The following is a 70,331-nucleotide window of genomic DNA, read 5'->3' as shown; positions in this document are numbered from 1 at the left end:
TTGCCGTGTGCAAAGCCCGAGGCACACGACAAACAGGACCTTTGCTGTGTGCCGGGGCAAAGGCACACGGCAAAAAAGCCCGCCGCACCGTCCCGCCGCCCGGTCCGGCCTGCCCGCGCCGCCGCCTGAGGCCTCTTTGCCGTGGGCCGGATCGGGGCACACGGCAAAGGTGCCCTTGTCCGGCCTGCCCGCGCCGCACCCTTCCGCCGCCGTGCCGCGCCGGCGGCGGCTCCGGCCTGCCCGCGCCGCCGCCTGAGGCCTCTTTGCCGTGGGCCGGATCGGAGTACATGGCAAAGGTTCCACCCTTTGCCGTGGGCCAGATTGGGTGGCACACGGCAAAAGGGGAAACACCCCACTTAGCCATTTTGGCCTCCCGTTCCGACACGCCCCGCTTGCTTCTGCTCACCCACCAGCAGCTACTACCCGCTGCACCGTCCCCGCCACCCCGCTTCCCGGCCGCCACCCCGCTCTCCCGTTGCGCCGTCCCCGCCACCCTGGCCTTCCGCCGCCGGCGCCGCCCCTTGCCACCGCCGCGTCCTCCCCGCCACCCCGCTCCAATCCGGTCGCCACGTCCGCCACGCCCCGGCTCGGCCCGTGCGGCGGGGCCCCTCCACCCCGCCTCCTCTCCGTCCCCAGCCGGCCCGGCCCTGGTCGACACATCCGCCCCGCCGGCGGGCTCGCCACGCCGACGGCGCCGGCCACCCCGCCTCGGCCCGCGCGTCGGGGACCCTCCACCCCGCCTCCGCGCCGCTCACGGCCGGCCCCGGCGTCCCGACGCGCAACGCCCACGCCGCCAGGGTCACCACGGCGACGGCGCCGGCCACGCCCGCCCCGGGCCGCGCGCCATGGATCCTCCACCCTGCCTCCGTGCCGCTGCCGGCCTGCCCCGGCGTCCCGGCGCGCCACGCCCATGCCGCCGGGCTCGCCACGGCGCCGGCCACGCCCGCCCCGTGAACTAGGTAAGTTTAACTTGCTCTCTCGCCACTGACGCCCACGCTCTCCACTGCCGCCCACGCTGGCCATGCCTCAATGCTGGCGCGCTCGTCATGCTCGCCGCTGCCGCCCGGGCTCGCCACGCCTGCCCTCGAGCGCTAGGTTATTGACACATGTTTTTTTTTGCAGGAGAGGCTATTGCACCATCCTCAAGTCATTTAGCCGCACGACGTCGCCACAATCCATCTGCACCGACATGCGCGTCCCCACCTCGTCCGCCGTGGAGCCATAGGTGAGCACGTGCAAAAGGCCCTCGCTCCTTCTATTGTTCGTAGTAGATTATATGACCTCGTTGCCAATGATGATATAATTTTTTACCTAGAATTGTTCTAGGTAACATATAATGATCTTTGAGCTTGTGGTTGTATTCATTGTGTCGTGTAGTTATGCTTCTCATGATTGTCATCAAACCATGTGACACATCCATGCCCAGAGCAACTCTCATTTGTGCTGATATGATGGTTGGGCTGGGTGTGTCACATAGTTCTATGTCTATCATGAACCCCTGATTCTTGAGATGATTTCTTATGCTGCAAGTTCAAGATCAAATGAAACAAAACATATCTGAGGCAAAACACTAGTTCAATGCTTTTAGCGGCAGTCAAACGGAGGCGTGAATGCAAGATGCCAAAATGGGATGACGAAAAAACTTTTTGTCCAAACACTAATTGGTCGCTCTCGGTTCCAGCAACGAGTCTTCTCTCAGAGAAGTTGACCAAAAGTAACACATCGCTGACTATAATTGGACAAATGTTGTTTTTTTTTGCAGTAATCGAGCACCGCCACCTAGTTCCCGTCGCCAGCCTCCGCCACCGGGCCACTTGTGCCACCCACCTCAGTTTGCAGGATGTATAGCAAGGTGAGGCATACAAGACTTCTCTTTTCGTACTGCATGTTCGTATATCACATAACCTAGTTAGGCATCTCCCGTTCGAAATAGATACAGATGAAAATATGCAGAACTTTGCATATTTTTGACCGTATCTATTTCGAATTGTCCACATTTTTTGGACAGCCCGAGGATGCGTAGATGGGGTTAGTTTCCATGGTCTATGCCCATTCGAGACAGAGTATCGGCATCATTTCTCCGTTGTTCTCCGGATACACAATCTCCCTTATAGGACGTGTATTTGGATAACAGCGGGGAGATGCTGCTGAAATTCTGTCCCAGATCGAAGTAGAGCATGGAAATTGACTCCAGCTACGCATCTTCGGGAGGGATTAGGACATATCTTAACCTAGTAGAAAGTTTAGACATCGTGTAGAATATAATATTGTCTTTTATATTATATTACTCATTGATATGATAGAGTATGGATAACTGTGCATGGATGTACTCCGGTTGGAAACAAGGGGGAGACTTGACCTTAGAATGGATTCAGAAGACCGAGGCTTTCTTGAATCGAGCATTTTCAAAGGTTAAAGGAGCCTCATGCACTTGGTGTCCCTGCACCAAATGTGGAAACACGCGTCGACAAACACGGGAAGACATGACACAACATCTTTGCAATTACAAATTTACGAGAGACTATACCCGGTGGACCTACTATGGTGAAGCCAATCGTATAAGAGATGAGGTCGTTAGGCAACACATTGAAAATCATCATGCTGATGCCGAGGTAGGAGATATATTAGATGACTTTCATGAAGCACAATTCGAGGGAGAACGTAGGGAGGAGGAGCCAGAGCCAACCGCGAAGGCGTACTATGACATGTTGGCTGCAGCACAGGAACCCCTTCATGGGCATACCAAGGTTTCACAACTGGATGCTATTGCGCGCCTTATTGCACGCCTGATGGCCGTGAAGTCCCAGTTTACCCTGAGTCGAGATGCTTTTGATGTTATGTTGACAGTTATTGTCACTCTACTTCTGGAAGGTCAGATTCTTCCAAGGAGCATGTATGAGGCACAGAAACTCCTTCGTGCATTGAAGATGCCATATGAGCAGATACATGCATGTCCCAAGGGATGCATTTTGTTTAGGAAAGAATATGCGGAAGCAAAGTACTGTCCAAAGTGTTAATCATCTAGGTTCGTAGAGGTAGAGACTAGTGATGGTCAGAAGAGGCAGCTCGCGGTCCCCGTGAAAGTCCTACGATACCTTCCGCCCATACCGAGGATCCAACGGCCATTCATGATCGAGGAGTCCGTGAAACAGATGACATGGCACAAAATGGGAACTCGATAAATCCTGATAAGCTTGTTGTAACACTTTAGGTATTAATCACTTGTAATTAAAAATTTATTTTGGTCATTAGTTCTAACTCATGCGACAAATCGCTAAACAAAAACTTTTCCTGGCAGCATGGGCCAGACCGGTCTGACCGGTCGGAGCAACCGGTCTGACCGGTTGAACTGATTTCAACCATTTTGGGCCCCACAGCATTTACATCACTCTCTCTCTCTCTTCCTCACATGTGCACTCGACCTCACCAGCTCTCTCACTCACTCTCCCCGAGCTCTCCCCTTCTCAAGCCCAAGGTTCTTCAATCCTTCCTCTTCCTTTGATTCCAAGGCCGGGGAAAGGATCAAATCCGCGTGGTGGCTCATCTTCCCCTCGATTCCCTCCCAGGGGTGCCTGGTATTCGAGTTCTTCGTGCAAGGAGGAGCTCACTCAAGGTATGAAGGCTCGTGTGATTCGATCTCCTTTTCTAGATGATCTTAGGTGATTCCCTCTGGTCAAACACCTCCAATGGCACCCTGGAACTAGTTCCTAGAAGGATATTGGAATTAGTGGGCGATTTTCGCCGCGCCAAGAATCCTGGTTTTGGTCTGGGTAGGACCGGTCTGACCGGTCGGAGGGACCGGTCTGACCGGTGTCGTGGTTAAGTTAAATGGGACCGGTCTGACCGGTATGGGGTACCGGTCTGACCGGTAGGGCAGGGCTGATAGGGTTAAATCAGGGTTTGTTAGTGAAAATAGATAGAAATTGATTTGGTTATTGGTTACTTGTAATTTTTATAAATCATGCATGCATTCTCTCATGTCATATGCATATGCATACGTGTAGCAGCCGCGGCGGAGGAAATTGTGTACGAGGTGGTTGCGGAGCCACAGGGGCAAGCCCTGCAGCAGGAGGATCGTGAGAAGCCGGCCCAAGGCCCAATTCACCATAGCACTGAGCAACAGACGCAAGGCAAGCTCCGGTGCACATCCTATTATTTTAAATTATGACACCTATATACGTAACTATTACTTGTGCATTAGATTTAGGAATGATTTGGAACCCTAGTTGCATGATCCCTATGATTCCCTGAGTTATACTAGTATGTATAGGACGATAGAAGTGCTATGCTTAATGGTTTTCCGGTAGAAGACGAGTGATTTCTTGTCACTCGCGAGATATAGGATATTTAGAAGTCGGGTAATTTCCAGTTACTCGCGAGATATAAGTTATATGTGTTTATATTACGGTCCCTGAGTTATAGAAAGTGATATGGAAATGTGAGACCAGATGGGAGTGATGACAATGTATAGGTATGGCAGCAGGACAGGGTTCCTGGGTGTCTTAGCCCCGTCTGAGTCGGTTAAGGACCGGTCGCTGTCGGCAGTGCTGATCGGGGATTGAACTGTACTAACCGCAAGCCGGGAGTAGGAGGTAGTCGAAACCGGTAAGCCTAGTACTGCCTCACTTCGAAAGTACAGGACTCCATCTCACCTCCTAGGGTAGTCAAGTAGTCGCGGAGAAATGGGATGCATGTATTTACTTTTGGTGGTCTCACGTTGAGCTCGGCTGACCATATGATTGTGGGGCGGTCCTGTAGTTCGAGGCGGGGAAGGGAATGGTTGGTGCGTGTGGTCCGACGGGGCTTATGCGTGCCGTGTTGGTTAGGTCCACTTTGCAAGGTTAAATCGAATCGATTCACCGTGTCTCGCAGTTATGAGGGCCTTGATCTCTTTGCTGCATCATAGTCTCATGATAGAATGAGGAGGATATGTATAAATATGACAATGAACACATGGAATTATTATTTGATTGCACCAACATGTTTGCTATAGTTGGTTCATGCAAACATTAGATTAGAGTTAATTTGTACAGAATCTGGAGCTAAAATACTGAAAGTAAGGAATTACTTTAGTCGCTTTTCTGCAAAATAACCACCAGCCAAAAGCCTTGCATGTCTAGGTATGTGGGCTAAGTTATACCCACTGGTCGGGTAAGTCTTGCTGAGTATTAGTTGCTCAGGGTTGTTGCCACCATTAATTTGTTTCAGGGCACCCCGATGTCGATTTCTGCCCCTGCTGCGTCAAATTTATCCGCCGAGATCCAGAGGGGTGGGAAGTTGTGGAGAGAGACCAATAGACTATAAACTCGGCAGGTTGCACACTTGAGGGCAGAGTGTGCCGCCCTCAGTTTTATTCAGACCGGTCTGACCGGTGTATACGTGGGGAACCCATGCACACCGGTCTGACCGGTGGGACGCAACGGTCTGACCGGTGGTGTTAGACAGAACCTCTAGGGGTAATGTAGTATAGTCCTTTCCTAGTGTAAATTCTAGATTTATTTGTTGGAAGACTTGTATATCAAGTATGTTTTTAAACCCGGTTTATAAAATTATTGTATTTGAATTTGGTTTGTAAGTAGTTGTGTATTATTTTTGTTGCGTTGTTCTATTTTCAAGTATTATGTCGTGCTTGTACCATCTGCGCCCACTTTCGCGTGGGACTACCAGTGTTGTTTCGATCGGGCCGTGGGTTGAGAAAGGATCGCCAAATTAAGCCACTAAGCTAATGCGCCCGATGTGTTCAAATGACGGCCATTACGCTTAATTTGGAGTCTTAATTTGGTGGTTCTGTCAGACTTGTACATCCATCCAATGCTGAATCATGGACCCACTTTGACGGGATTCATTGAGTCAAAGCAGATGAAGCTCGTAATGTGCGTGTTGCCCTAGCAACAGATGGCTTCAATCTATATGGAATGTCGGCTGCACCTTACACTTGTTGGCCTGTGTTCGTTATTCCCCTCAATCTCCCTCCCGGCGTGATTTTCCAAAGACAACATATTCTTGTCGTTGATAATTCCTTGACATCCGGGAAATAATATGAGTGTGTACATGGAGCCCCTGATTGATGATTTGCTCCGTGCTTGGGAGGAAGGGGTTTTGACATATGATCGACCTACAAAGACAAACTTTAGAATGTAAGTTTGGTACCATTATTCCCTGCATAACTTGCCGGCGTATGGGATATTCTGCGGCTGGTGTGTTCACGGAAAGTTCCCTTGCCCAGTATGCAAGGCAGCTCTGATGTTCATATGGTTGCGAAAGAGTGGGAAATATTCTTCGTTCGACAAACATCAACAATTTCTCCCTCTTGACCATCCATTCAGACGCGATAAGAAGAACTTCACGAAAGGTGTCGAAATTCTAGACCCTCCCCCTCATATTATGACAGGTGCTGGTATTCGTGCTCAGTTAGATAGTCTTGTGGCCAATGCAGAAGGTGGTTTTGAGGGATATGGTGAGCAACATGCCTGGGCGCAGAAGTCGGACTTGTAGAGGCTTCCCTACATGAAAGATCTCCTCCTTCCACATAACATTGATATGATGCACTCTGAAAAGAATGTCGCCGAGGCACTGTTCGGAACTATCATGGACATTGCAAAAAAGACAAAGGACAACGTTAAGGCCAGAGTGGATCAAGCAATATTATGCGATAGACCGAAGCTAGACATGAGGCCTCCTGGGTCAGGCAAGGCATGGAAAAAGCCTAAGGCCGATTTTGTCCTGACGAGGCCCCAGAGGAGGGAAGTGCTAGAATGGTTTCAAACCTTAATGTTCCCTGATGGGTATGCAGCGAATCCGAGGAGGGGAGTCAACTTGTCTACTATGCGAATCAACGGGCTCAAGAGTCATGACTACCACATATGGATAGAGAGGCTTCTTCCGGTGATGGTTCGTGGATACCTCCCTGATCAAGTCTGGCAAGTGCTGGCAGAGTTGAGCTTTTTCTTCCGCTAGCTTTGTGCTAAGGAGTTATCTCTGACCGTTATTGAAGAAATGGAAAGAATGACGCCTGTGTTGCTCTGTAAGTTGGAGAAGATATTTCCACTTGGCTTCTTCAACCCGATGCAGCATATGATTTTGCACCTACCGTACGAGGCACGAATGTGGGGGCCAGTGCAAGGTCGTTGGTGCTATTCAATTGAGAGATGTCAAAAAGTCCTTCGAACTAAATGTAAAAATAAATGCAAAACTGAAGCTTCCATCGCAGAGGCATACATTCTAGAGGTGTCAAACTTCACATCGAAATATTATACTAAGAATCTTCCTAGCGTGCATAATCCACCCTCACGTTACAATGATGGGGAAGCTGACTCGAACCTCAGCCTTTTCAAAGGGCAACTCGGAAGTGCAAGTGTTGCGAGCATCAAGATCTTGAATTTTGAAGAGTGGCGCAGTATCATGCTATATGTGTTGACCAACCTATCCGAAGTGCAGCCGTACATACAGTAAGTTCTCTGCATTCGTTTAGTTCTCGAGTACTCCCTTGTCAGCATCCAACCCGTTCGTTTCTCTTTCAAACAGGGAATTTCATGTGCAATTCTGGTGTCGATCAAGGACACCTACCCTCCAGGAAGCTGAGACCCTTCTTAGACAGGGTGCGGGAAATGGAAGGCCTAATTTTATTTCTTGGTTCAAACAAAAGGTAATGTCTATGTCGTGGCTCTTTCGTAGTATGAAATTACAAGTTGCCCGTACGTGTAAATAATTTGGCATGCTTGAACTTGCAGGCCCAAACTAATGCCTCAGTGAGTGCAGAGTTGCATCAGGGTGCCAATGGTTGTGTCTATAGGGTCAAGTTATTTGGAGCTTATGACGTGAATGGATATCGCTTTCACACAACAAGACACGAGCAGAGTCGGCCGAACAAAAGGACCACAAATTTCGGAGTGTTTACGCCAGGAGACGATGGGCTCGAGTACTATGGAAAAATCGAAGAAATATACAAACTCACGTTTCATGGGTCGAAACCTCTGAAACCTGTCATATTCAAATGCCATTGGTTTGATCCTCATGCTGTGAGACGGACTCCGAATCTTGGGCTAGTTGAAGTTCAACAAGCGTCCGTGTACCCAGGCGGCGATGTCTATATTGTGGCTCAACAAGCCACGCAAGTTTATTATCTCTCATACCCGTGCCAAACCGACAATCGTCTCAAGGGTTGGGATGTTGTGTATAAGGTATCGCCACATGGTAAATTACCTGTCCCGAACAATAAAGATTACAACATAGACCCAAACACATATGCCGGTGAGTTCTTTCAAGAAGATGGGCTAGAAGGGACTTTTCAGATAGACTTAACCGAAGCGATGGGAATAGAATTGGACAATGATAGAATTGATAACGACAATGCAGGGGATGAGGTTCAAAATATCAAGGACTTAGAATTACTAGAGCGATTACGCTTAGGCAATGGCAGTGATGATGATAGCGTTCCTCCTATGGAGATCGACTGTGATTATATCGGCACACATGATAGCGATGATGAGACATATGATCCGGCTAATCCGGATCATGATGACTATTTCTAATACATGTAAGAACTGTACTAATTAATTTTTTGTACTGTTTTTGTTAATTTTAGTCATTGTACTAACTTTATATACTAATTGTACTACTTTTTAATAACATCTACTGATTGATTTACTCATTTTATTTTCAGGAGATTGATAGAAGATGGCGGGGCACGGCGGAGGTCTGATGAGGTCACTCGCAGACTTGATGGGCGGTAGATCTACCGGGAATGGTGAGTCCTCCCAGAGGACTCGACGGACAGGCAGGAGAAGTCGGAGGAGTGGAGCGGATTCGTCAACGCGCGATGCCGCTGAGGGCTCCGGCACGGCTGCAGGGAGGAGGGCTGGGAGGAGGAGCAAGAGAGGGGCTCCTCCTGAGGAGGAGGAGGAGGAGCAGCAGCATGAGGAGGAGGAGAAGGAGCAGGAGGCGGGTGCTGAGGAGCAGGAGTAGGAGCAGCAGGAGGAGGAGGAGGAGGAGGAGGAGGAGGGGGCAGCCGAGGAGGAGGAGGACGTGGGTGTACCTGCCGTCTAGCAGCGAGGCCCCTTGAGGCTTCCGGATCATCCGATACCTCTAGAGCACTGACCGGTCCTCCGATCTGACGGGAAAAGGTAAGTAAGTTTAGAAGATTTCAATACGTTTTCTTTTGATATATTCAAAATCACAATTGACACTAATATTATCTTTCAATAACTTGCACAGGAACTTTGTGATAGTTGTTCTAGGTGTTGCTCACAACCGCATGGCCAATGGCATCCTGGGACTGCTCTGCAAGTGGCACTATTCAGGCGCCATGGATATTGCTGGGGTACGTTAGCCGGCGTCTTCGTGGGAGCACTACATCGCCGCACCGGATGCACCAGATACGGAAGGCAGGGCATTCGACAACAAGGCGCATTGGGTGTTGAGCGAACTATGGGTAAGTCTTCATGGCACTACATTTACGAATACATCATATTCATTGCACATTTTTGAAATAATGACTTTGTTCATGTTTTTGTGTAGGATTTCTACATATGCGAGGAGGGAATGATTCCCAGGGCGATTCAGGTGGCTACCAAAGCATGTTACAAGCTGGTGGCAGATATGCTTTACGAGGCGCGCATCCAGGCCGTCATCGACTACAAGGCTAAGATCGAAAAAGTGAGGATCTACAAAGGACCTGCGAGAGACATCAGACTCACCCGAGAACAGTACTTGCGGGTAAATACTCAATCTTACTTAAATCAACTATGCTCCATTTGTTCTTCTTACATGTCATAACTTGATGATGTGCATGTGCCTCCGTGGTGGATTGCCAATGATTATTCGTGCTGGAAAATGATAGTGGACCGGTGGTGCTCGCAAGAATGGCTGGAGATGCACGAGGCTGCCCGGCAGCGGCATTTGATGATGCCATGTGCATCGCACCATCAGGACAACCGTAACCTCAAGGCGTACGCGGCTAGATATGTATGTGAATTAATTTCTTTATTCTAACGCTCAATTCTGCAGTATTTCTAATCATCTTCCTTTTTTGCAGTTGGCGGCATATGGTGGTGTGCCTTGCTCCCAAGTCCAGGCATACTGTTTGGCCCACAAAGGGAATGCGACGTCCGATGTCACCTTCAACCCGCAGATTCCGCCCGAAGCGTACAGCAACGCAAGCGTCCACAGCCGCCTCAGTGGGTATACCTCGATGGCACAAGAAGTTCATGGGCCGGAGTTTGATCCGATCAATGAGCCCATTGATGGAGAAGTCATCATGAGGGCGGGAGGAGGCAAGAAGCATGGACGGTACTGGTTTGGCGACAGTTTAGTCGACACGGCGACTACTCCCACTCTCTCGTAGATTCGAGTTAGGAGTACCAGCTCAAGCCCGGCCATACGCCCACGGCCAGACACTGCACAGACTCAGATTGAGGCTGTCAAGATTATTTCTGTTTCATCAGTCGTTCCTCTATTTTTACATACGTTTGCTTTGAATTCTCACCCTGCGATCAAATCTTGTAGGCCCAGATGGAAGCAGCCTTTCAAGCACGGCAGGAGGTGGCAGAGGAGAGGTGGCGGGCCGAGCGGGACGAGATGCAGCAAAAATTGGATCAAGCTCTAACATTTATGCAAAGCTTGGGCTCGGCGATGGGTATTTCGCCTCCACAATTCCCTCCGGCCCCACTTGCTCCTCGGGCAGAAACTGCTCCTACCGTAAGTGGCTTTGACTCCTATCGAGTTTCATTCGTCTAAGTGACTTAGCATTAATTTAGAATGACTTAGAAATAATGCCTTATGATACATCTACAATGACTTATAACTTAGGCTAATGCTTGTAGTTTCATTCTTATGTAACTCAATTCTTATGCCTAAGTTTGAATGCCGGTAACTCAATTCTTATGTAACACATGCAATATATATATTCGCTTATGTGCAGAATCAGTCGGCGACATTCAATGATGGGCCAGTAAATCCTGACTTCTCGCCTCCAGTGCAGCAGCCTCAGCAATTTGTGTGGCCACCGCCTCAATGGGTGGCTTGGATTCAGCAGCAGCAGCACCCACCACCACCACCGCAGCAAGGTTGGTCGCAGACGCCTACATGGTCGCAGTCGCCGATGTGGCCGCAGCACCCGCCGCCGCCGCCGGCCCCGTGAGTTATGTTGTATGGACTTGCTTTGTACCACTTGTATGGATTTGTATGAACTTGATTTGTATGAACTTGTATGGACTCGACCAGTACTTGTGGTTGTCGATGAACGAAAGAAGACTTTATTTGTATCTGTGTATCAAATGCCTGTGATGCTTATTCAGATACATGAAATAATCATTGTGATATATATGAAATGCTTGGGGTACCATATACGTAATCAACAAACAAAAAAATTTAAATCTGGGACCTTTGCCGTGTGCAAAAACTATGGCACAAGGCAAATGAACCAATCTTTGTCATGTGCAAAAGCCAAGGCACACTGCAAAAATTTAAATGTTGCCGTGTGCCACATCGGCAGGGCACACAACAAAGTCCTGGCCACGTCATCATTCTTGGGCGGCGAATTTTTTTGCCGTGGGCCGAGATTTGCACACAACAAAGCTTTTGCCGTGTGCCTGATATATAGCACACAGCAAAGGCCGGCTTTGCCGACGCCTGATTGCCGTGTGGGCGTTGCCGCAACCCTTCGCCGTGTGCTTTGGCACACGGCAAACGCCTGGTTTCCCGTAGTGCTAGTAGATGATTAAAAGTTGCTCCATTTTCAGGGCAGAAGAGGTTACAATACACTGGTCAAATAGGATGCAAGTTTCAGATTGTTGATACTGACGTGCTATCCATTGCTAGCTTCCACCATGTCCACTCAGGAAGCAAATGTGAATTCTAGTTTTGATCATTATCTTGTACCCTAATGAGTTTCCAGTGACCAAATCTACTTGTATGTTTCTTTCAGTGTTTTCCTGGAACTTCAGTGGCAGAAGCACTCTGCTCATGCAACGATTGAAGATCAACAGAAGGGCAGTGTTGCTCAGACCTGCTTTAGGATTCTTCTGTAATTTGTAGTGATCAAATTACATAGGATCTAGTCGGTGTATGATGTGTGTAGCAATGATTTGAAATATACATATGAATGCTAGTTGCAACAAAATTTGTATGTAGTACTGCGCCGTCGGGATTTTCACCGGCGATTTTAGTGCGTGCGACGAGTAGATGCGTTTATGCAGCGGCGGCGGCGACGACAAGCTAAATTATCGCGGCACTGGATAGAAAGAAACCGTCATCTCCGTCTGGAGCCGATGCATCGAGCCGAGCTGGAGCGTTTGGAGGGAGCCGCGGCCGTGAACTAGCTGTCGCCATCGGATGTCTTCTGCGTACACGCGGCAGAATTTGGGGGCGGATCCTCACGCGATGCAGTTTGGGGCCCGTCCCCATCCAATTTTTTTCCGGCGTGGCCAGAGAAGAAGAGGCCCGAACCTGGAAACTTGGCCCCCAAGGCAGCAGGCCAGCGACCAAGCCGATTCCACCTTCCCCGCCTCCCGTCTCGACCCTCTTGCTATCTTGCATATAGAAACCACGCGCCGCCGCCGGCCATCCCAGTCGCCAAGCAGATCCTCCTCCCGGAAGCCGCGAATCGATCCCGGGCCAGAGCAGACTGCAGAGGACGCCCGCCACCTGATCCGATCCTTGGCACGGACCGGCTGATTCCAGGGAGAGGAGGAGCAGGATGTCGGGGCGGCCGAGCCGGATCGCGGTGGTGGTGGAGGATCGGTGCCGGCCGAACAAGTGCGGCCAGGAGTGCCGCAGGCGCTGCCCCGTCAACGCGACCGGTACGTCAGCTTTACGGTTGGGGAATTTAATTTCTAGTTCTATTTTGAATCCGGGTGTGGTCGGCTGGGATTAGCATTTGGTTGTTAGGCGATTATATGGCTACGGACAGGTTTGGAACATCAGGAACACGATTGCCTTTTTTGCCCAAAAAAAATCTAGTAATTCGGATCATTCAGGGTCTTTCCTGCACAGCTGCTTACCCATGAAATTCAAACATTCAGAGTCTTTCCTGCACAATTGCTTACCGACAAAGTTCAAATATTCAGGGTCTTTCCTGCTCAATTGTTTACCCATGAAGTTGAAACTAGCAATTCCGTAACTGCAAACCATGTCAATTTTTACTAGAATTAAATGGTACTTTCTCTCCATTTTTTTAATAAAAGGTAGGCTGAACCCTGTACTGAACATCTGAAACAAGAACTGCAGCTTACAAATGACATCCAAAAAATTGAATGGTAGTTCATTGGTTATCAGATACTAGCTCTGTTTACGTGCCTTGCCATTTTTGTTGAAAATTAATTATCCAAATGCAAAATGGTAAAATGTCGCTTAGTTGAAGCATAACCATTGCCATTCCCGCATTCAGTCTAAAGAGGCCAAAATACTATCATGAAAGCTTTATGGAGATTCTTCTAAGGCTGCGATGGGACATGTAACCGACAACTATTTATACTAGGATGTAGGTCAACATGACCTTAGCCACTAAATTAGCTCTGTATTGGGTTCACCGATTAAACTCTGACTTGAATTATCAGAATAGTCATGGTTGGAAAATTCCAAAAAAAGGCACATAACCCTGATATTAGAGGCATGCTATGTCACATGGAACGTGGGATGGTGGGGGCGGGCCATTGAATTCAAGGGTATTCAGTTGAATACCTATTATTTTTATGAAAAAATCAAGTATAGATTATGTATACATGTATGTATATTCGAAACAAAATAAGAAAACAGAGAAAATCTCATGAATCTCCGAGTATTCTTCCCCGAAATGGGCCGAGCAGCCCCAAAAACAGCTCAATGGCCTGCCATCTTATCCCGCAGGCACCCTCACCGGCCCACCCCTGTCCCCCGACGCCCTCCTCGCCCTCTCTCCCAGTCTCCCTCGGCGGCGGCGGCGCGGCGCAGAGTGGGTGCGGCAAGCTGGCCGGCGGCGGTGAACACGCAGGCGCCAAGCGCGGCAAGCCGAGAGGCCGCGACTTGAAGGCAAGCGCAGACCGGGGCCGGCTGGGCGCAGGCGGCCGGCCATGGCAGCAAGGGTCAGGCGGCCAGGCCAGGGTGCGCCGGCCGCCGGGGACCAGAGCCAAGCGACCAGGCGCAGGCGGCGGCAGCCGGCCGGGGCGCAGTGGAGCAGCCGCGAAGGGGCCGCGGGCTGCGTGCAACGGCTGCTCGGTGCTTCGGCTTGGCTGCGGGAGAGGGCCAGGCCTGGTGAGGGCCAAAGACTCCTCAGTCTTCACAGTACGTGGTGCTAGGAAGACCAGTTACAAGATAAAAAAATCGGTTAGTTAAACAACAGAGAAACAAGCTGCAAGGTGCATGCCCACGAGTTCCATATATTAACTGAAACAGAAGTGTCGATGATATTCATATGCCACTGCCTAAAACTCCTAGAATTTGACTGCAATCTCTTGTGCTGAAACAGTTGTTTGTTTCGGTTAAACAACAGAGAAACAACTCAGTCTGAAACATCACTAAAACAAGTGGCAAGCCATTCATCTGGCAATTTAACTATCCTGACAATCGAGAATAGGAGTGTAAACTGCTGAGTGATGACCTATGCTAGGAAATTTGGAGGCACGCAAGGGACTGATGCACAGATCGCTATACAACTGAAACAAAGAGCCTCAGTGAACCAAAATTTGTATATACGTGCGAGCTGAAGCCTAGATGTGTTGGTAAACATAGCCACGAAGTCACCTGCTCGACGCTCGTGACAACGCTGCTGGTCGATGACTCCCGGCGACGCTGCTGATTAATCGATGATGTTTTTACAAAACGGTATGAAGGAACAACGTGTGAAGAATCGCTTGGAATGTTTGAAGTAGGAGAGAAGAACAATTTGTATTGTCAATGCTCATTATGTGCTATTATTATGTACTTTGGGCTGTCAAATTTTTTTTACATCATTTGAAATTTTGAATATCCACCTTCCAAATCTTGGGCCTGTGTGTCATGTTCCTCGTCTGGGGAATATCTTTCCGGAGATGGGAATGCAGGAATATTTTCGATCCTGCCTTGTAAAAACTTTTTACTGTATTGCATTCTTGTTCCCTGTTCCTCGATCCCATCCGGGACCTTGGTGACTCATGCAAGCACATAATATGATTCTATAATATCTACTCTAAGGTAAAGGGAAAAACTTTTAGAACAAATAGATTGAAATCCTGTCATTATATCTAATCCAAGTATGTATTCCTTTCACAGATTTCAAGGTAGTTTAATTTTGACTCAGTCAATCGTTTCAGTATGCTAGAGTTTAGCTTTACTAGCTCTGTTTAATTTACTACTGAGTGATTGTTGATTATTTCATATTGCTCTTGTTTATCTTATGACCTTATTTGTGATTCATTATCCACATTGGTAGGGCGCCAGTGCATACAAGTTACGCCATCGTCAAAAGTCTCCTTAATTTCCGAGGATCTGTGCGTTGGATGTGGTATTTGTGTGAAGGTTAACTCTTTCTCCACTGCAGATTACTTTAGGCTACTCAAGCTAGTTCTTAACATAACTCCTTGCAGGTATGTCCATTTAATGCTATTCAAATTATAAACCTGCCAAGGGAACTTGACAAGGAGACAACACATCGATATGGACCAAATTCATTCAAACTTCACAGGTAAAATGATCTTTATACTCAATCATATCTTTTTTTCTAAGTCTTATAAGCCTTTTCCTTTCCAATTATTCTATTTATAAAATATGTTTATCCCTGAATTGATTGGATATATAATGCCACCATCCCTTTCAAACCTCCTCCCTGACCTTCATAATCTTCTGCAGGCTGCCTGTTCCAAGGCCTGGACAAGTTTTGGGCTTGGTGGGGACAAATGGTATCGGGAAGTCAACTGCACTTAAAATTCTGGCTGGAAAGATGAAGCCCAACTTGGGTAAATTCACGGTAAGTAAATTGAGCACCATTTTTGTCATCCTTGCAGAAGTCACTTTAAGCTATGAACTATATCTTCCAACCTTACAGGATCCCCCGAATTGGGATGACATTCTAAGGCACTTTCGTGGATCAGAACTTCAGAAATACTTCACTCACCTTTTGGAAGACAAAATGAAGGTAGTTCTACAGTTGTACTTGTTGGAGTATTAGTGAATTGGTTGGTGCATGCAACTCAGTATTACTATTATGTACCAAATAAATGCTAATAACTGTGCCATTTTGTTTTCTGGTGTGAGTTTTTCCTAATCATTTTTTACATTAAACAATGATCTTCTCAGCATCAAAATTTTAATAGTCAATTTTGTTCATATTCAATTACATTTTACAATTGAAATAGAAGTTTTTGATAAAATTTGGACGATGCTAATGTAACAGATAGTTAGTACATTTCTTTTAATTTTTCTAACATCTACTGCTCCCTCTATTTTTCTTTCTCAACGTATCCTTCAAGTTTGGTGCTCTGTTGGCCATGATTAATTCATAGTCCACTCAGGGGCGAAGCTAGAGCTCAAACAACCCTGGTGCACTGCTTAGTATTTTATTCTAAGCACTGGAGAATTCTAGCACTGATAGTGGAAAATATTGTTTGTACCCTGGTGCCAGCGCACCAGGCACCATGAACGTGTCTTCGCCCTAAACTCCACTAGGAAATGCAATATTTATTTGGCATAGCTTTTGAGGTCATGTAACATATGTTATCATGGAAACTCTTCTATTCTGTGGCTGCACATAGTTATAAGTAGTAAATATATGCGTTATGTGTTCCCTCTAATGTGTCTTAATGCAGGCAGTTATTAAATATCAATACCTCGATCATATCCCAAAGTCTGTTGAAGGGAAGGTTGGTGACCTTCTTAACAAGAAAGATGCGAGACAAGTCAAAGATACATTGTGTGACATTCTTGAACTGAAACAAGTAATGGACCGAAATGTCTCAGATTTATCTGGTGGCGAGCTCCAGAGATTTGCAATTGCTGCCCGAGCTATGGAAAATGCAGATATTTATATGTTTGATGAGCCATCGTGCTATCTGGATGTGAAACAGAGGCTGAAAGCCGCACAAGTCATTCGTTCGTTACTTCATCCCAAAAAGTAATGAAAGCCTACATTAAAGAACCATATGTCCGTTGAAATATTTGAGATCACCCTGCAGATAATAAACCATTTTCCTACATTTTTGCAGCTATGTAATTGTTGTGGAGCATGATCTTAGCATTCTTGACTACTTATCAGACTACATATGCTGTCTTTATGGGACTCCAGGAGCATATGGTGTCGTCACTTTGCCCTCTTCAGTTAGAGAAGGAATCAATATTTTCCTAAATGGTTTTATCCCATCAGAAAATATGCGTTTTCGTGAGGAGAAACTTACATTTAGAGTAAGTACTATTATTTGCAATAACACTTCACAGAGCTGATTTATTTGCTGCATTTTCTGAGTCTGATGCGATGTTGTTTGGCTTATCAGGTTACTGAGTCTGCTGAGGAGATAACAGAGGGTGAGACTTACCAAAGCTACAAGTATCCTACAATGGTGAAAACAAGATCTGGCTTCAAGCTATCAGTCATGAAAGGAAGCTTTAATGATTCCCAAATAATTGTATTGCTTGGTGAGAATGGCACTGGGAAGACAACATTCATCCGTATGCTGGTAATCTCCTTGTTCTTCAAATATGTTTTTTTACAGCGATCAAAGAAATGATTATGGAGTCTCTCATCTTTGGTTTTCATCTGAGTATCAGGCAGGAAAAGTGAAGCCAGATAAAGTGGGGGATGAAGAAGTCGATATGCCTGCATGTACAGTATCATACAAACCTCAGGAACTGATATCCAAGATTAGCTCTACCGTGAGAGAGCTTCTACAGAAGAAAATACCTGGATCTTGCAGTCAAGCACAGTTCAGATCTGATGTCATGAAACCACTGAAAATTGAAGAACTCATTGACAGGCAGGTTGCAAATCTTTCTGGCGGGGAGTTACAAAGGATTGCACTTTGTCTTTGTCTCGGAAAGGTAAGAATACACTAAATTACTCCCTATACATTCTTTCTCTCAGATTTGCTGGTACAGAAGTTCTCTTTGGATTGCCACCTGGAACTTTTGGAAAACACTATGAAAGTTAAAATATTTTAAAGATGCTCATGTTGATACATCATATTTTATTTAATTCAATTATCTTAATATCCTAAAGGAATAGCATAAATAAGCATATATCTTATTAAGCATCCCACTTTGTTTCTATGTGCAGCCTGCTGATATTTACCTCATAGATGAACCAAGTGCACATCTTGATTCAGAGCAGCGCCTTCTTGCAGCCAAGGTCATAAAAAGGTTTATCCTTCATGCAAAGAAAACAGCTTTTGTCGTTGAGCATGATTTTATCATGGCAACATATCTTGCTGACAAGGTAGTCGTCTTCGAGGGAAAACCTTCTGTTGACTGTACTGCGAATGTGCCTGAACCCTTGGCATCCGGGATGAACCGCTTTCTATCAGTTAAGTTCAGATTGCCTTTCCCCTTCCATTCAGCCATAAGTCCATAACCTCAAAAAATAGAGGACTACTTGAGTTTTCTTGTAGGCATTTGCTGATGACATGCAAAAAGATTCTTGGATTTTTGAACAGCCCAAGAATAGTTTACTGGTAGTTTATGGTTTATAGGATGAAGTGATAGATAATGAATTTCCTGTATTATATTATTGGCATTTTGATGAAATGTTTAATGTTTTTGACACTTTCAATCTCCCTCTGTGCCGCAGCATCTAGATGTCACATTCAGAACAGATCCAACAACTTACAGGCCTCGGATTAACAAGCTTGGATCTACAAAGGACACTGAGCAGAAGACTGCAGGCTGTCACTACTACCTTGATTATTAACGTAAGAAATATCAACCTTCTGGAAATACATTTCATCATTCATAGTTTCACAATTAAGGCTTCAATACTTTCCTTTGTATGTAGAAAGCTTTCGCTAAGGGCACATCTACATTCTGCGAAAGCTCTAATGGTGGCAAGCAGCTCCAATGGTCGTGCTATCATTTTCCTAAATGCAAGCACATTAGGCCAGTGCTATCGGTATGCTTGTCTTGGTTTTTATGTTTACAACCCACTAATTGTTGTGGGATAGGTTAAGACACTGACTAACAGTAATTGCTTGTCTCACTTTGTATGGCTGCCACAGCACAGGGCATTTTTGAAGCTTGTGGACGTGAACACTATGGGCCACCAAAATATCTTGGCAAAGTATCCATTTTTGTGTCTGGCAGTGCTCTCGGTATATGTTATGTTTGTGTTCTTTTTTCAACCATGCACGTTGATTCTTCTTGCTGTTTCAAAACTATAATGCTTGTGTTATTTTGCATGGCTGCATTGGCATCAGGCACGTCTCCGCACTTGTGGACTTGAATTCTATGGCAACTCGAACCTTGGCAAAGTAGTATAGCAGCGGAGGTAAATTTCTTATGATGTTTTTAAATATTGTTAGTTTAGTTTATTGTTCAACTCTTTATTGGCATTTTTATGGATTTCGAAGGCTTTGCTGAAACCATCTGTGTTGTTTGCAGGTCATATTGAATCACATTTGGAATAAACTAGCGCGAAGCTATTATTTACTTGAATGGTTTGCATTTGAGCAAGTAATGACATGAAGGTCAACTGCATTGTTGAAGAGTCAAAATAAGATGAATATCCAGGAAAAAAAAAGAAAGATGGATCTGCTTATAGCCTGCAGTTACATGGAAGTTTGAGTGAATTTCTTGTCAGTTTCAGGCCACTCTGGACTGTTCCATGGTTTATATTCGATTATCAGGAAGCTTTATGTATTCTTATCAAAACCTTGGATTGAGTTTTTATTTTCAGGATTGTTCTTGATTGAAGCTGTGTTTTTTTTTGAGGGCTTGATTGAAGCTGAGTTGTGAACTTATCAAACAGTAGTTTTGTTACTACCAAGCACTTTATTATCTTATTGGAAATATGAATGCTCACCGTGTTATAGTGTTTATCTGCCTGTGTGTTTCAATGCCGTATTACTTCTAGCAAATGATACTTTGTAGTCTCATGGATTAAATATAATTATCCTTAGTTTTTGTTTTTTTTGCAGTTGTTTTTTCTATTATCACAATAATGAAATTTTTTTTTGTTGGGTCATCAATTGTTGTCGTGCGTATATTTGGCTTGAATCTGTCACGAACCAGCCTGAATAATTGTAGGCCAACACCATTGCGAGTTCGATTTCTTTGCAATTTTGTGGTTAACTGGATGCAGCTAGGAAATTGGTTTTCAATTTTGGTGATTTTCTTACACAATGTGTGAATTTGGGAGGAGCCGGTTTCCAAACAATGCCACAAAGCCTAAATTGCTCACTGACGCACCCAAGCCTGGTCATGGAAACGTTGCTCTGCTTTTTATCTGAATCGGTCGTGAATCAAACAAACGTGCATGCTGAAACCTACGGAATATATATGATGGTTGCATTCTTCCAAGTCATAATTTTTTTTATGTGAGAAGCAGTATGCTTCTGACATGCCACTTCGAATCTGACTGAGATGGAGATGTAATCCGTAGTCCTTTTAAGTGTGTTATGCAATCCAAAAAAAAAAAGAAAAAAATGGCGTGGTAACCATATGTAACGCCTGTATAATCATGGGCTTGGTCCAAAATAATAAAGAGCTCGGCCCAGCGGTGGAGGAGAGAGGCCCAGTAAACACAAAACCAAGTTTGAGCCGAGCCTGAGTTCAAAAAAAAAAAAGTTTGAGCCGAGCCCATTGGAATGATATCCAATCCACTCAGGCCCGAAATCTCGCGCCGCAACCAAATCCCCGGAGAGAGAAGCGGCGGCTGCGGCGAGAGCGCTAGGCGAGGAGGAAGGCGGCGGGGCCGGCGGCGAGGGGAGGAGAGATGCTCAAGTTCCTGTCCAAGGTGGTGGTGGAGTACTGCCCGCTGGACCCGCGGAAGGCGGCGGCGGTGGAGCTCCTGGCGCAGTGCAACGGCCGCAAGGCCAAGGACTCCAACCCGGCCTGCTCCGTCGAGCTCCGCCGCCTCCCGGCCCCGCCCCCCACCGAGGACCCCGAGTCGCGGCCGCCTCTCCCGCCGCCGCGGGTCCTCGTGACCTACCTCAATGGCGCCGAGGAGGCCATCGTCGCAGCGGAGGGCGCCACCGCGCAGGGTATCCGGGACCAGATCCTCGCCCGGGGGCGGCTCATCGACACCGAGCAGATGTTCCGCGACGCCGGGGAGAAGTGGCCCGTCGTCATCCCCGAGGAGGAGCTCGGGATGTCGTTCCCTGGCATCAAGGTGCGGCCTTTCTTCCATTTTGTCGAACAGCCTGCGTGCTTGGGTGTTTGTTGCTGCACTGAGTTGAACGTGCTATATCAATGGAATTGCTGGTAGCTTGGTTAGATAAACACGGCGTAGCTTGTGCTTGTTACCATGAGTACATTGATTACGTTATTTGGTGCACTACACTTCGTTTGGTTAAGAACCCTAATAATAATTTGCTTGTTGCCAAAGTTTGGCAGGCAGATGCCTAGAATCATATTGTCTCGGTGTGTTTCATGTTATTTGTATCTGGAGTTACGGTATACCATGTGTGTAGAACATGCGAACTTCTCATTTAGCATCTTGTCACAGTTCAATAAGCAAGAAATAGGATGAATATTGCAGTTACATAGGATAATTAGTACAGAATGGTAATGCAAAATTGTGAATTTAGTGTAACCTTCCTTACTGTTCATTCAATCTTAGATATTCATGAAAATGCAGAAGTTTGCATAGATAATTTGAAAGTAAAGTTAGGACTGAAAGGATTACATGAATGGTATTATCCATCTGTTCCTAGTTCAGAGACCTTTCTAGTAAGCTCTGCCTGATAAGCTTACTTTGCAGCACCTGTAGCACCTTACATGTCCACATGTGTCTGATTCGGTCATTCGGTGGCACATGATTAGGTTGTATAGGGAACTATATATGTACCGGTCCCACCTTTTTGTGGAAAGTCTGTCAGCCTTTTTGTTTACCCTATAATGATTTTCCCCCCTCTTCGGAGTAACACGTAACAGGGTATAGCAATTTTATCATTTTGCTTGATTTTTTATGTTTTAATTTGATGGAAGGTACCACAATATTATGTTTCTTATCTTTCACCTGGTCCTGGCTGTTGCATGACCTTCCTTTTCCGTTCCACTTCAGGTCAAGTAACTTTTACTAGTATATTATGTTTTATTAGTAGACCTATGTGATTCGCAAACTTTTTGATCAATCACGCTGTATCAACCCTAAAGCTAATGTAGTCCATCTCCCTATTTTCTTTTTCTCAGTAAAACATAAGAGCATTTTATGATTACTTGCTGTTCCTTGATGATTAGAAGCTAGATCACAGTTTAAATGTGCTTTAACAGTTAGTTTTTAGATTTGTGGATGCATATATGACCTTATTCCCTTGTCTTATAAAAAAAAACTTTGTAGCCAAACGACACTGGTTGATATGCTGGTTTCACTGTTTCAATAAGCTTCAAATAGTGCGGATTTGGTATAATGCTAAAGTACAATTACTGTACAGAATTGTTATTGTGCATCACAGCAAGTATGGACCCTCAAACTATTTTGCTATTCTGGAATCATTGTACACAATTCCTTTTAGAAATGCATGGTATGATCTAAAACTATATCATTTCATTGTATGTTAGTAAGTATTAGTTAGGTCCTAAAAATGCATGTAGCTATGTTGGTTATGTTGTTTTTTAGCCTACCCCAACTTGCTTGGGAAAAAAGGCTATGTTGTTGTTGTTGTTGTCAAACTCCTTGGGTCCAGTAGGAGGTGCTTGAGTTTAACTCAGACAAGCTCAAAAGGCTACAAATAGGATGTATTTGGTGTTGTTATATTAAGATAATAGGAGGCTCCTGAGACAAAGCACCAAAATGCAGAGCTATGTGCTGCATGACATGTGAGAGTTGCATACTAATGATGAGAAAAACAGTATGTGCCCATCGGATAAAAGGATACCTCTGTGTGGACATGAATCTTGTGCAGCAGCAGTGCCCGTGGATTAGTGTTTGATTCAACCAATCAATCAATATTTAATGAATTATTATGCATTCATCATAATGTGTTCTTTTATAAATTATAATTAAATTTTATTAAAAGTATTTAATCTGTAGTAAAAGAAGCTAGCATTATAAAGGAATAAAATCACTGTGATCAGGATCGATGCCACAATCCATTACCCTGGTTGTTGGATTTAGGTCCTGGGTAGTTTGAGGAGAGGAGGGGGAGAGGGAGGTCTATGCTGCTACGATACCCCAACTCCAGAAACCAATTAGTTGACATCTGATCAGATTTGTATCGATTCTTTTGTTGGGCTTGTTATGGAAATTATAAGGATTGTGTACCCAAAGTCAGTCCATTACAGTCTTATGGGTTTTGGGGCCACTGTTTTGCTGCTAAGTCATTACACTACTAAAGATGTACTGGATTTGGCTCCTAATCTGTATGCATTAGTGCCAAAAAGAAGAGCAAGCAGACGTAAGGTGATGGATGCCCTAGTCGATGAGAATTGGGTAGCAGACATTCAAGGAGAAATTTCTTTGGAAGCCTTGTGGGAGTATTTGGATCTTTGGGATATTTTGACAGAGGTGGAGTTACAGGAAGGAAACTCGGATAAGCACATTTGGAGACTTTCTGGCTCAGGAGTGTACACAGCCAAATCTGCATACGATGCACTTTTTGAGGGCGCCATCAGCTTTGCTCCCTATGAGCGCATTTGGAAGCCTTGGGCACCCCCTAAGTGTCGTTTCTTTATGTGGCTGGCTGCTCACAACCGGTGTTGGACAGCAGACCGGCTTGCTAGGAGAGGCCTCACCCATCCGGATCGATGCCTGTTGTGCGATCAGGAGGAGGAGAACATTCAGCACCTGCTCATAGGCTGTGTGTTTGCAAGACAATTCTGGTTTGAACTTCTACAGACTGTTGGGACTTGCAGCACTTGCTCCACAACCTGAAGTTCCTTCCTTTGATGACTGGTGGGATAAGGCGGCTTCGACGGTCGAAGGAGATACAAGAAAGGGCCTGAACTCCCTCATAATCCTCGGTGCTTGGACTATTTGGAAACTTAGAAATGATTGTGTGTTCAACGGTGCTGCCCCTAGCATTCCTGTGGCTCTTGCCCGGGCTAGGGAGGAAGCCCATTTGTGGAGTTTAGCTGGTCCTAAGGGACTGCCCTTAGACACAGCCAATGTTGTTGTGTCTTAGTGGGAGTGGGTGGTGTGGTCAGGTCTTACTTGAAAAGCATAGGTGATTAAGTTCTTGCAGGGTTAGAGTGTGGGTGTGTGTTCGGGTCTATGTATGACTCTCTTCTTCTATTAATACAATGATACGCAGCTCTCCTGCGTGTTCGAGAAAAAAATGTACTGAACTTGTGGCTTTCTTTCCCAAATATTTGTTTGAATTTTTATTAATGTCTAAATATTTGATGTTACAATGAAACTTATGTTATTTCAAACTATGTCTTGTGTACTGTGGATGACGGCTTGCTTTATGTTCAGAATTTTTCGTACCTGTTTCTTTATGTTCTCAGGTCTGAGTAGATTACTCTGTTTTTGTTACAGCCAAAGAAAGCTGAGGACAAGCCCCAGGCCTAATCTCCATGTCAGGTTTCTCTTTGATGTTCAAGGTTAACTGAGGGCATTTGTACACCCACAAACATTTCCCAATCATTTCATGGGAAAAATTCTCTCCTCGGTCCAACTTGGGAACATTTCCAGGTGGTTGTTGTCTAGTGGTTTAAGTTTGTTTGGTTCACCCACTTGGATTTGTACTAATATAATACCAATGTAGCTCATTCTGTTGCAATGTGCATGCTGTGAACGATTTTTTTTAGAATAATCAGTTATCATAGTCTTGATGTAGTGTTTTCTGCTCCATGGTAAATGTCTCAGCGAGGTACATGTTACAGTGGAATGTCTTTGAACAGATCAATGGATAGAATTTACTGTACTATACAAAAGGAATGATTAATTAAGCAGTTCATTCGACATAGTACAGAGACATGAAAAATCCTATTCTCATGTCTGTGCCTTCCAGAAAATTGGAAAATTGAAACATTGTTGTAGATATCAGGTGAACACGTCGAACTTTTCATATGAATAAAAATGTGACAGAACTGTTTGAGTGAAACCACCTGGTATGGAAAAGCATGGCAGAGCGTGCAGGACAGCAGTAGTACACTTTGTTGACCCCATTAGTTTGCACAGAAAAATGAAATGCAAACAGATACATAACACATAAGACATGTAACACATCAGATGACATAGTTTGGTTACGGATCACCTGATCCCAATTCCAAACCTAATCATCTTGTCTGAGATTGAGGGGTTAATCCATCATTATCTTATTTCTCACAACATGATATCCAGTTTAATAACGAGAAATGATCACGTCCAACCAAAATTCATAGAATGATCCCATAATGAAGTATCTAAATGATTTGATTTCTCAAACTACCGTAACTGTCTATGAATTATTTTTCATGTGATAGCAGATCACATGTGGAGGCTAAAAATGGAAGGCAGAGCATAGCGACACGAAGGTGATCATCAAGAGGCAGCGATATTGGTTATGTGTCCTCTTGGTCCGGCTCGTCATTCCTTGCATAAGTAGAGAACATTTGATTAGCAAAAGGACTATTCTCCAAAAATGAAAAATGTAAATGGAACTGCATGCCGTAGTCGGAGTGCTAAACATGTTTGAAATAACTGTGGACAAAATAACTAGCCCACATACAATTTTCACATAAGAGAACAAGATAATTTAAAGGTGCAATCCACAAGTTTCCTAAGATACTATTTGGATCATAATTTGTACTACAAACAAGTGACATACGTACCACGGTTTCCCTCTCGGCTGCTCTATCTCCATCAACTTTGGGCAGCCCCGAATGTATACTGTATTTATGTTTGCAATTACTTCGGGTCCACCAATTGAGACAAGATCTGGACACTCCTCAATCTTCAATTTCCGGAGAGACTTGAGATTACTGCTCCAAAGATCGCCTGGAATGGACATTATGCCTTTGCATGAATCCATCGTTAGTGATTCAAGGGAGGTTAGGTTCTCTAGGCAGCACTGAGGAGACCAGGCAGAAAAATCCCCACAACTGCGTAAGATGAGCTTCTGGAGGGACGGTGGTAACACCATTGCCCTTTGCCAGTAGAGACGTCGACACCATCCAATCTCCAAATTCTTCAGAAAAGGAAAACTCTCAAATCTTTTGGTGGGAAGGGACAACAAATGACAAGACCGAATAGTAATACTCTCGATGGCAGGGAGACATTCATGTGTTAGGAGGTCATCAATACTTTCCAGCATGCTGCAGCATTCTATAGTTAGGTGAGTGAGTAACGGGAATTTTGCAGTGCTGCGTCTGGCTCTGGCCAAACCAAGGGAAAGGCCAGTGGATAAGTGTTCAGATTTTCTAATAAATTTCAGACGTTCACAAAAATCGATGTGGAGCCTCTGTAGTACTGAAAGACTCCACTTTTCTAGTTCGATGGATGGCAGCTGTGAGAAACTTATATGCAAGAAGGTGAGGGAGCTACAATCACTGTTGAATCCAAAAAACTTATACAGCCTGAGCTTCTTTACGGACGGGGCCGAAATATTTGTCATTTTTGGACAGTTGGACACGCTTATTTCTTCAAGGGAAGGGGACCATTCAATTTGTACTGATTTTACACTTGCGCAATCTGCAATAACTATTTTTCTGATGGCCGGTGCATAAGTCGTTCGCTGCAGAAATTGTTCCAGGCTTGATAAGTTTTGGCACCCTGTAATGCTTACCTCTGTTAATAATGACAAAATGGTACCGGCTCCGCCATTATTATTGTTGTCAACTGTCGCCGCAGGCAACTCAGAAAATGACATGGCCTCGGGTCCATCACAACCACGAAACCAGCTTGGAAGATATTCACCTGGGTAACCCTCAATCCGCACAGACTTGATGTTGGTGGGAGGCTGTAGAGCTTGAAGTACTTCTGTCTCATTGTGTGCTGGGCATCTTAACGAAGACCATCTCAGAGTCAGACTATTCAGATATTCTTTCTTCTGGAGTTCGGATTCGGCTGCATGATCCTTGCTTATTGCACCAAGATTGTATATAGTCAAATCCCTTGTAATTTGATTTATATTATTTATCATAAACCAAATTTGCTCTCCCCACTCTGAAGCATCAATTTCCATATTAGGAATGCGTGGTTCAAACTCAAACTTTTGCAGATTGATCAGCTTACTGATGCCTCTGGGTAAACTTACGAATTTGCATTTCCTAGCATAAAAAATCTGCAAGTTATAGAGGCTACAGAATGACGAAGGAAACCTGTCAAAATGGCAACCTCTGGAGATTTCAAGGTACCGGAGATGCTTCAAGTTACCAATACTCTCTGGTAGGCCCTTCGGGGAGGCACAAAAAATAACACACAGGTATTGAAATCCACTAAACCAGTGATTCATCACCGGATATAAAGTCTCACTTGCTAAAGACTTGTTGCAAAGTAGGGTGCGCAGCTTTTTGTGCTTGCATAGACTCAATAAGTTTGAAAGCTTAACATCGCAGCTTCTGAGTATTGATAGATGGTGAACATTTTGCGGAACCATTTCAATATCACTTGCATTCTTTACAATGAAACAATCCTCCTTCGAAACTAGTTGTGCCATGTCATGCATCAAGTCATGTATTACATATTTACCACGGAGTTTCTGGAAGAAGGACAAATTTACAAGGTCTTCAAAGTATTGATCACCAATATGTTGAAGTGCGATGCTGCCTTGAGGTTCCACAAATCCTTCTGCCACCCAAATTTCTGCAAGACTAGATTTGTCAAAATTGTAATCTTTGGGGTATGTAGCACAGAATGAGAAGCATCTCTTCAAATTGAAAGGTAGATACATGTAGCTCAACCGAAGAGCTGGCAAAATGTCAGCCTCCTTTTGTCTAAGCTGCCACAATTCACTGTTTAGTATACCATTCCAGTGTGCAGGGTTATGGCTCTTTCGTAATAGCCTTCCAATAGTTTTAGCAGCTAAAGGAGCGCCCTTCAACTTTGGAAGTATGCTTTTTCCAATCTGTTCTAACTGTGGATCAATGTGATAATCCTCAGATCCAAACACACACAATTTGAAAAACTGCCAAAATACATCGTTTTGTAGGCCATCCAATGCAAATGAGTCCATTGTGCCCACCATATCAGCAACCTCTGTAAACCTTGTGGTTACTACCATCATACTTCCCTGAAGTACATTTGTGAGAGGTGCACAAAATTTTCTCCAACAGCACCCATCATCATTCAAGGCATTAGGCCAAATATCGTCGAGGATAAGCAAGAACCTCCTTTTCCCAACTTCACCGGCAAGAATTTGTTGAAGATCATCTAAATTATCAGCTGTTGCCTCTTTACCAGATAGAGATTTTATGAGAACTTTAGTAAACCTCTCCTCATCAAATTCATCAGAGACGCAAATCCATATAATTTTGTCAAAGTACGATTTGACCCTTTGAAGGGTGGTGATCTCTTGGGCTAGAGTAGTTTTTCCAACGCCCCCGATTCCAACTATTGGCAAAACAGGAACATATGCTATTCTTGGTTCATTATTTGCTGCATGAGAAGATCTCTTCCGTTTTGAAGAAGACCGTCTACTATAGTTCGGTACACCAAGCAATCGGATCACCTCCCTCAGTTCCTTCTCACGACCAAATATCTTTGGCTCAGTGCGGAAAGAAGTGGTCACTGGCCTGAGCAATTTGTCAAACTGTGGAGTTTCCTCATGCAAGCCCATCTTCTCAAGCTGTATAGAAAGATTACTTAGCCTTTTCTGGATATCAGCCACTTTGTTGAAGCTTCCTTGAGTGACGCTGTTGAAAAAGTCAATGAAAGGAGACAGCTGGGTTTCATTGCCCTCAATTTTCACCTTCAGCTCATACCATCTGAACTCATCCAGAAGGTCCTCCGCATCATACACAGCATCCTTGAGATTTGGAAGGAGCTGTTCAACACCGGGTACATGGCTCTTCCACTCTGCTCTATCAATAAGGTTGTACATTGCTGGTAGAGTGTCACGTAGGCATCGAAGGTCACTCTGCAACTGCCGTACATCATCTTCTTTAAGTTTTTTATCCTCTGATCCACTCAGCTGGGAGCGCATAAATGAGACAGCAGATCTGACCAATTGGAACAAATTACCAAACTCATTGATGCCGCTAATTACCCCAATGGCCTTCGATAGACTCATGCTCGCTGGTCTCTAAAGATCTTTCTATCCTGGAGAAACAATGGGCGTATTAAGCATTGGAGGAGTAAATCCTTATCAATCATGATTTGGATTCCATACGTACGTGAATGTTGTAAATCGATCTTACTTGTGCAATACATACGAGACAGGGACTTCCACGAAGGCAAGTAAAGGCTCGGATTTGGTGATGTCGTATGCTCTGAACTGGTAGTGGCAGCGGTAGGTTCTGCTGATCGATCTGTCTGCAGGACTGAAGGACCGCTTCCTAGAAAGACGTGATCAGACAAGAGTGACATGGTTTGGGAAATCACTTAACGTTTTGTTCAGCAGAAAAATCAGAAAACTTGGGAAGGAAACTGAGAAGGACGATGTGAGGACGGTGGCCTTGATCGACTTACTTGCTGGACTCTAAGGATGGGTCCGTCGGGGGAGCAGATTATTGGCTTTCTTTCACTGCCCTGAAGTTGATACAGTGATTCCGCTACAATAATTCGTGTAACCTATTTAGCAGCTAGCAAACGTTGCAAAATCATTAAGCAACAATCCATTTGCTCTGCACAATTCCTGTAAAGAGAGAAGGTACTGGATCAGAAGATGAAGGGATGGATCTGCGTTATTATTAGAAGACGAAGGATTAGAGGCTTACTGGAAAGATAAACTGGGAGGAGGCTGCTGATGATTTCGATTCCTTCCTCGGAGCAGGAAGTGAACTCATTCACTCAACTCTGTCCCCGGGTGCTGCCCAGCCTCAAATGCGCAAGGGATCGAGATGGGAAGCTTCTCTCTCGACTTCCAAGTATGTTCTGCCCCTGAGAAGTGTCCAACTCTTGTCTCCGTAAAGAATTGCTGAAATGAACCATACTAGCAAGTTCCGAAAACCCTGCAATAGTTGAAAGGGGACACATATTATATCGTCATTAACTCACTAATAATTATAAACAAATCGGTCAGCACGTTAGTACGTCGGCGTGCTCCAGGCTCACCTCCACCAGGTCCAGACAAAGACGGCCGGTTGGTGCTCATGATATATATCGTTAATTAATTGTAGAAGTACATGTGGTGCGTGGGGCTAAAGTACAAACAATACGTGAAGACTCAAGACTGGAGGAAGACGCGACGCGGAGCAGTATGATAATGAACTGGTGAGCCACGTATTGCATAATATAGACATCAAGAATAATGTCTGGTATTTCCTTTTAGCAATGAACGAGGGAAAAAAGATTCATCAGAGCATGGCAGCAGGCTTCACCACAGCATCTGATTTTGTTTCTGCAACTTTGGAACAGATGCTAATATAGACATTATTCTTGATGTTTGGGCCACCAATACACACAAGGCATGTAGAATAGTCAGCCTGCAACTTCTGAAGATGCAAAATTACTGCTACATGTTTGGTACAGCAAAACAGACTGGATGCTAGCTTTTATGCTCACGCGCGGGTCCTACTCCAGGGACTAAAGGTAGATGGGTTTCTCCCAGCATTGGAATGCAGACAAAGAAATCCCCAGAATCGGGCAGAGAAGTATATCTTTATCAATTATGATTGGGATCTAACGAATCTGTAATATCAGTCATGTTTAAGGGCCCATAAGTGAAACTTGCAAATAAGGATGCAAGTCATAAAAACTCTCAAGTTATTTGGCTGATCTACAAATTTGATAAAATGAACTAGAATGGTATTTCATATAGTTAATTTGATTGAAAAAAATAATTAAAATGGTATATATGTCATCGCAACTAATCAGCTGATCCAGGAAAACACTATTGAATATCCGCCTGCACCCATACTTATAAGTAGATCTTACTCAACACATACAAGGCAGCAGGGACTTACACAAAACCAAGTAAGACTGAGGCTTGGAGATCCTGTGGACACCGAAGTGTACAAATAAACCAGTGGTAGGTTTTGCTGCTCGATCATTTTGCAACACTAATGTCATATTTATAAAACTTGCAGATGTTTCTTAACGTAACCGTAAACAAGAGAGAGAGAGACATACACGTCGTAAAGAGGGCCCAGGCTTGTGATGCAAATCAGATGCTCCTGCCCTCATTGTACACTTCCATCACTGATCCTGTGCACATCGGCAAGACTCGTTGCTGCCTTAGCTCTTGGTGCTTGTGACCGACCGGTGGCAGAATTGAGTGATAGCTTTGCTAGGACACCAGCAAAACCAGATGTGTATGCAACCACCTGCCGTCTGTCGATAGAAAATTCAGATAGACTAAGACAAACGTAAAACAGAACTGAAAAAACTCGAAGTAGTCAAGCTGGTAGGCTTACAGGCTCAATAGCGAGTATTGGTTTCTTGGAGCAGATTAACTCGCCTTCAGGTTACAACAGAGATGGAGAGATACTCCATGTGATCAAGCTGGTCGGCTTACAGGCTCGATCGGGAGTACTAGTTCAGAGTGAATTGGGAGCAGCAGCTCTGCGAAACTGAATAACAATTCTCATCCCCCAAGTCAAAAAGGCTTGGTGGGGAGACGGGAGAGAGTTCATGCTCTATGGCCGACCAGAATCATCATACTCTTTCCGATAAAAAAGGGGGCTCACTATGAACATAGTTGATGCGTTCCTTACATTAGTGATTCCTTTTTAATATGCGAAACTTGCAAATGGGCCTTAAACTGTTAAACATATACTACTTGTACACACAGCGAGAGTGACGTACTGGACGGGAATTAAGATTGAGGCTTGGTGATGCGTCCGGAGCTTCAGGTGCTCAGTCTCTTGCTCACGGTAGTGCCCTCATATTTATGGGCCTTAGGGATACAAAGTACAACCCGAACTCTATCCCTAACCTACCAAATTACAACTCAAGTCCAATCGTAACCAAACTGTACATATATTCGACACATATCTTGTTGGAGTAATGGGCTTGGCCCATTCATTCTAAAACATTAAAAGAATTTAAAGCCCACTATTAATGTTAGGGAATCAATGCTTAATTCCGTACCGGGAATTGAGGAGGATCTCAACCGACTTAAAAGGTGGACTTCGTGTACACCACTTGTGAAGCCGGTAAGAGGAGGACGGTGAACCACACGCGCGCGCGCGCTCGCTCGCCTCGCCGGGCCGGGCCGGGCCGGCCCGTGGCCGAGACGAGGCGCGGCGCGGCGCGGCCGGCCGGCCGGGCCGTGCGGTGCGGTGCGCGTGCGCGTGCGCGGCCGGACGTGACGTGACGTGCACTGCGGCCGGCCGGGCGGTGCGGTGCGGCGCGGCGTGGCGCGGTGCAATGTGCTGGCTATTTTGCCGTTGACAGCAATTAATCGTGCGATTAAACGTGTAATTAAATCTGTAATTAATGGCCATAACCGCATCACCTAAATGACTCTGATGGTGTCCAGGTTCAACGATCCTGAGCACCTGAGTCACTATATAAGGAGTGCCATTCCCCTCATCCATTCTGCACCAGAGCACTGAGGCAACTCGGCTCCTCTCTTCTCCCTCTCCAGTTGCAACAACTGAGTTCCCCAACGCTAATTTCTGCGCGCACAGAATTAGCGTGAGCAGGCCTCCGAAACCTTGCTCGCCTTGAGATCCTGCACGGGATAGGCGGGCAATCAGGTTTTTGGGTAACGGTTTAGCGTGACTGCTCAAAAATACTAAGGCTTTGCCCGATTGTACGACTACTTCCTGGTGGACGAGCCGAACGACTACGTCGACTACATTCTGGTGGCCGAACGACTACGTCGACTACATCTTGGTGACCGTTCGCGGGACTGCACTGCGAACTTCTTCCTGCACCGATTTAGTTCGACTACTTCGACTGAGGCCAACCGAGTAGATGTCTACTCCAGTTGGTAACAGCGCAGCCAATGCCTCCGGCAACGGCCCCGCTTCAGGGTACTCCCTGAAACTTTGGTTATTTATATTGTTTATGCTTATATGTGTGATAAGTATAAACATGTTCACATGTTTTATTTTACTCCTTAAAGTCATAGAAATATTGTTAGTTTATACATTTAATTTTGGAATTAAAATATACCGAAAATTGCCTAGATATCTAACAATCCAAAAACCTGATTGTGTTAATAGGCTTTCGGTATCTAGCTTTGCTGCATCAATCAAACCATCACTTTTTGATGGTTCAAATTACAAACGTTGGCAAGAGCGGCTTATACTGTGGTTAACACTATCGAGAGTGATCCATGTGAAAGAGGATAAGCCTGAACAATTCTCTCCAGAGGAAGGGAGTGCGTTCGATGAGGCTGATATCCTCTTTCGAGGCTTGATCATTAGTGTTCTCAGTGATAACCTGGTGGATTCTTATATCCGGCTGCCAACTGGCAAAGCATTGTGGGATGCTCTTGAGGCTCAATATAGAGTATCTGACGCCGGGAGTGAGTTGTATATCATGGAGCAGTTCCTTGAGTACAGGATGGTCGAAGACCGTTCTGTAGTGGAACAGGCTCATGAAATACATACTCTGGCAAAAGATCTCAAAAATTGCAGCAAAGAGTCCCCATGTGTGTTACCCAATAAGTTTGTGGCTGGAGGTATAATCTCTAAGCTGCCACCTTCTTGGAGGGACTTTGCTACTTCTCTAAAACACAAGAGACAGGAGTTCACAATAGATGGACTCATAGGGACTCTTGATGTTGAGGAGAAGGCGAGAGCAAAGGACATACGTGGGAAATGAGTTGTTGGTGCTTCAAGTGCCAATCTTGTTCAGAAGAACAACTCCCACAAGAACAAGAAAAAGCCACCGCAGAACCAACCAAAGACTAAGAAGACAACCACTTTTAAGAAGAAGAAGACGGGAGCTTGCTATGTGTGCGCTAGTACGGATCACTTTGCTGCAAAGTGTCCGAACCGCAAAGGCAACGACTCCGCCAACATGGTTATTAGCGAGCCTGGAGGAACATCGGGGTACGGTAATTTATTACCTACTGTTCTTTCAGTCTTTGGTTCACCCGAGTGGTGGGTTGACACTAGTGCTAATATTCATGTTTGTGCTGATGCTTCTTTGTTCTCTTCTTACCAGACCGGCGGAACTTCCTCCTTGCTGATGGGGAACGGATCACATGCACGTGTTCTTGGTGCTGGTACGGTAAATCTGAAGTTTACTTCGGGGAAGACCGTGCAGCTGAAGAACGTACAACATGTCCCCACCATCAAGAAGAATTTAGTCAGCGGCTCTCTACTGTGTAGAGATGGTTTCAAATTAGTCTTTGAGTCCAATAAATATATCTTGTCTAAGTTTGGTACTTTTGTTGGAAAAGGTTATGAAAGCGGATGCTTGTTCCGTCTTTCTTTGTCAAATGTTTGTAATAAAATTGCATACAATGTTATTAACGTTGATGAAACAAATGTTTGGCATTCGAGGCTTTGTCACGTTAATTTTGGTTGTATGATGCGCTTAGCTAATTTGAGCTTAATTCCAAAGTTCACTTTTGTCAAAAATTCTAAGTGTCATGTATGTGTTGAATCAAAACAAACTCGTAAGCCTCATAAGACCGCGGAGGCAAGGAGCTTGGCACGCTTAGAATTAATTCATTCCGATTTGTGCGAAATGAATGGAGTGTTAACAAAAGGTGGTAAAAAAATATTTCATGACTTTGATTGATGATAGTACTAGATTTTGTTACATCTATTTGTTGAAGTCAAAAGATGAAGCTTTATACTACTTTAAAATCTATAAAGCTGAAGTAGAAAACCAACTTGAGAGAAAGATCAAAAGAGTTAGGTCAGATCGTGGTGGCGAGCATTTCTCAAATTTATTTACTTTATTCTGCGAGGAACATGGTATTATTCATGAGAGGATGCCTCGCTATTCACCTCAGTCAAATGGGGTTGCCGAAAGAAAGAACCGCACTCTAACGGATTTGGTTAACGCCATGTTAGATACAGTGGGGCTTTCCAAGGAATGGTGTGGTGAGGCTATATTGACTGCATGTTATGTCCTAAATCGTGTTCCTACAAAGAATAAAGAGATAACTCCATTCGAGGAATGGGAGAAGAAAAGGCCAACACTGTCATACTTACGTACATGGGGTTGTTTGGCAAAAGTGAGTGTGCCAATAACCAAGAAACGTAAGCTTGGACCTAAAACTGTGGATTGTATCTTTCTAGGTTATGCTATTCACAGCGTTGGATATAGATTTTTAATAGTGAAATCTGGAGTACCTGACATGCATGTTGGTACTATAATGGAGTCCAGAGATGCTACTTTTTTTGAAAACATTTTTCCCATGAGAGATGAAACAAGTTCATCTAGACAAGAGTTCATCGAGGATGATGGCTCTGCTGAGCCGATAGAACACAATGAACATACACTTGTAGAAAATCCTGAGGAGAATAACAATGATGCTCCGAGAAAGAGCAAGAGACAAAAGACTGTAAAGTCTTTTGGTGATGATTTCATTGTATACCTCATAGATGATACACCCAGAACCATTGAAGAGGCATATTCATCTCCTGATGCTGACTATTGGAAGGAAGCAGTAAGGAGTGAGATGGATTCTATTATGTCTAATGGAACCTGGGAGGTCGTTGAACGTCCTTATGGATGTAAACCGGTTGGATGCAAGTGGGTGTTCAAGAAAAAGCTTAGGCCAGATGGTACTATTGAAAAGTACAAGGCAAGGCTTGTGGCCAAGGGTTATACCCAAAAAGAAGGAGAACATTTCTTTGACACTTATTCACCAGTTGCCCGATTGACCACAATTCGGGTGTTACTTTCCCTGGCAGCCTCTTATGGTCTTCTCGTTCATCAGATGGACGTTAAGACGGCTTTCCTCAATGGAGAGTTAGAAGAGGAGATCTATATGGATCAGCCGGATGGGTTTGTATCAAAGGGTCAAGAAGGAATGGTTTGTAAGTTGTTAAAATCTTTATATGGTCTCAAGCAAGCGCCTAAGCAGTGGCATGAAAAGTTTGATAGAACTTTGACCTCTGCCGGCTTTGTTGTGAACGAAGCTGACAGATGTGTGTACTATCGCTATGGTGGGGCTGAAGGAGTGATTTTGTACTTGTATGTGGATGACATACTGATCTTTGGCACTAGCCTTAATGTGATTAAGGAAGTCAAAGAGTTTTTATCTCAAAATTTTGAGATGAAGGATCTGGGAGAAGCTGATGTTATCCTTAATATAAAACTGGTAAAAGAGATAAATGGTGGGGTGATTCTTACACAGTCTCACTATGTGGAGAAGGTGTTAAGTCGCTTTGGTTATAGCGACTATAAACCTGTCTCAACACCATATGATGCCAGTTTAATTCTTAGAAAGAACAAAAGGATAATGCGAGATCAGCTGAGATATTCTCAGATCATTGGTTCATTAATGTATTTAGCGAGCGCTACAAGACCTGACATCTCGTTTGCTGTAAGCAAACTGAGCCGGTTTGTTTCAAACCCGGGAGATGATCATTGGAAGGCTCTTGAAAGAGTAATGCGCTATCTGAAGGGGACAATGAACTATGGAATTCACTACACCGGGTACCCAAGGGTACTAGAAGGGTATAGTGATTCAAATTGGATTTCTGATGCTGATGAGATAAAGGCCACAAGTGGATATATGTTTACACTTGGTGGTAGAGCTGTTTCCTGGAAGTCTTGCAAGCAGACCATCTTAACGAGGTCAACTATGGAAGCAGAACTCACAGCATTAGATACCGCCACTATTGAGGCTGAGTGGCTTCGTGAGCTCCTTATGGACTTGCCGATAGTTGAAAAACCGTTACCGGCAATCCTAATGAACTGTGACAATCAAACGGTAATTGTCAAGGTGAATAGTTCTAAGGATAACATGAAGTCATCTAGACATGTGAAAAGGCGGTTGAAATCTGTCAGAAAATTGAGAAACTCCGGAGTTATAGCCCTGGACTATGTTCAGACGGCTAAAAATCTGGCAGATCAGTTTACAAAGGGTCTTTCACGAAATGTGATAGACAATGCATCTATGGAATTGGGCTTGAGACCCACGTGAGTCATTCTATAGTGGAAACCTGTCCTATGTGATCGGAGATCCCGTGAATTAGGATGGTGAAACAAACTAAAGTCTGACTGTGAGAAGAGAACCTTTGTGAAAAGGGCTCATTCCGTGTATAAGGTGCATTTCTCTTCTAATCTGTATGGCAGGTTGGTCTATACCTTAATGTGTGCCAGGTGGTTTCTTTTAAACAAATGAGTTGTTTTCTTGAAACAAAGATGTTGTCCTACAGAACATCTGAAAGGAACACACCTATATGAGTTTGACCACTGGTCATGGTCTATGAGAATTGGGTATTCTCTAGAAACTCATGAAGGGCCTGGAGTATGACTTATAAGCTCCAAACTGCAGGGATGCTTATGCAGCCTAGTACCAGTGTAGGGCTCTGGTCAAACTTGTTTGCACAAAACTGGCAATTCAAGGCATAGTCCATTGCACAGTTGTGAATAAGTGTAGCCTTTGTCCTAGATGGAAGTTCAACTTAACAGTCTCTGTCGAATACTGGTATATCAATGAGGGAATGAGGGTATTTCTAGTGTGGCTTGAATTTCTTGGTGGGGATTGTTGGAGTAATGGGCTTGGCCCATTCATTCTAAAACATTAAAAGAATTTAAAGCCCACTATTAATGCTAGGGAATCAATGCTTAATTCCGTACCGGGAATTGAGGAGGATCTCAACCGACTTAAAAGGTGGACTTCGTGTATACCACTTGTGAAGCCGGTAAGAGGAGGACGGTGAACCACACGTGCGCGCGCGCTCGCTCGCCTCGCCGAGCCGGGCCGGGCCGGCCCGTGGCCGTGGCCGTGGCCGAGGCCGAGACGAGGCGCGGCGCGGCGCGGCCGGCCGGCCGGGCGGGCGGTGCGCGTGCGCGTGCGCGGCCGGACGTGACGTGCAGGTGCACTGCGGCCGGCCGGCCGGGCGGGCGGTGCGGTGCGGCGCGGCGTGGCGCGGTGCGATGTGATGGCTATTTTGCCATTGACAGCAATTAATTGTGCGATTAAACGTGCAATTAAATCTGTAATTAATGGCCATAACCGCATCACCTAAATGACTCTGATGGTGTCCAGGTTCAACGATCCTGAGCACCTGAGTCACTATATAAGGAGTGCCATTCCCCTCATCCATTCTGCACCAGAGCACTGAGGCAACTCGGCTCCTCTCTTCTCCCTCTCCAGTTGCAACAACTGAGTTCCCCAACGCTAATTTCTGCGCGCACAGAATTAGCGTGAGCAGGCCTCCGAAACCTTGCTCGCCTTGAGATCCTGCACGGGATAGGCGGGCAATCATGTTTTTGGGTAACGCTTTAGCGTAACTGCTCAAAAATACTAAGGCTTTGCCCGATTGTACGACTACTTCCTGGTGGACGAGCCGAACGACTACGTCGACTACATTCTGGTGGCCGAACGACTACGTCGACTACATCTTGGTGACTGTTCGCGGGACTGCACTGCGAACTTCTTCCTGCACCGATTTAGTTCGACTACTTCGACTGAGGCCAACCGAGTAGATGTCTACTCCAGTTGGTAACAGCGCAGCCAATGCCTCCGGCAACGGCCCCGCTTCAGGGTACTCCCTGAAACTTTGGTTATTTATATTGTTTATGCTTATATGTGTGATAAGTATAAACATGTTCACATGTTTTATTTTACTCCTTAAAGTCATAGAAATATTGTTAGTTTATACATTTAATTTTGGAATTAAAATATACCGAAAATTGCCTAGATATCTAACATATCTAACAAACTCCACCTTGGCGAATATGCACGCCACCTTGAAGCCGTCCATGCTCGAACCTCCGTGTACCGGACTTGAGTCGTCTCTCTTTGCTGCTCACTTGGAACAGCCCGACGAGGCCGATCCCGCCTCCTTGTCGACCTTCGGACAGAACACCGCCACCGTTGCATTGCCATCCATGACTCCACCTTCAACAACGCTTCCCATCAGCTTGTATTGGTGTGCACTTGACTTCTCACCGACCATGACTGTCTTGCCTTCCCGCATGACTCTCAAGGTCTTCTTATCAGGCGCCGCCTGATACAGCCATCCTTCATCATGCAATAACCCAAGCGAAATCAGATTCTTTCGTAGTCCCGGCACATGCTTCACACCCTTAAGTAGCATCTCACGTCCATCACACATCTTGAATTTGATATCGCCAGCTCCTATGATACGATAACCCGAATCATCTCTCAAGTGAGCAAGACCACCATCCTCCTCAATGTATGACAAGAACCACTCCTTCTTTGGTGTTGCATGAAACGAGCTAGCTGAATCCAACAACCACGCTTCACAAGACTTTTCACTTGATACCGTGAGAACATCACCTTCACTATCCGAGTCATCCTGCTTCTTGGCAATCATCACACTTGCGGTTCCTTCATCCTTCTTCAGTTCTGGACACTCAGCCTTTTTATGTCCCCATCCCTTGCACTTGTAGCACTGCGGCCCCTTCTTCTTCCTGTTGCCCTTCTTATCTTCAGCATTGTGATCACCCCTGACTACAAAAGCACCTCCAGAAGAATCTTCAGATAAATTGTTCTTCCTCCTTTGCTCATGACCGAGTAAAGCAGTAACAATTTCATCCACCTTAACATCCTCCTTGCCATAAGTCAGTGTAGTAACCAAGTGCTCATAAGACCCCGGCAACGAACACAGAAGAATAATAGCCATGTCTTCCTCATCAATCTTCACATCGACCTTCCCAAGATCAGCAATTAATTGATTGAAGACATTAATATGCTCTGCAAGATCCGTCTCCTCCTGTATCTTCAGCCCATACAATTTCTGCTTCAGGTATAGCTTTCGGGTCAATGTCTTGGACATAAACTGCTCTTCCAACTTGTCCCAAATTTTCTTCGGCGATGTTTCATCCATGACATGGTATATGATCTGATCTGTGAGACACAACCTTATTGTAGCACACGCTTGCACCTGCATCTCTTCCCACTTATCATCATCCACCTTCGCCGGCTTCTTCTTGTTGAGAGCCCTCGAGATACTCTGCTGAGCCAATAGGTCCTCACTCTCGTCTGCCACAACCCGAAGTTTCCGGTGCCATCAAACCTCTCCACCTCAAATTCAGAAGCGATCGACGCCATCTGCCTGTTGCCACAGATCGCCAAAAAATCAATCACACACGTGTACTATACACACTACGTACCTCCAACACGTCGTGTGATCTCCTTCCTCACGTCCCGCCAGGGACGCTGCACGACGCTGCAGCACCCACATCCTACGTGTGCTGTGCTGACCTCATCGTGCCGTCGCCGCCGTGTACTCTTACACAGCCACACCGCTCGCAAGCCTTGTCGACCTCCTTGCCGTCGCACACGACAACGCCGACCCGCCTTCGAAGTCCGAACAGCGCCCGCCGTTCGCCTGTCCACCGCCGCAAGCTTCGGTTTCCACGAACAGCTCGATTGCCATGACTTGCAATCTCCGTAGACCCCTCTGTTTATATGGATCCAGAATTGATAAGAGTCCATATACAATACGGACTCGAATCCGTCACTCACGGCCTTCCTTTTGCCACGCGTGCCCTCCCGTGCACGCACATCATCTCGTGCACATGCAGGTCTCCACCATATTGGCAGTCTCTACCGAGTAGGCAAATCCTCCCTACATGCACAGAAATCTATAAAAGAATCCGATTATCCCAAATACAAGCAAGAATTGAAGAGTTTACTGAAAGAGTACAAAGATTGATTTGCTTGGGAATACTATGAGATGCCCGGCTTGGATAGATCTATTTTGGAATATCGCTTACCTATAAAACTGGGATATCGGCCGTATGAGCAAGGAGAAAGACGATGCAATCCTAAGATTTTGCCAGATATAAAGGCTGAGATTACACGGTTAATTGAAGCTAATTTTATTCGGTAATGTCGTTATGCCGAATGGATTTCTAATGTGGTTTCTGTTTACAAAAAGAATGGCAAATTACGAGTGTGCATTGATTTCAGGGATCTCAACAAGGCTACGCCGATGGATGGCTACCCCATGCCAATAGCCGATATGTTGGTAGATGCTACTGCTGGGCACAAGGTAATTAGTTTCATGGATGGCAATGCTGGGTACAATCAAATTTATATGGCAGAAGAAAACATCCACAAGACTGTGTTCAGGTGTCCAGGGCATCTTGGTTTGTTTGAGTGGGTAGTCATGACCTTCGAATTGAAGAATGCCGGTGCTACGTATCAAAGAGCCATGAATTATATTTTTCATGAACTCATCGGCAAGATTGTAGAGATATACATTGATGATATAGTTGTGAAGTCAAAGGGGCACCAAGAACATTTGGCCGATCTGCGTAAAGCTTTGGAATGCATAAGAAGGCATGGTTTGAAGATGAATCCGAATAAGTGTGCCTTCGGTGTATCAGCTGGCCAATTCTTGGGTTTTATGGTACATGAGCGAGGGATTGAAATTAGTCAGACGACTATATCAGCCATTGACAAAGTCGAAGCCCCTACGACAAAGGTTGAACTTCAGTCATTGATCGGCAAGATTAATTTTATTCGAAGATTTATATCCAATTTGTCTGGAAAAATTCAGCCGTTCAGCTCTTTACTAAAGTTGAAGGTCGATCAGGAGTTTGTATAGGGAGAGGAGCATCAGAGGGCATTGGTTGAAATCAAACATTATTTAGTAAATCCTCCAGTATTGGTTCCTCCCCAAAAGCACAAGCCGTTTAAATTGTATTTATCGGCTGATGAGCGTGCTATCGGATCGGCCCTTATTCAAGAATTTGAAGGAAAATAAAGGGCTATATATTTTGTGAGCAGAAGGTTGCTGGATGCTGAAACCAGGTATTCTCCTGTTGAGAGATTATGTCTTTGCTTATACTTTTCATGCACTAAGCTTAGACATTATTTATTATCGGCTGAGTGTGTTGTCGTGAGCAAGGATGATGTCATTAAATGCATGCTGTCGCTGCCGATTTTAAATTGGAGAATAGGAAAGTGGATTTTGGCCTTGTCAGAATTTGATTTGAGATATGAATTGGCTAATGCAGTTAAAGGTCAAGCCGTAGCCGATTTTATTGTACAACATTGTGGGCCAGAGCTAAACATGGTAGATCTTGTTCCTTGAACTTTATTCTTTGATGGATCTTCATGTGGGAATGGTTCTGGAATTGGTGTGGTGCTGATTTCCCCTCGGGGGCAAATTTTGAATTCTCATTTCCAATTGAGGCATCCGCAACCAATAATCAAGTTGAATATCGTGCTATTCTCAAGGGGATTCAATTGCTTCGAGAAATCAAAGCCGATGCTGTTGAAATTTTTAGGGATTCTATGCTAGTGATTAATCAGTTAGTTGGAGAGTATGAATGCAAAGATGATATTTTACGATTATATCATGAAGAATGTCTCCGGTTGATGAAAGAATTTAAGAAGATAACCATCGAGCATGTTCCCAAATTTCATAACAGTGATGCGAATCGGCTGGCTCAGCATGCTTCAGGATATCGGCCGATGGAAAGGGTAATGGCTTTAGAGTTAACGGCCGATGATTGGAGGAGAGAAATTGTTGATTACTTGAAGGATCCCTCCAAGAAAGTAGACAGAAAAGTCCGATTCCAAGCAATCAAGTATGTGTTGTTGGAAGAAGATTTATATTATCGGACGATTGATGGAGTTTTGCTCAAATGCATTGATAAAGAAGAGGCAAAAATGTTAATGGGTGAAATTCACGAAGGTGTATGTGGGTTCCATCAATCGGCCTATAAAATGAAATGGGTGATTAGGAGAAATGGATATTTTTGGCCAACAATGCTAGAAGATTGCTTCACATATTACAAAGGTTGCCAAGAATGTCAAAAGTTTGGAAGTGTGCAAAGAGCTCTTGCATCAGCCATGAATCCGATAATCAAGCCGTGGCCCAGACGACGTCCCGGTCGGATTGCGCCGCCTCCAGTTCAGCGGCTAGACGCTAAGACCTGATGGTCTCTTCGGAGTAGTTCTGGCAGGCTTCGTCCTTCTCTCGGAGGAGTTGGCGGATGTACTCCACAGTGCCTTCATTGGCACCACAGTCCGACGGAGCGGAAGCGTCGTCACTGTACAAAGATTGGAGATCAGAACCAAGCCAGAATGTGATAATTGGAGGATGAGGGGGAATAGCTTACCCCAAGTGGCGACGGATCGCCGGAGGAGCGTCGAAAGGACCCTCGTCAGAGCGCTTGATACCCGCCATTGCTATAGGAAAACCTAGGGTTTTTGGAGCTAAGAGGAGGAAGAAAGGAGGTGATGTAGCTAATGGAGGCTGGTTGCCGATACAAAGCTGAAGGGTAATATTTATGGACCAGTCTGGGTAGATGAAAAGACGGAAGATGAATCGGCGCATCGGGTTTGCACGGACAGAAGGCAAAGGGCCAGGGGCAAAGAAGAGTTTTACCCGGTTGTACGGAGTAAGCCGTGTGCACGGGGTACGAGGAATGACTATAAATGTTGGTTGAAGCAGAAGGACGATTGCTGGTTGTAGTAATTTCAGAACAAAATAAATTATTCCGAAACTGGGGGGCATGTGTTGACACTGTTTTTTGACACGCGTCAAGGAAGATGATTTTTGTGAAGGGAAGGTGGCCGATTTGGAAGAAACCAAAAGATACACAGGGTTGGAATTGGCCGATGGAGTCCGTTCGATGGACCAGAGGAATATGCTTCGAAGATGCTGATCCGCTAGCTCTGGTGCTCGGCTGATGGAGAGTTGCCGATGAAATCAAGGGAGGAGAAGAGGATCCGGACTCTATGAAAATCTTGATGATTCTGTTGTAATATTTAAAGTAGTTTATCTTTAGTAAGTCTTTTCTTTAGAGTCAAGTAATGTTTACCGTAATCGGCTAGGACTTGATAACGTTAGGCTATATGTATCAGTTGTAAGGGACCAGAAAAACTCGATACACATCCAATACAACAACAATTTATAATTCCTTTGCACTTTTTCGGCGACTTCGCCTTTTCTTTTCTTTTTCAACAAGTTCTTTCAAGTTGATCAAGGGCGCCTCACATTCGAGTGACTTGATTTGCTGGTGAGTCTTCGTTTTATTGAGTATATTTGAGCTTTAGCTACCGGGTGCATTGCTGTGGCTTCGTTCAAATCTATTCAAAATTTATCGAGTTCATCTAGGTTTTGACTTCCGGGCATATCGCTGTCGTCTCGTCTAGATTTATTCACCAATTATTGGTATCGGCTAGATTTGTAGGTTTTCCTATGCTTTTTGGTTATTATCATATCTAAAAACATATTAGATCGGCTTTAGGTTTTGCAGTAACACTTTTGTTATCTCAAGAGCTGATTTAGATCTGTTTTTAGTTCACATCATTTAAGTTACACATTCGTAGCTTAGATCTTGTTATATACATACAATCGGCTACTCAAAGCCGGTTTTGTCGTTTAGTGCATTGGCTGATCCTGCCGACGCGTTCATTTATTACACGCTCGCATTTAATACCTTTCTGTCGTCTACTGTATCGGCAAAGCTTGTCGATATGCCTGCATGAGAGATATTCAGAATCCCAGCCGATACGCTCTCAAATTTGACTTTGTTTTCTCCCTTATCAATTTCAGGTCAAATTGACTGGCATGCTTGGTTGACTTTTCGTGTTTGGCGAACACTTGCCCTCGGATTCCAGTGTGTTGATTTTTGCGTAAACAATGATCTTGATCATGGGAGTATGAAATGCATCTCACAAAGGGTCACAATAATTTGACAAAACTCAATGAGATAGCAAGTTGCATATGTGAAAGGGTTACAATGAGATCAACATATGACTTTGGATAGGAATTTTCATTATCATCGTGGAACTTTTTATTTTTGTATTTTCAAAATCAAATACTCCAGATATCAAGCATCACATAGGAGAAGATCATAGCAGCTCTACTTAACCATATCATAGCTCACAATAACTTAGATTCGGATCATGCTTTCGCTACCCATAAGTTTCAAGTTTAAGGTTTGAACATTTAGCCAATGAACTGAAAACTAGGTAGAGCACAAAGTTGTAACTAGGCATATGGAGAAAATTAACAGAGCAACTATTCATCATCTCAATAAGGAAAACTCACACCATGCTTACTACACATATTAAAGCAAGGAAATATTTTTGGTATTTTCTAAGTTTTGTAAATTTTTATTTGGTTTTAGATTTTGCAAATTTTTATTTTGTTTCATGCATAAGATTGAAAGCGGTAAAGATACAAGATACAAGTTACCTCTCACGGGGGTCCTCCCCCAAGCTAGCTTCAGGCTCACTGCTACTGGTCGGGATGAAAGCCTGTCCAACGGCAGTAGGCCCACCACTCCTGCTACTGCTGTAGCTGTCTCTACTCCATGGAGTGGAGTCTCTCGCTGGTGTAACGCTGCCATGCCTGGGATATGTTGACGTGCTGGTGCAGCGTATCCTGATTGTCGCCGACCTGCATCCGCAGCTCGCCTAGCTGCTGGGTGATGATGCCGAACCCACGGGATGAGGCCGGACACCTTGCGAGGTTCGAGGCTCCGCTGGAGCTAGAGCTGGTGGACTGGCGGCTTGGAGCCTGTAGTGCCCACTTGTCGGTGCTAGCGCTGTGCCAAAACGAACCACCTGCCTCATGCGGATATGAGGACTGAGGCTGCTGAGGTAGTGGTGTCGGCTCTGCTTCCCTTCTGCCCCTGCTTCGTGTCATCCTGCCAGGTAAACCAGAAACGCTATGCCTTCAGGCCTCCTCTTGTGGAACAAGAGGGATGGTTAGCGAATGGCAATTGCACAAATAGAACTCCGCATTGGGCAGCAGAATCTCATTTGCATAGCCCAAGGAAAAGAAAATCAAAGAGTCATTCGAGCCTTTCTTGAGTGTGTGACTTTGGGTCAAATAAGCCTCGTCGATAAACGTGCGGTCACCTTCAATGAAAGGAATAGCATTCCCATCTAAGGCACCGACACGTGAAGCAATACGAGTAATCAAAGAAATACACTCAATAGGACCCGTCATCTTGAAATTCTAAGCCATTGCTTAACCAAAGCCATTGCAGGGGAGATTTTGATCTTGTTGACCATGGCATATAAGATAATCAACTCATCGTTGCGCATGGGTCGAACATCATCTCTTGGAAAGAGAGTGATGGCTAACCATTTGTGCATCAAACGAAGAGTTGGATTTTGCATGTCATTGCACCGAGGTGCAAACTTGCCATGGACAACTTGACCTAAAATCAAACCCTAAAACTCATGACGATAAAAACTGCGGTAAGCTTGTTCAAGGGAAATCGACCAACACTTGTTGAAATTGAGGTGGCTAGCAAAAGTTTTCCAAGAAAGAAGATACTCCTTCCCGAAAAGTCGAAAGTAAACCCCTTTTTCCACCTCCCAAAGAGTGCAAAGAAATTAGATGGTAAGGAGTCGAGAACCATACTCCTCAACGGGCACAAAGTTGTCCCATCCAATTGCATGCCAAACATTAGCAAAGTCTACGTCCATACCTATTTTGGCGAGTAGCTCCGGATCGAAGGCTCACGTGTGGGCGAAGCTTCGATTCTTGAGGATGGCGTAGCCTTGTTGTTCACGGTCATCTCGCAAGTCAAGGTAGGGTGCGTCATCTTCATCAATCTCCATGGCCTCGGCTTGCACTTCGGCATGTTATTCTTGTTCTTCCTCGTAGTCCATCGTGCTTAGGCTTGGCGTAGGCTCGGGGGTGTGATGAGAGCTTGAGCCACTTCGCGAATGGGATGAGCTTCCACCCGTCACCTTCTTGAATGCGCCGGAGACCTTCCACCCTATGCTCTTCACGCTTGGACAAGAACGAACACGAACAACTCGAATCAGGTTATGTTAGTGAAACTGAAATGAAAGCTCTTACCCGAGAGTTGTTCCTTCAAGTACGTGTACTTTCTTGCAGCAAAGAAATGAGAGAGAGAGGTTTCTTGAAATCAAACTTGAGCACCAAAGCAATGAAATCCCGAAAACAAAGTTTGAGAGAGTGTGAGAGGGAGTGAATGAATGAGAATGAGTTGTGAGTGATGAACACATCCCTCTCGGTCTCTATTTATAGAGCAAATGGTCGGGAATGTTGGGAGGAGCCAAGCCACAACGGCTAGTGACCGTTGGAGCTGGTGGCCCCAGGAGCCGTTACTCTTGGGTCGGCCGGCCCAGGGGTTCGGCCGAACCCCTGGTGACCCCACAGGCTGACAGCCTTGGCCCACCTGCTCACTAATGGCTATGTCCTTTTCATGCCTGGGTGCTGGATTTAAACTTGCTCCGAAAGATGTTCAAAAATATTTTTCAAAGAATTTTGATGCTCAAAAATATTTTTAGGATTTTTATAAAAGCCGAGAAAGTGCTAGAAAAAATTCCAACGTGCAAGAGTGGTTTGGAAAATTCAAACATGCAGTGGGAAAAATTCAAATTCAAGAAAAGCAAATTTGTGGAAAATTAAGTATGAGATAAGCACTGATTTAGCTTCGGCAAGGGCTCGTCGTTTTGAGTCTGATGAGTGGGACCTTTCTCCTGCGTGACTTACCACTTGTCGCCTTGTCCTAGAGAAGTGGATGAAGACGCGCTCTCCTCCATCACCTGCCATACCTTCCTGGTTTTCTTGGTGGTTGTAGATATGATCGGTGGTTTTTGAGCGGACGTCGGGACTTGTGGCTCATTGATGACTTTAGGTTTCTGATTCTTCTACATCCCGGACCTCTTGTCCAAGTCTGCTTCCTTTTTCATGAAGGTGATGAGGCTGTCCATCTTGGGAGGAGTTACTTCGACTTCCTTAACGCCTTGTGTGTTTGGCCCGTACTTAATTTTGATCATTGAACATTGTTCCTTCTTGGGCCGGAATGGGAACTTCTCTTCCTTCCCATTGATGTTGAAGCAAATTTCTCTAGCCCATACATCGATGTTTGCTCCAGCAATGCTCAAGAATGGCCGCTCAAGGATGACCGGCGTCTCTTTGGATATTTCCATGTCGAGCACCATGAAGCCAACAGGGATGAAATAGTCCCGAACTCGTACTTGAACGTCCTCGGCGATCCCCTCCGGATAGCGGACCGAAGAGTCAGCTAGCTGGAGGTGCATCGGTGTTGGCGTCAGATGAGTGAAGTTGAGCTTGTCGAAGACGACCTTGGGCATTACGCTAACGCTAGCCCCAAGGTCGCACAAGGCATGGCCGAAGTGTTGAGTGCCGATTGAGCATGTGATCGTTGGGCACCCTGGATCTTCCTTCTTTTCTAGAGGTTGGTTGAGTATAACTGTGCTACATTCTTCAGTGAGCTTGACGACCTCCGTCATGGGCAGGGGTTGCTTGTTGTTGATGATGTCCTTGATGTATCGAGCATAAGTTGGCACATGCATCACGTCCAGCAATGGGATGTTAACATGTATCTTCTGGATCATCTCAACGAAACGAGCGAACTGCTCGTCCATGGCGGTCTTCCATTTCTTTCTCCGGTTCCTCGGAGTCATCATGCATTGGGGATTCTTCTTCCTCTTCCTGTGGTTCTGCTGTTTTCCCTGCATGGTTAGGGTGTGGTAGATTATGAGTCGACTTACCACCCCTCGTGGTCACCGCATTTACCTTTTCTGAAAATGAAACAACAGCAGCCACTTGCGCAAGTTGTATTTCAATCATTTTATTGAAACTCAGTTGATTTTTCGAAGCAGAAGAAAGAGTTTCAACTTTTAAGTTTATACTTTCCAAAATTTTATCGTTGGCAGCAAGCTTTTTGTTCAGAGATTCAATAATTTTAGCTTGGCCATAAACAAGATCTTTCAAGGAGGATTGATGAGAATTAAAATTTGAATTGAAGTTTGAGTAGTAGTGGTTACCTCCTCCTTGGTACTGGGGGCGTGACTGGTTCCACCCCTGGCCTCCTTGTGGACGGTACCCGTTGTTGCAGTTGTTCATGTAGGCGCAGTCTTCATGAGTCTCAGGGCAGTCATTCCCCGAGTGTCCATCGTCACCACAAACTTCGCACGCTGAGTGCGAGTTCATGGCATGGACGGGAGTGAACAACTGTTGTTTGCTTCCTTCATCAAGTTTCCTCAGTAGGAGGTCCATCTTTGCGGCGAGCATGTCTGCCTCTTTGATGGTATGCAAACCCTTGGTTCTAGGCTGGGAACGCTCCTCGTTCCAGCCCTGATTGGAGACCATCTTCTTGATCAAGGCCGTAGCCTTGGAAATTGTTAGGTCGAGGAAGGCTCCTCCAGCAGCATCATCTAGGTTGGCCATGGATGTGGTCGTTAACCCGTTATAGAAGCTTTGGAGGATGAGTCTGTCATCCATCCCATGATGAGGACAGGCGAGGATGTATTCTTGCAGTCTCTCCCAAGCTTCCGAGATGGTTTCCATCCCTGTGTGCTGGAAACTTGAAATTTTCCCGCGCAGGGCATTTGTTTTGCCATGCGGGAAGAATTTCGCGAGGAACGCCATGGAACACTTGTCCCATGTGCTGACGGCTTCTTTGTTCTTGTAAAACCATTGTTTTGCCTTTCCTAGCAGGGAGAAGGGAAACAAACAGAGCTTGATGATGTCAGCTTTGATGCCCCTGATGGTTACGGTTTCACACAGCTCCATGAAACTCTGGAGGTGGGCATTGGCGTCCTCGTTTGACTTGCCACAGAATGGGCTAGCCTACACCATATTGATGAGACTCGCCTTGAGTTCGAAGTTCACGTCCCCAACATCAACATTGGGTCCAGTCGCCACATTGGCGGCGGAGGGGACGGAGAAATCATGAAGAGCCTTTTCAGCCATGACGGTTGTTGGTGCTGGAGTGACTGGTTCACTTGCCGAGAGGATGATCTGAGGAGGGACGACGCGAGGTCGGACCCTTCTCACGAGTTTTTCTGGATTTTCAATGAAGTTTGTCGGCAAGGAGAAACCAGTCATACACTACCCTATTTTCACCCAATATAGAAGAAAACAAAAGCAAGGGTTAGCGGGTAAGTCATGGTAAATGAATGATAAGGGTAATGTGACACACTCATATCAGCCATCTCTCAAGATAAAGAATAAATGAATACACCTAAGGTTAGCAGGAGCATAGGCATACAACAAGATCCTAGTACATCTATTCATACAAAGCAAGGGTTATACATGATATGTGCTCAGAGCTGCAGGTGCCGGGAAATTAGGGATATCGGGGAGAATTTCCCGCACCGGAGTACATCCAGTTCCATTACATCTTTCAGAACTCCTACACAGTACCTGAATGTCGGGGAATACACTAACCACGAAGCAGCTTCATAGCGGACCAAACGGGGCTGTCACCACCCGCGGTCTACCCCAGTTAAACCGTGGAGCACCATCATATCTGAAGGATCCCGCAAACCCGGGTACCACGCCCGTGTATGAAGTCACTACCCTAGCGCCCCCATGTCTCCCACCCTTTGGATGGACAAGTAAGACGCTAAGACAAGCCCGAAAGCACAACGAACCGACATCCTTACCCAGATCATCTGGTCTAAGCATATAGGACGTATAACTTAAGAACAAACAGATCATGGCATGATAAGCAAATAGGATAGCAAGGTAACCATGAACGAACTCTTTATGAATAGAGTAACGACAGTTGGAATACAAAGCCATACCGGAGGACGAGGATTGCTCAACGACCTCAAGGATGACTGGATTCGCTAAGAAATGAAGTACTAGCCTAGCTACACTACCCTAAGGAGTACAAGTCAAGAGAGTAAGTGGGGGAGAGAGGCTTCAAGTGTTGTGTGTGTTGAGAGGGCTCCTTCTCCTCCTTTTATACCCTCCAAGGTCGGTTTCTGGGGGTTGTTGACGGCTGTTAAGTCCTAAAATTAGCCATCAAGTCCTGCAGCTTTTCATGTTCAATAATCACCAAACTTAGTTATAGGGCTTATGACTAATTGAATTCCACGAGTTTTGGTGAATTATCATTTGCAGGCACCCACACCTGTAAAACGAGGAAAACACAAGTGAACACAAAAGAAATACACAGAATATCTTGCACCTGTGTTTCACTTAGAAGAAGGGCCCATAAACTAGACAAAATGGGCGTGCCAAGCAAGATGCACCTAAGGATTAAGACCAGAGCCCACCTATCAGCTGTCCAGAGGAAGGCAGGCCTAGGGGAGTGCCATTTGGGTTCGGCCGACCCCCTGGGTCGCCCGACCCCTTGTTGGGCTCAATTGGGCCCAAGTTTCTCCAGCAGTCTCCCACGGCTCCCCTACATCTATCCCGGACGTGCATAGTAAAACCTTGCGAGTCTAACTGCGGATCCACCTTTGGAGAGGCTACATAAGGAGGAGGAGAGCCCCCCCATTCAACACACCACACAAGAGATGTAGAGCTCCATTGCAAAGGCGAGGCGCTGCCTAGGCTAGTGCTTAGAGTAGCAGGAGGTTGAGGAGTAGTTCGGAGGGGCGCCGGCCTGTCGGCGCTCTTCTCCAACTTGTACCTCTACGAATGCTGGCTTCCTCTCGTATGAGTAAGTTAGTATTTATGATTCTTGTATTGCATAGTACTTTCGTATGGGTGAGATCAGTTCTCTTACTCGCGGATTCATCGCTCCGTATTTATACGGAGTGCTGTAGTTTGCTATGGGATATCTGACGTAGTTAGACTGCAGTAGTAATTAGTAGTGTAGGCGTGGTGTCTATGCTAAGGGTTACCTTCGTTTGCCTTATATCCCACGGTCTGTGAGGTAGGCCGCAGGTGGTGACAGCCCTGTTGGTCCTTAGTAGTCCTCCACGTTCGGATATAGCGTAGAGCCGTTGGCCGGAGTCTCCTGACCATTTCAGGGGTAAGCCGGTGCCCGAAGCGAGTCTTACCCGAGAGATCGACCTTTAACTCATCTTTAGTGCTACCGCAGGAATCCTCTCCAGCCTTGCCCCTTAATCTTGGTGTGTCCTTGGACCGACTGAGTTAGGAGTTAGTGCACACACGTTCTATGTGGATACGATACCCTTAAATACTCACGGGTGAAAGCTACGATGGTATCCATAAGCTTGCGGATTAATTCGCATCATTAAAATACCCAACAGGGGTGTTAAGGATGGAAACATTTGAAACCGCCTTTAGGAGGATCAGATCATCCTTCCCACAAAGGCGCACCTGGATGCGTTGCAGGGCAAGTTCGGCCGACCCCCCTGTGTCGCCTCTGGTCACCACCTTTGGTTGAGGCACTGGCAGGTGGGTCCACATCTTGATCCTGTGTGTTTCCTATTTTTATACTTCAATTTAGTCTATCATGTGGGCCTTCTCTTGAGCGTGTGATGCAGGATGCGATCTTTTGTGGTTTCTGCTGTGTCTTCTTCGTGCTTTCGTCTTATTCCGAACTTGCATCCCTGAAATGATAAAATCTCCAAAACAACTGTGGAGCTAGGTTAGTGATACAAATATGCGAGTAAGAGGCATGATTTTCCTTCTCTTGTGAGTATAGTTGACGGTCGGATTTTGCACTTAAGGACCGTCAACAGAGAGCTTGACCCTCACGTCGGTGATGCGAATCGAACGCTGCCCTCAAGCAGTGGCATACTTGTGGTGCTACCAATATACCAACTTTTTGTTGGTTATATTGGTTGTAAAATATGCTGCACATACGGTGGCTCCGACGTACGGACGTCCCGTAAGGCAATTTATACGGAAAGTGAATATGCTGCTATGGTAACATATGAAGCACTGTCCATGCAGTGTCAAACACATGGATGCCGCTACTATAGTGAGCGGTAATATATGGGGACGCTTTTCGTGAGTGCTGTCGCGAAAGGTTGAATGGATGTATTCATGTTGGTCTTCTGCAGGTACACTAACCACGCATACGTTTAAGAACGGTTAGAAATTCGGCTAGCTATTATAGGGAGAGACGTACTTGGTTTTTGCCACCTAAGGTAACTACGTAAGACCAAAACTATTTGGTAGTTATTTGGCCAATGCCGACCTAGCTCTGCACCCCCATGCCGCGCCCCATGCTCCGTGCCATGCCTACAGACGCCACCCGACCAGCCGCTGCCATGGTGGCACGCCTGCCCCTAGCTTCAATGCCGCGCATGCCCGGTGCCTCCCCTCCCTTCTCTCTCTCCCTTGTTGGCCTATAAAATGAGGGCGCTCGGGCCCTACTCGCGCGCGTCTAGGGAGCACCACGCATGCCATTGCCGCCGCCTCCTGCTCTACGGCGTTCCCCCTCCTCCGCCCTCCCTTAGCTCGAGCCAAACCACCAGCTAGCTCCACCTTGCCTCCCTGGACCTCGCCGACCAGCCCCACCACCCTGCTCCACACAGACCTCATCGGAATAGAGCCGCCGCCGCCACCCGAAGTACTGCACTGTCGAGCCTCCATCTCCGCACCTCCTCCGCCCGAGCAAAGCACATTGCCTCTCTCATGCTCCCCCACCCCTCCATCGCCGCTGGTGAGCCTCGCCCTCGCCGGATTTGGCTTCCAACCATGGCAGCTCCGGCCAGGGGCCACATTGCGATCGCCCAAATAGATTTAGGGTCCTTTACGCAAAAACCCAACGACTAGACTGTAAAACCTGAGTTCAACTTTTGTTTTCCAAGCTGTGAACTTGTAAAATTCTTATAAAATTGTACAAACATCAAAAAAATACAAACTAAATTTTTCTGAGTTTTTTGTGACAAGAACTACAACTTTCATTACATGCACATACTCAGATTCTAATTCAATATTTCTCTAGTTTAAAGATTACTAAAAATAGCTTTTAATTGTATCTTTTAATATAGACTAGTGCTATACTTCATTTTTGGGCAGTAACTTATACTCTAGGAAAGTGGCCTTGTATAAAAATTGCAAAACCAAATCAAGTCCCTAGCTAATGTTCTTGTTAGATCTTGTTTTATGCCATGGATAGATAGATTTAATTGTTTTAGGTGTTCTTCTATTATTCATGACATGAAACTTGTAAAGTACTGTTACACTGACACCTAGAGTCTGTAGAAAAAAGTTTAGGACTTTTTGCTTCAGTAGAACTTGCTCATTTAATTTTTTCCATGAACAAATACATTAAATCAAGATAATTAGTTCCTGTACTTAGAGAATTAGGATATTTTTACCAGCGGACATGTTTGAGTAGTTAACCATGCTGGAAAATTTCGAGACATAGAGACTTAGTAGAACTGTCAGTAGAAATAAATCTTGGTTAATGCAGATTTGATTTACTTGATTTACTATGCTCTGATAATTGCACAATAAATTCTGTAAAAATTCACAATAGAATATTATAGTCTTATGAGCACTCTATAAAATTTTGAGCTTCAATTCTTGCATAGTTTGTTCTGTATAAATAGAACAAGGTTCTAGCAGTAGCTGTTTATTTCTTTTTCCCTGTTTAATCTGCTACATGAAAATGGCTGAAAATTTTACAGTGAATTTTTTCCTAAGTAATGTGCTCTGCATAAAAATCTCACTTCCAGAAACTATCTCTAGTAGTTGTGATGAATATTCCATGGTTGCTTTTGAAAAATAACAATGTGCTCTGCATAAAAATCTCACTTCCAGAAACTATCTCTAGTAGTTGTGATGAATATTCCATGGTTGCTTGTGAAAAATAACAATGTCTAAAATGACAAAACCGCCACTTACCTAATGAAATAAGTAAACAAAATAAATACTCTATAAATGATTGCCCTAGAAAATATAAGTAAAATGTCTCATGACTAAATTTAAGTTTTGTTGGATTACAACTTTACAGTGAAATAATCAATGAATCTTTACCATCAAAATAACTCATACCTATGCATTCATATAGAATCGACTACTCTCGCCGACGGAACCTACAAGCTGGTGCCGGAGTCCGAGAGTGAGCAGTGTGAAGCTCAAGTGAATCTAACTGAAGGCGTCGAAGACCTGAGCCAAAGTTTGGAAGAGCCCAAGGCTAGCTTTACTCAGGAAGGCAAGCCCCAGAGCATGATCTTTATTTTCGAAACTATGCAATGTTTTACTTCTATATACTTGTGCATTTAAGTTTATAAGAGTTACTGAAGCCTTAGTTCCATGATCCTAGGTACCTATGCTATGAACAGCAGTTTGTGTCAGTTGCTAGATTGCCATGCAAATAGGGATCCGGTAAAAGTCGAGTGATTGCATGTCACTCGCGAGATATAGGAGTTGCTTGTTTACTTATACTGGAATCATAAGGTCGCCAGGTGGGGCTTGGTGCGATATTCATGTTGATGGTTGATGCCCCGTCTGTGTAGCATAAATGGCTAAGGTCAAAGTGTGTGGTAGCATGTGGTTAAGTTTTTGAACGTACTAACCAAATGCCGAGAATATGGTAATCGGTGAGCTTAAATACCCGATTGAACTGGATCATGGAATATACTCCCCACCATCTTGAACTTCGTTCCCATGTGGCCACATGCTAGGTGCAGAGTAACCACAGCCGGCGTCGTTCCATGGACCGTGGGCTCTGTACTCAAGGGCGGTGGGCCTGTTCCACTGTTGACGCTTCTTAAAGTGCCAATTTACGTACCGCAAGCGCACGGATCGTGTATAGCTTTTCCCTTAGAGTATTCCCCCAAGGTTTATCAATCCACGGAACAAGTGTATTACTATGCTTAACTAAGCACTAATGATGTTAGTAAAAGATCTATATTGAATGATTGAGTGAGAAATAGATCTAATCTAACCAATCTAATCTAATCTAGACTAGTGAGCAATGATAGATGTGTGCACAAGATATGAAGAGCATTTGTCCATAGGGTCTAGGATCACTAGAGATGTAATCGCCAAGCAACGAAGAACAGATCTAATCTACCAAAGGTGTGTTCCAAGATCAAAACCTTTCCCTCCCGCATACTGTCACTACACGAGGATAATCGGTAACGAATCAACAAGAACACGATAGTTGATGTAATCTAAGTAAACCGTGCAAGAGCAAAGCAAACTCAAAGCCAAGTCGCGAACTATTAGGCATCAAAGCATCATCAACAAGAACCGTGATAGATCAATCTCATAAAGGATTCGGCAATTACAACTCAAGATCTCCTTACAACCCCATGAACAAACGAGGACTTTACCCCATGAAGCTAAGCGAAGCGTAGTCGATCATGGTGACGAAATCTCCGGCAAGGGATGGATCCCTTGCTGTCCTCCAACTTGCAGCGGCGCCGAGGGACGATGAGGCCTCCGGTGTCGCCTTTCTCTTGTGTCTAACTTGAATGTATCTCTGGATGCTCTTCTCTGCGATCTCTGCGATCTTTTCTGCGGTCCTCCTTGCGATCCCCTCTTTTGACGTCGGCTTCGGGGTATTTATAGGCAGATATGGTCGGTGGTTTTGGTAAAACATAGATTAGGGTTGACGCATACTTCGTGCCGAAGAAAACCGAGACCGATTGGGCTCCGAAAAGGGCTAGGCCGGCCGGCCCAAGGACTCCAGGCCGGCCGGCCTGGGCCTTTTCTGGCCCCTTTCGGTCCCATCTTTTGCGTGTTGATTCTTCCTTTTATTCCTCATCTTAGCCCAGTTGTAACCATGCGTCAAAACATCTCCGAAAATGTCCAAATTCCTGTCAAAATGCAACATGCTCCAAAATCCAAGACAAAATCGAAAATGGTCAAGTTCGGGTGCCAAGTGGCGGGTTAGTACATGAATCATCCCGAAGAATTTACCAAAACAACTCCTAATTGTATAATAAAATGGATACTTAAGGAGCGCAAACATTCCCCCCATGCTTAGCTTTTGCTCGTCCTCGAGCAAATCAAATCATCAAATCCTTCCATGGGTTGCTCGAGAGTTCTCAAACTGCAAAATTTACTTATGCAAACAAGTCTAACAATATTTCTTCAAACAAAGGTCAGAGGAGCAGCAAGAATAATCATATCATGGGCGTTCCAAAACTCATCCAATATTACTCCACAACTCTTATCTTTAGCCGGCAACTCGAATATCGACAACACTTGCTTTTCTTGCCATCCTTGGAGGTTTTTCTTTCCTTTTTTTTATTTAAGAAACAAAATACCCTGTAACAAAGGTTAGACCAAAAATTCTTGCACAAGTCCTTTCATGTCTCTCAATATAAGTGGCTATCCTTTTTTTATTTGCAAGCTCTCATCTCCCGAAAGTCTCTCAAGTATAAAGTGGGGCTATAGGTGAGGCTTAGCAAAGTATATACATATATTGTCAAATTAAGAAAATCTTCTAATGATTGCTTACCTTCCGAGCCAATGATCATGAGAGTTTTCTCCATAATGTAAAGGGTTCAAGGGTAAGAAGATTTAGAATGGTGGACATGTGCAAAGGCATAAAAAGATTGACTTCAAGGCACAAGCATCGTCCTCGTTGTCGGATTGCACATGGTTGGAATTGAGGATATTGTTCTCAAACAACAAGGTGATATCTCTTTGCACTTCTCTAACCATAGAATCCCTTCATTTTTTTTTCTTCTCATACATTTTTTTCTTTCTTTCTTTCTCCCGAATTTTCTTTCTCATCTCCGAACCTTTTCATAGGACACTTTCTATAAAACATAGATAGGCAATTCTCCGAAGTGTCTACCTGAATTTTTAGAGCCCGAACCGAGACCAGAGAGGCCTAGGCCGGCCGGCTCAAGGGGTGTAGGCCGGCCGGCCTGGGGCTTTCCCAGGTCGGATTCGGTCCATCTTTTGAATACTCCTTCTTTTCTTCATCCCAAAGTTATGTTTTATACAAATCATGCGCAGAAACAGAACGTATCCTCACAATTGGGTTGTGGTCAAGGAAGACGATAATAAACAAGATAATCTCGGGTTCGGGTTTTGGAATCCGGTAGATCTCATGAGTTGTTCCAATGAGGAATTCTCATTACCGAATATTGACGTGGCTAGCAATTCAGAGATGAAAAATACGGACATGATCATTGCTCGAAATTAAAACTCCCAAGAGAAAGATATCCTAACTCAACTCAATGTACATCCAATACTTATGGTGGAACGAATAAAGCTTTTGGATGATAGGATTTTTACTCTCGACTTGTCAAGGACTTGATCAACTTTATGTTTGTAGGGGTTTTATTATTTTTATGAAATTAAAGTCCTCCAAATCATGCCTTACTCGCAAGCGTAATCAAAACCAAGTGCTAGATCAAAGCTCAAGTTTGGGTATTAACATAGACGAATAATCTACTAAGCTCCACAAATACGAAATAAATTTCAAGACAACGCTCATGAACAATTGCTTTAAAGAAAATAAAGTAAAACTGAATGCATAAATAAAATTGCACGATCCAACAAAAACAAAGACTCTTTTTATTTTGTTTTCATGACTCAACACTAATTTAAGACTCACTCTCACACATGCGAAAAATAAAGCACACAACACTAAACTATGACTCTCACACATGCGAAAAATAAAGCACACTCACACACGACGAACTTTCTAGTAAACAAAGATCAACAAAATTGAATCTACGAGTCGTCACACCTCCCCCCCCCATGCTTAGATTATGCGGCGTCCTCGTCGCAATGATATAAAAGACGGGTGTGACACTCGTCGGCGTTCTCAACGGCACCTCGGGCAATTGCATCTTGGACGCCCTCCTCCTTGATTGAGTAGATCTCCGACCATCCCGAATAACTTCCTTATGTTGCGAACAAGGAAGTTGTAATCTCTTTCGGCCAAGCTCTCGATGTCGTCCATCCTTCGATTCATTGCCACGATTCTATCGTGACACCTATCGATGGTGGCGCGGAGATCCGCGATTTCATTGCGGCACTTGAAACAGCACCCGGAGTGATGCCCGCTGCGGTTGGGGCTATCGTCCTCGGGCTCGTCGTCGTCCTTCTTCTTCTTGCCGCTATCACCTCCGGAGGGGTCGTCTTCCTCTTTTCTCTCCTCTTCGGCCCACCCCGGCCAATCATCATCGTAGTCACGACCGGTGGCGCCCCATGAACCAGGGCTCATGATGCTCTCCCAATCGCTGTCCCCCGCATAATCCTTCGGCTCCGGGGTGTGCTCGATATAGTTCTTTCTTTTGACTCCGAGGAGGCGCAAGGAACACCTAGGTGCGGGTGGCTTTTTGTCTTGTCGCTTCTCGCCTTCGTCTTCGTCGCTGCTGATGACGACGACCACCCTTTGGGCTTGAGCTAGCCTCTCGTTGTACCATTGACGGCCCTTCCCTCCGACGCTCATCCGTGCTTGGGTATTGAATTTCTTCGGAGGAGCCTTCGCTTCACATCGCTTTGCTTCAACAAGGAGGGGCTGCGCACCGGTTGCTGAGATGGGGCTAGGCGTCTTTGGCGTGGGGGTGTCAGACGTCCAACCCCTCTCCTCGATCTCCATTGCTGCAATCATGGCTCTTGCGCTCGCTGGACCGGCCATTGTCGACGTCTCTCTCGAGGTGATGGTGTAGATTGAAAAGTATGAGAGAATAGATCTACCCTGTCCCTCTATTTATGTCCCGAAAAGACTTGGACGAGAAGTCCAAAATCTCTTCGGTTTTGGCATGCGAAATATATAAGGCACAGGTTTGAAATTTCCTTATCTCGCACCTACCAAAAATTGAGACCGATTCGCACACGAGGAGGCTTAGGCCGGCCGGCCTAGGGGTGTTGGGCCGGCCGGCCCAGGGTGTTTTTCAGCCCCCTGGACTCCAACTTTCTCCGAGGTTCACACCAATAAATTAGAAGCCTATATTTTACTCAAAGTTCGTCCAGAATAGAAATAAAACTATGAAAATAAAATCTAAAAGAGAATATTTACAAACTTACCTTGCTTAACGTCGTTAGGCTTGACGTTCTGGTTCCTCCTCCATGGTGTATATGTCGATGTAATGAAGGGGCACGACGTCGGGCTCCAAGAATACCTTTAGTCGCTGTCCATTCACCACATATTGGTCGCCTTTCGCATCCATGATTGTCACCGCTCCCGTGGGTGAAACCGAGTGTACGACGTATGGTCCATCCCATTTGCTTTGTAATTTTCCTTTGCCAAAAAGTTTGAATCTTGAATTGTAGAGTAGGACCTTGTCTCCTTCTTTGAATTCCTTGTTTTGTTATCGTTTGTCGTACCATCTCTTCATTCTTTCTTTGTAAATTGATGCACTATTGTACGCTTTCAATCTTAACTCCTCCAATTCGCTTATTTGGATTCTCCTTTTAATTCCAGTGGCTTCCACATCAAAGTTCATTTCCTTCATTGCCCAATACGCCTTATGTTCTAGCTCAACCGACAAGTGGCATGTTTTTCCATAAACAAATTGATAAGGAGTCATACCAATCGGGGTTTTATGTGCCGTACGATATGCCCATAGTGCATCATCTAGTCTCTTCGACCAATCTTTTCCTCCTTTTACCACGGTCTTCTTTAAAATATCCTTCAATTGCTTGTTCGAAGTTTCCGCTTGTCCGTTTGTTTGGGGGTGATAAGCCATGGACACTCTATGTTCAATTCCCAATTTCTTCAAGCATTTACCAAAGTCTTTGCCCGTGAAGTGTGTTCCTCCATCGCTTATCAAGATTCTCGGTACGCCATATCGAGGGAAGATTACCGATTTAATCATGTGTATGGACTCCTCCGTTGATGCCTTCCGACATGGCATAGCTTCAACCCATTTCAAAACATAGTCCACCATCACCAATATATGCTCAAATCCATGTGAGTTCACAAATGGTCCCATGAAATCGATTCCCCAGACATCAAATAGATCTATTTGTAAATTGTAGTTCAATGGCATGGCATTTCTTTGCGAGATATTCCCCGTCCTTTGGCAGTCCGGACAAGTCGAAACGAATCTTTTCGCGTCTTCATGCATCTCGGGCCAATAGAATCCACTAGCCCATACCTTAGCTTGAGTTCTAAAGTGCCCATAATGTCCTCCATATCCCGACGAGTGACACTTTCTTAGAACTTCTTCACGTTCCTCTCTCAGTATGCATCTTCTTAGGACTCCATCTTCTCCATATCTATATAAGTATGGTGGATCCCAATAGTATTTTCTTCTTTCCGTGATCACTCTTCTCTTTGCATTCTTGTCCAAGTGATCCAAGGGCATCCCTTTTATTGCCCTTATTATTTCATTCATCCAACTATCTTTGTCGAGAATTCTATATAGGTGATCATCTCTCATTTGATCCTCGATAGGTTCTTTTCCATCATCACCATGGTTCATCCTTGATAGGTGGTCGGCCACAACATTTTCTGCCCCTTTCTTGTCCCTTATCTCCACATCGAATTCTTGTAGCAATAGGATCCATCGAATCAAGCGTGGTTTAGCATCTTTCTTGGACAAGAGATACTTGATTGCTGCATGGTCGGTATAAACTATCACCTTAGAGTTTACTATGTATGATCTGAATTTTTCGAAGGCGAATACCACGGCAAGCAATTCTTTCTCTGTTGTTGCATAATTAACTTGGGCTTCATTGAGAGTCTTGCTTGCATAGTAGATAGCATTTACCTTCCCCTCTTTCCTTTGTCCAAGAATGGCTCCTACGGCGTAGTCGCTTGCATCACACATGACTTCAAAAGGTAGATTCCAATCCGGAGGCTGCATGATAGGAGCACTTATGAGGGATTGCTTGAGTGTTCGAAATGCGTGAAGACAGTCACTATCGAAGATGTATTCCACATCTTTTTGGAGAAGTTGTGTCAATGGCTTGGTGATTTTTGAAAAATCCTTTATGAACCTCCTATAGAATCCGGCATGACCGAGGAAGCTCCTCAAAGACTTGATGTCCGTAGGTGGTGGCAACTTCTCAACGGTTTCTATCTTTGCTCTGTCCACCTCTATCCCTCTCTCGGAGATAACATGACCGAGAACAATTCCTTCTTTCACCATGAAATGACACTTCTCCCAATTAAGCACAAGATCAACCTCTCCACATCTTTTAAGAACTTTCTCCAAATTTGCCAAGCAATTATCAAAGCTAGTACCATGCACCGAGAAATCATCCATGAATACCTCCATAATCTCTTCTATGAAATCTGAAAATATAGCCATCATGCACCTTTGAAAAGAAGCGGGCGCATTGCACAACCCAAAAGGCATCCTCCGATACGCAAAGGTTCCATACGGGCAAGTAAATGTGGTCTTATGTTGATCATCCGGATGAATAGGTATTTGGAAGAATCCCGAATATCCATCAAGGTAACAAAAGTGTGAATGCTTTGCCAACCTTTCTAGCATCTCGTCAATGAATGGTAGTGGAAAATGATCCTTCCTCGTTGCCTTATTCAATTTTCTGTAATCGATGCACATCCTCCATCCCGTGATGGTTCTTTGTGGTATCAATTGCTCCTTCTCATTTTTCACAACCGTGAGTCCTCCTTTCTTTGGAACGCAATGAACAGGGCTTACCCATTCACTATGAGGCACGGGGTATATTATTCCGGCATTCAACAATTTGATAACCTCCTTCTTCACCACATCACGCATCGCATGGCTCAACCTTCTTTGATGCTCTACGACCGGCTTGTATTGCTCCTCGAGCTGTATACGATGTGTGCAAAAAGCGGGGCTAATACCTTTCAAGTCGTTAATCGAGTAGCCGATCACCTTCTTGTGCTTCTTCAATAAATTCAGCAACTTCTCCGTCTCTTCCGGGCTCAATTCGTCGCTAATAATCACCGGAAAAGTCTTGCCATCTCCCAAAAATTCATATTTCAATCCTTTAGGTAGTGGCCTCATCTCAACATCGGGCGCACCGTCCTCTTCTTGATCTAATACTCCAATGTCTTCAAATTTTTCTTCCTGCAAATTCTCGTGTTGCGGCTTCAATTCTTCCATTGTTTCCGCTAGTTCTCCATCTTGATCATCTTGAGCGTCTCCATTTTCCAAAGCGCGTTGGAGAGGATCCCTGAAAGAATCGATGGAACGAATGCTCTCTACCTCTTCGTTATCAAGAGGTAGAGGTGAAGCAAAAGACGGTTTTGAATGAAATTCGAATGAGCGCTTCTCTCCATCTAGATCAAAAGTGACAATCCCTTTTCCAACATCTAGAACAACATTTACTAATTTGAGAAAGGGTTTTCCAAGGATTATGCCTTCATGCTCATCATTACTAGCATTAATCACAAAAAAATCGGTAGGGATTTTTTTACCCGCTATGGCAACATTTAGATTTCTAAGCACTCCTAGCGGTTTGATTAATCTACCATCTCCCATGATCAATTTAATGATTGTGGCATCTAGGTTTGATGTTTTGTTAAAAAGCTCAACATAAAACTTGGAACTCATCACACTAACATGGGCGCCAACGTCACATAGAACATTGCAACATTCTATTCCTTCTATCATGCAATCAACACGAGGTGTGGGTGATGGATTACCTTCGCCTTGATCGCTTCCAATCGCATATACTTGGGCTATGTGCGCGTAAGGTGACGATTCCGAGTTCACTCCCAGGGTCCTTTTGATCTCTAGCACTTCGTCCAAGTCAATCTCTTCCTCTTTTTCTTCAAAAAGTTTCCGAATAATATCACCGGCTGATTCCTTGCCAAATGTGTATCCCGTGTGATTATCCGGCGGGAAGTCTTCAGCTATTACCTTCGCCATTCCTCGCTGATTTGGATGCGGTCTTGCTTTGTCGAACAATCTTCCGAAGTCAATTGGTATCCAATCCATTTACTCGAATTCCTTTAGCGATTTAGCGGTGCCCTTGGTTCTTCCTTTCTTTTCCGAGTCTTCTTTCGTTGCACTCCAGATCGATGCTTCTTCATCGTGATTTGTCTCTATGACTTTCCCATGCTTCGGTTGTTCTTCCCTCACTTCCGATGCCTCTTTTCTGAAAATTCCAGCAAGCACCCGCACTTGAGATTCTTCCTCGGAGCTTGCCGAACATCGTTTTTCCCAATCTCTTCACATGGCCGCCCCCTTGCTGATTTTTTGTAGGAGTTGGGCAGCTTCCGTGAGTGTTTTCTCCATGAGATCTCCTCCTGCACACATTTGGACAAACTGCATGCACTCGGGGTTAGGGAAAAGTAAAAGGTATGCAGGAGTACTTCACCGGAAAATCCGAGCTTCGGTCCTTGTTCAATCAATCCATTGAATCTATCCCATGTTTGATCTATCCCTTCTTCTTCTCCTTGCGCGAAGTTGATCACTTGTTTCCGAATATGTTGAACCTTGCTTAACGGAAAGAACCGCTCGCAAAATTTCTTCATCAAGTCATCCCAATTTCCTTTTACCTCGAAGGATGCAAGTGCAAACCATCTTCTCGCTTCTTCCGCAAGTGAGTATGGGAAAAGATTCCATCTAAACCAAGCTAGCGGAACTCTGTCTTGTTGTACCGTGTTGCATAGCATTGTGAACCACTTGATATGTCTATATGGATTGTCCATCTCATCTCCTCTAAAGGGGTTTGCCGCCGCCATCTTGATGATTTGAGGCTTGATCTCGTACTCGGTGGCTCGCAACACCGAATCTGATTTTTGCATGTCGAAGTCCTCCGATCGCGGGCTTGCATAGTCCCTTAGTGATTTTTCTCCTTCCTCCATGTGTTGAATGAGATGGCCCATCTAGACAATCAAAACAAAAACAAAAACAAAAAATTTTTCTAGAGAAAAAGGTTAGGTGTTAGTCACCAACAAAATTAATATAAAGTTAAACGTAGCAAAATCGCTTGTTCCCCGGCAACGGCGCCAGAAAAGCTTGTTGACGCTTCTTAAAGCGCCAATTTACGTACCGCAAGCGCACGGATCGTGTATAGCTTTTCCCTTAGAGTATTCCCCCAAGGTTTATCAATCCACGGAACAAGTGTATTACTATGCTTAACTAAGCACTAATGATGTTAGTAAAAGATCTATATTGAATGATTGAGTGAGAAATAGATCTAATCTAACCAATCTAATCTAATCTAGACTAGTGAGCAATGATAGATGTGTGCACAAGATATGAAGAGCATTTGTCCATAGGGTCTAGGATCACTAGAGATGTAATCGCCAAGCAACGAAGAAAAGATCTAATCTACCAAAGGTGTGTTCCAAGATCAAAACCTTTCCCTCCCGCATAATGTCACTACACTAGGATAATCGGTAACGAATCAACAAGAACACGATAGTTGATGTAATCTAAGTAAACTGTGCAAGAGCAAAGCAAACTCAAAGCCAAGTCGCGAACTATTAGGCATCAAAGCATCATCAACAAGAACCGTGATAGATCAATCTCATAAAGGATTCGGCAATTACAACTCAAGATCTCCTTACAACCCATGAACAAACGAGGACTTTACCCCATGAAGCTAAGCGAAGCGTAGTCGATCATGGTGACGAAATCTCCGGCAAGGGATGGATCCCTTGCTGTCCTCCAACTTGCAGCGGCGCCGAGGGACGATGAGGCCTCCGGTGTCGCCTTTCTCTTGTGTCTAACTTGAATGTATCTCTGGATGCTCTTCTCTGCGATCTCTGCGATCTTTTCTGCGGTCCTCCTTGCGATCCCCTCTTTTGACATCGGCTTCGGGGTATTTATAGGCAGATATGGTCGGTGGTTTTGGTAAAACATAGATTAGGGTTGACGCATACTTCGTGCCGAAGAAAACCGAGACCGATTGGGCTCCGAAAAGGGCTAGGCCGGCCGGCCCAAGGACTCCAGGCCGGCCGGCCTGGGCCTTTTCTGGCCCCTTTCGGTCCCATCTTTTGCGTGTTGATTCTTCCTTTTATTCCTCATCTTAGCCCAGTTGTAACCATGCGTCAAAACATCTCCGAAAATGTCCAAATTCCTGTCAAAATGCAACATGCTCCAAAATCCAGGACAAAATCGAAAACGGTCAAGTTCGGGTGCCAAGTGGCGGGTTAGTACATGAATCATCCCGAAGAATTTACCAAAACAACTCCTAATTGTATAATAAAATGGATACTTAAGGAGCGCCAACATCCGCGAAACGGGAATTGACGGGAAAAGGCGCACTTGTGACTCTAGAAGTAACCACATGACGTGTGTTTAGATTTGCCTTGCAAGGTTTAGAAATTCGATTTGAATCGTCTGTTTCTAGCGGCCATTGAGACTGCTTGACCCTTTTACCACATAGAGTAAGAAGAGAAACTGTGGTGATGGTTATTAATATTGATATTGTATGTTTAATAAATTTCTTCCTACCATGTGTGATGTTGGATAGTTGCTTACTTAGAATGGTTAATTAACTAGAATTTGATGCTAAAACTTAAAAGGAAGGACTCACTCTTAGATGTTTTTTGGCGAAAACAACCCCTCAGCTAAAAGCCTTGCATGTTTAGGAGTCAGCTAAGTATATACCACTAGTCGGGTAAGCCTTGCTGAGTATTAGTATACTCAGCCTTGCTTGTGGTTTTGTTTTCAGGTGAATGTTTTGAGGACATGGTTGCTAGTTGACTTGGCCGTGTACTCTTCCTCCTGGTTGGTTGGTGGAATGGCATACATCCCCGGCCAATGATGATGCTGAGTGATGTCATGTACGGGCTTTATCGTGATATTCTGTATCGTCAAGTAGAACTGTCGTTTATTTCCGCTGCACTTTAAACTCTAAAGTACTTTGTTTTAAGAATTTGAATTTAATTTGTAATAATAATTAATGGACTTTGCGTTGTAAAATTGTGGATTGTTGTAATCTCTAGGCTCACATTTGAGTGAGTTATATGAATGCTTTGTTTCGATCGAAATTTCAATGGTTGCATCAAGATACGGTTACTCCGTTTTAAGTGCGTGTTAGTCCGGATTGCCTTTAAAGTGATGATTAGCGCAGTTAAGCCGGATTAATTTGGGCGGTTCTGCCACATAAGAATTATCTTCCGGACTAGTGTGGTGCGCAACATGAAGGTCATAGCATTAACGCAGATGATTCTTACATTGGACAAGGTTATTATCCTCATTAAATACTTTTCCCTGCTTGGAGAAGTTGTACATCAAGATCAAGGTGACTAAACCTACTCCTTATTTGATCCATCTGCATTCTTTTGTTACTATGGCATCAATGTGTGTTCTAATGCTTGGTAGTTGTTACTATTCTCATGTTCATTTTACCTTTTCAGACAGAAAATCCAGGGGACATAAATTCATGGCTTCGTAAACACAAGTACCGCAAAATTGAAATTCGTCTAAAGAAAATTGTGTTGACAAACTACAGAGGCACCACATCACATATTAACTTTGCAAAGTTCTTTGTCTTGAAAGCGGAAATGCTAGAATCAATGAGTTTTGAATTACTGCTTGAAGAAAGTCCCAGCAGTGATGGATTGAAAGACAGCATAGACTGCTCGAAATAAAAAATAAAGCTTCAAGTGATGCTCGGTTTGATTTTGTGCCTAATAACAGATGCCGTTCCACGTTTCATTCTGCATGTGCTGAGCAAGTACATGATTTGTCAACAGCCGACCCCTTTGTAAGGTTTCATGATTGGACATGATTCCTACCAAGGACCATACATACAAACTCTCTTGTCCTGAATTGGAGGTAATGATCTATCCATTTCTTATCTAAGACTTGAGTAAAAAATGAAGTAATGGAACATAATGAATATTTGCATTTCTTGGTGTTGACACAGAATCACACCGACACACTCGAATGCGCTAGCACGCGCGAACGATCATCAAAACGATCAACACCCATGAAATCCTGGGCAGGCCGGTCAGACCGGTGCCGCCAACCGGTCAGACCGGTTCGTGCAGGGCTTCGCTGAAAGCCTAGAACGGCAAGCTCGGGAGGGACCCGTCGGAGCTCGTCACGCTAGGGTTGTCCTGAGGTCGGCAGGCCACTCAGAACGTCTTCAAACACCGTAGAGACAAAGGAAGAAAGCAATCTAGAGTTGTAAAAGGCTAGGGTTTGAGAGACAAAAGTAATGCGATATTTTTAATTGATTCGATTGGGAATAACCTCAATCGGCCTTAGCCTTTATATTTATAGGCCGGGGAAGACGTACCCCTTCACGAGTAGGATTACATAAGGACTCTTTACAAAAACCCTAATTCTACTCGGACTGTACAAACTAGACCGGTCTGACCGGTCGTCCTCGGCAGGTGCCAAATTTGGCTGTCAACATATGCCCCCCTGCTTTTTAGTGAGTTTACAAGCTAAAAAGCAAGACAGAAGTATTCTACACAAAACTAGGGCCTAATAAATACTGTTAAGGACGATTTTCATAAACTGGCCATCTTTTCTTCATGCATCTTGCCACACGCTAGGGTAGAATTTCTTCAAGTACTTCCCATTGATAGCTCAAGGTAGTCGATCTCCTTGCAATGTCTCCATCATGTAGGAATTCCCAAGATAACTTTAACAACTCTATATGGACCTTCCCAACTTGGAGACCACTTACTAAACTTATTGCTTTTCATCCCAATAGGCAATATTGTCTTCCAAACCAGATCTCCAATTTGAAAAGATTTATCTTTTACCTTCTTGTTGCAAGCTCTAGCAACCCGAAGCTTGTCCTTTTCAATTTCCTTCAAAGCCTTGATATGCTTGTCAGTCACCTCATCAATATTATCCATCATTGAATTATAATAATCAACGGCGGAAAGATCATTTTATTTAGTCAATCTATAAGCATCCAGATTTACCTCAACGGGTAAAACGGCCTCTTGACCATACACAAGCTCAAAAGGAGTAACTTTAGTAGCACTATGATGAGATATACGATGAGCCCATAACGCCTCGGATAATACTTCATGCCACCTCCTAGGATTTTCGTCTATTTTCTTCTTGATAATCTTGATCAAAACTTTATTACTTGACTCGGCCTATCCATTGGCCTGAGCATAATATGGAGAAGAATTGAGCAACTTGATCTTGTAAGATTTGATAAATGCATGCACCTCCTTTGATATGAATGAAGAACCTTGATCCGTAGTCAAAGTTTGAGGAATACCGAATCTATGAATAATATGCTCGGTTATAAACTCAATCACTTCTCTATGTGTCATATTCTTCAAATGAACTGCTTCGGTCCATTTAGTGAAATAATCAGTAGCGACCAATACGAAGCGATGCCCTTTTGAAGATGGAGGATTAATTTGTCCAATAAAATCTAACCCCCAACCTCGGAACGGCCATGGTTTAATGATAGGATGCAACGATGCAGCAGGTACCAATTGCACATCTCCAAACCATTGACATTCTTCGCACCCCTTATAATACTTAAAGCAATCCGAAATCATAGAAGGCCAATAAAAACCGGCTCTCCTAAGCAACCACTTCATTTTAGGAGCCGATTGATGAGTACCACATATGCCTTCATGAACTTCTCCCATAGCCACTTTAGCTTGATCTGAGTCTAAACACTTGAGAAGTAAATCTTCGGCGGTTCGACGATAAAGTTCATCATCAATCAAAACATATTTGAATACTGCACGCCGAATATTTCTTTCTGCACCACGACCAGGATCTTTAAGATAGGAGATTATAGGAACTCTCCAATCCTGATCTTCGGCCCTTTCCACAGTCGAATTAGTTCTTTCTGGTAACTGGGCGGTCAGACCAGTCGCGTCAACTGGTTTGACCGGTTCGTCCAGAACCTGCAGCTCGGCTTTGACGCGCATTGGTCTTCTAATGTTGAATTTTCCTCTTCCAACACTATAACCAGATGCTTGCTGAGCCAGAGCGTTAGCCTGTCCATTTTCTTCTCTTGGCAAATGTCTTATAACAAATTCATCAAAAGAAGAAATAATGTCGAGGCATCTATCAAGATATGCATTTAATGAACCACTATAGCATTGGCATACCTTAGATACTTGTTGCACAACGAGAAGCGAATCACCAAAAACTTCAATGTGCTTCACGCCCATGGATTGTAAAATTTCCAAGCCAAATAATAATGTTTCATACTCAACTTGGTTATTCGTGCAATATTCTTCTAATCGGTTTGAGAACTCAAAAACAGCACCACTTGGAGATATAAGGACAGCACCAATTCCTCTTCCATCATCACAAACCGATCCATCAAAATAAAGCTTCCATGGTGTGCAAAAAATATGGCCGATTTCTAAATCATTCTCATCATTAATCCGATGTTCAACAATAAAGTCCGCTACGATTTGGCCTTTCATAGATTTCAAAGGTTCACAAGCCAAATCATACTCAATCAAAGCATATGCCCATTTGCCGATTCTACTACTTAAAATCGGCTTTTGCAACATGTGTTTTATCACATCGGTTTGACATACTACTATGCAAGTACTAGATAATAGATAATGTCTCAATTTAGTACAAGCATGATATAAAGACAAGCACAACTTTTCAATGAATGTATACCTTGTCTCCGCATCAATAAGTCGTCGGCCTATGTAGGTAACAACATACTCCTTCCCTTCGGTCTCT

The 70,331-nt window shown here is 44.6% G+C and overlaps 4 protein-coding genes, 1 long non-coding RNA gene, 1 other non-coding gene and 1 pseudogene across 18 annotated transcripts in view; 4 read left to right on the top strand and 3 right to left on the bottom strand.

The window, feature by feature from the left end:
- The window catches only part of LOC120653521 (basic proline-rich protein-like), a 4,742-nt gene extending 3,788 nt beyond the window's left edge, over window positions 1-954 (top strand). The window contains exon 2 of the mRNA XM_039931250.1: window positions 417-954. Coding sequence (XP_039787184.1) covers window positions 417-954 — 538 coding nt within the window. The remainder of the gene's footprint in view (window positions 1-416) is intronic.
- An 11,518-nt stretch (window positions 955-12,472) lies between these two features.
- LOC120698116 (ABC transporter E family member 2-like) lies at window positions 12,473-19,967 on the top strand. Of its 7 annotated transcripts, none has more exons than XM_039981628.1 (15): window positions 12,473-12,797; window positions 15,383-15,468; window positions 15,537-15,634; window positions 15,799-15,916; window positions 15,995-16,084; window positions 16,755-17,059; window positions 17,151-17,346; window positions 17,436-17,618; window positions 17,710-17,979; window positions 18,215-18,460; window positions 18,725-18,845; window positions 18,933-19,042; window positions 19,154-19,241; window positions 19,347-19,417; window positions 19,531-19,967. In XM_039981628.1, exons 1-11 carry the CDS (start codon window positions 12,695-12,697, stop codon window positions 18,842-18,844), a joined length of 1,815 nt encoding a protein of 604 aa, XP_039837562.1. In that variant the 5' UTR covers window positions 12,473-12,694; the 3' UTR covers window position 18,845; window positions 18,933-19,042; window positions 19,154-19,241; window positions 19,347-19,417; window positions 19,531-19,967. The 7 variants fall into 7 exon arrangements, with proteins under 7 accessions (XP_039837562.1, XP_039837546.1, XP_039837553.1 ...); XM_039981612.1 differs by having other exon boundaries at window positions 19,149-19,241; XM_039981619.1 differs by having other exon boundaries at window positions 12,475-12,797; window positions 18,929-19,042.
- A 767-nt stretch (window positions 19,968-20,734) lies between these two features.
- On the top strand, window positions 20,735-66,660 carry LOC120698085. 3 transcript variants are annotated; one of them, XM_039981574.1, is made up of 2 exons: window positions 20,735-21,259; window positions 24,569-24,881. In XM_039981574.1, the coding sequence occupies exons 1-2, from the start codon at window positions 20,864-20,866 to the stop codon at window positions 24,599-24,601; spliced, it is 429 nt and encodes a 142-aa protein (XP_039837508.1). In that variant the 5' UTR covers window positions 20,735-20,863; the 3' UTR covers window positions 24,602-24,881. The 3 variants fall into 3 exon arrangements, with proteins under 3 accessions (XP_039837508.1, XP_039837502.1, XP_039837517.1); XM_039981568.1 differs by lacking the exon at window positions 24,569-24,881 and adding an exon at window positions 66,361-66,660 and having other exon boundaries at window positions 20,748-21,259; XM_039981583.1 differs by having other exon boundaries at window positions 20,751-21,259; window positions 24,538-24,881.
- On the bottom strand, window positions 25,162-29,801 carry LOC120698066 (disease resistance protein RGA2-like). Of its 3 annotated transcripts, XM_039981551.1 has the most exons (5): window positions 29,642-29,800; window positions 29,371-29,508; window positions 26,799-29,272; window positions 25,846-26,201; window positions 25,162-25,606 (listed from the first exon to the last, which is right to left on the bottom strand). In XM_039981551.1, exons 3-5 carry the CDS (start codon window positions 29,241-29,243, stop codon window positions 25,576-25,578), a joined length of 2,832 nt encoding a protein of 943 aa, XP_039837485.1. In that variant the 5' UTR covers window positions 29,244-29,272; window positions 29,371-29,508; window positions 29,642-29,800; the 3' UTR covers window positions 25,162-25,575. The 3 variants fall into 3 exon arrangements, with proteins under 3 accessions (XP_039837485.1, XP_039837476.1, XP_039837491.1); XM_039981542.1 differs by having other exon boundaries at window positions 25,846-29,272; window positions 29,642-29,801; XM_039981557.1 differs by lacking the exons at window positions 29,371-29,508; window positions 29,642-29,800 and having other exon boundaries at window positions 25,846-28,499; window positions 28,577-28,716.
- LOC120698104 lies at window positions 29,907-31,909 on the bottom strand. Of its 3 annotated transcripts, XR_005684717.1 has the most exons (4): window positions 31,528-31,909; window positions 31,244-31,444; window positions 31,078-31,152; window positions 29,907-30,123 (listed from the first exon to the last, which is right to left on the bottom strand). It is a non-coding gene; the product is annotated as an uncharacterized LOC120698104 (long non-coding RNA). The 3 variants fall into 3 exon arrangements; XR_005684714.1 differs by having other exon boundaries at window positions 31,078-31,444; XR_005684719.1 differs by lacking the exon at window positions 31,078-31,152 and having other exon boundaries at window positions 31,528-31,908.
- On the bottom strand, window positions 47,835-62,498 carry LOC120639099 (annotated as a pseudogene).
- On the top strand, window positions 49,433-49,539 carry LOC120658473. The gene has a single exon (XR_005668690.1). It is a non-coding gene; the product is annotated as a small nucleolar RNA R71 (small nucleolar RNA).
- Window positions 66,661-70,331: the final 3,671 nt, after the last annotated feature.

The sequence above is a fragment of the Panicum virgatum genome, chromosome 1K (genome assembly GCF_016808335.1).
Source record: "Panicum virgatum strain AP13 chromosome 1K, P.virgatum_v5, whole genome shotgun sequence".
Classification (NCBI taxonomy): Eukaryota; Viridiplantae; Streptophyta; class Magnoliopsida; order Poales; family Poaceae; genus Panicum; species Panicum virgatum.
This window is presented reverse-complemented; position numbering and strand designations above follow the sequence as displayed.

Bases quoted from the DNA above. Each gene is read 5' to 3' on its own strand.
- LOC120698116 (XM_039981628.1), top strand. From the start codon at position 12,695: ATGTCGGGGCGGCCGAGCCGGATCGCGGTGGTGGTGGAGGATCGGTGC. The intron at 17,060-17,150 runs GTAATGAAAGCC...ACATTTTTGCAG, and splicing joins TCGTTACTTCATCCCAAAAA to CTATGTAATTGTTGTGGAGC. The intron at 17,980-18,214 runs GTAAGAATACAC...TTCTATGTGCAG, and splicing joins TTTGTCTTTGTCTCGGAAAG to CCTGCTGATATTTACCTCAT.
- LOC120698085 (XM_039981568.1), top strand. From the start codon at position 20,864: ATGCTCAAGTTCCTGTCCAAGGTGGTGGTGGAGTACTGCCCGCTGGAC. The intron at 21,260-66,360 runs GTGCGGCCTTTC...TTTTGTTTTCAG, and splicing joins TGTCGTTCCCTGGCATCAAG to GTGAATGTTTTGAGGACATG.
- LOC120698066 (XM_039981542.1), bottom strand. From the start codon at position 29,243: ATGAGTCTATCGAAGGCCATTGGGGTAATTAGCGGCATCAATGAGTTT. The intron at 25,607-25,845 runs GTACGTATGTCA...TACTTATGCAAG, and splicing joins CAGCCGAGAGGGAAACCGTG to GAATGACGAGCCGGACCAAG.